Source organism: Myotis myotis, unplaced genomic scaffold (genome assembly GCF_014108235.1).
Source record: "Myotis myotis isolate mMyoMyo1 unplaced genomic scaffold, mMyoMyo1.p scaffold_m19_p_16, whole genome shotgun sequence".
Taxonomy (NCBI): domain Eukaryota; kingdom Metazoa; phylum Chordata; class Mammalia; order Chiroptera; family Vespertilionidae; genus Myotis; species Myotis myotis.
The window spans coordinates 34,570,509-34,632,473 of record NW_023416320.1 but is presented as its reverse complement, the minus strand read 5'-3'; the positions used below and the strand labels follow the sequence as shown (position 1 = coordinate 34,632,473).

At 40.1% G+C, this 61,965-nt stretch overlaps 1 pseudogene; it reads left to right on the top strand.

Moving 5' to 3' along the window:
- The first annotated feature begins 25,872 nt into the window (after positions 1 to 25,872).
- On the top strand, positions 25,873 to 37,801 carry LOC118670816 (annotated as a pseudogene).
- The last annotated feature ends 24,164 nt before the right edge of the window (positions 37,802 to 61,965 follow it).

Below are 61,965 nucleotides of genomic sequence, written 5' to 3'. Positions count from 1 at the left end.
CTTTTCTAAAAGTGTTTTAGGATTTCCCAGGGTTTTACTGAGCCTTTGCCTTAACATTCAGTACCATGTCTTTAATACCAACCATCCCCTGGGCCCATGGTCGGCAAACCGCGGCTCACGGGTCACATGCAGCTCTTTGGCCCCTTGAGTGTGGCTTTTCCACAAAATACCAGGTGTGGGCGCGCATGTACAGTGCGATTGAAACTTCGTGGCCCATGTGCAGAAGTCGGTATTTTGTGGAAGAGCCAGTTATTTTGTGGAAGAGCCACACTCAAGGGGTCAAAGTGCTGCATGTGGCTCACGAGCCGCGGTTTGCTGAACCGCAGTTTGCCGACCACTGCCCTGGGCCAAGACTTTTAACCTTAAAGCTTTTGAGATTTGCCTTAGGAGAGAGTTAAGAACATTGACAGTTGCTCTGGACTTGGCTTAGCTTCTGATTCATTCACACATATAACAAACATTTGAATGACTACCATGTTCAAAGATTATTGAGAACAATGGGGAAGAAAGGTAAAGAGAAATTTACCATGTGGCATAATTAGGCATTTAATAGGAAGTACACCTATGTAGAATTTATCTCCTCTATCAATCTGAGCTAGGAAAAAACAATCAGATGTCAACATGTGCTGAATGGTATGAATCTTCATCGGATGAAATGCTACTTGGTGTGAATCATACAGGTCAGCTCTTAATTGAACTTTAACTGTTTTATGCTCAATGGTTTTTTAGTCCAAGGGGATTTTAATTTTCTTGATGATTGGAGATTGATTTTTTTTTTTTAAATATATTTTATTGATTTTTTACAGAGAGGAAGGGAGGGAGATAGAGAGTTAGAAACATCGATGAGAGAGAAACATCGATCAGCTGCCTCCTGCACATTTCCCACTGGGGAAGTGCCCGCAACCCAGGTACATGCCCTTGACCGGAATCGAACCTGGGACCTTTCAGTCCGCAGGCCGACGCTCTATCCACTGAGCCAAACCGGTTTCGACAGGAGATTGATTTTTACTTCCACTTTGCTGAGCAGAGTACTGGATGTGTAATAGATACTCAATACATGATTGTTTGAAAGAAGAAGCCGAACAGACTTTTCTAAATTATGAAAGGATTAATGTTGGCTGTGTTAGACTCAAGGTGAGCAAAACTGGTAAGGTGGGGAATTAGGGCTTTACAAAAAGCCTTTATTGAGGCAAGAAGGTAAGTGGTGAACTCCAGCTTGCATTTGTATCATCTTTATATTAGGCAACTCTGCAGTGCCAAGAAGAATAGAGCTTGCCAGGGATGTGCAAATGTATGTGAAATTATTTTAATAATACAGCAAATGGTTGCACAGATTGTCTTTTCCCTTTGTTGGTTTTTCCCTACCCGTCCCCCTCTTTGTTGGTTTCCCTTCCTCCTTTGGTCCCATATATCAGAGCTCTCAAGTTTGGTATTAGGCCCTCCTTCTTTTCTCTTTATACATGCTCTTTATACCATGTCATCCACTCTCTTGGTGTCAGCCAACATTTTTGTGCAGATGGTTTTTAGAAGTATATCTTTATTTCTTTCCTTTTCAGAACTTTAGGCTCAAATCTCCAATCACCTGCTGGGCTCTTCCACCATACTCCAAACTCAGTATGTGTAAGGCTACATAAACATCATCTTCCCTCGAGTTTCTTCTTCATTGTCTATCCATTCACTCCAATTTGTTTATAGAAGCTTTTTATGCCCAAGGTTCTGTGCAAGGCATTGGGAATACAATAGTTAGTAAAAATAGGTTCAATTGAGGTTATTGTCATTTTAGTCTAGTAACTTAGGCTTGAAACTAGGATGTCATTTTTGACTTTTCTTTTTCCATCTCCAAATCCATTCAGGCAAAGTCCTGTTAAATTTGTCTCATATTGTGCCCTTTCCATTTCTTCTACCATGACCTTACCCCTAGACAGGGTCTTTTCCATTTGCTTCTCTAGATCCTCCCTCCACTCTGCTCTCTGCTCCTGGCATCCAGCTGGGTGTAGCAATGACAAAAGATCAGAGGGTGGGAAGAGAGGAAGGTGAAGCTCTGTATGCCTCCAACCCTCTGCACATTGCTGTTGGTTGGCTGGTTCTCCTAAAGGGCCATAGCTGCACTCAGGCAGCTCTCTTCTCGCAGCCACCCTCACCCAGCTCCTCTAACTTCTCCCCTGCTTCCTCTAGGCCTGGGAGTGGTTACAGCTCTCGCCATTGTAGCACTCTTATTTTTGAGTTTTCTTAAACTCTGCCCACATTTTTGTAATATTCCCATTGTTGCTCTTTTTAAATTACCCAGGTTGACTACTACATTTTTCCTGCTAGGACCATGACTGATACCCAGAGATCTATCCCAGAAGCATCCTAACAGTTTCCTGCCTCGGCTCTCTCTACAGGCCAGTTCTGAAGATTTATCTTCCAGAGACCTGGCCAAATCACTTTACTCAAAAACTCCCTTCTCTACCCAACAAAATATGATTGTTCTTGGTGTTGGATATTTATGATCTAGCCCCAAACGACTCTTTTACTCACATCGTATGATAGTGCTGCTTATGCTTATTTTCTAAATATTTCTTCCCCATTCCTATTTTTTATCTTAGCTTTCTACAAACTTAAGAACAGTTATCAAAAAAGGCAAAAATTACATGCAGGAAAGAAGAAGCAACAATTGCATTTTTTGTAGCAACTATTGAGAAGTTTTCATTAACAAAAGTAAACCTATAGGGAGATTAAACCCTCACCTTCAGTCAGGAACAGGAAAGTTAAAGACATGAAAGAAAGCAACACCTTTCACCTTTCCTCAAAGCATAATTACTTTGGCCAGTAAAACATTTTTGTAAGCAATTTCTTCATTCTTTTGATATTGCGTTAACTTAGTGAAAGGGTTAACTGGAGAACACGTGGCTTGAGCCTTACAAAATCTAACAAATGCCAAAGGGAAAGCTCGTTCTGTTAGCCTAAGCCTTGCACAAACATGCTCCCCTTGAGTGGTTATTTTACAGAAATTCCTGAAGACCATCACCCCTGCATGCCCCCTCTACACACCCCCTCCCCCCACGCGCACACACACACACAAAGGATGTCTGGTGCCAGCAGAAGGACAAAGGGCAAGGCCTTAAAACTATGGACCTGATTAACATGGGTCAACCTGAAGTCCCATCTGCAGCTCTCCCTGAGCGCATAAAAAGCCTGCTCCCTCCCCAATTCACCGCTGGCTCTTTCACCTGCACCCAGGTGACTGGAAGAAATATCATTTGATTACACTGAACCTTGAGTCCATTCTGTGTGACCCTGGCCCAATCCCGAACCTTTCACTTAGATTTACATGCTAAATGTTTTTCAGTTGTCTCTTTTTGGTAGTGGAAATTTTTAGGGATAATTCAACCATTCTTTCAACATAGTTATTATTTTTGTGTAGGAAATTCAATGTGCCAGTACTTAGATAAAGTAGTAAAAAAGGACCCTTAAAATGCTTATTTTATTCACATAGTTTGGCAGTACCTGAAGGGAAAATTTAATTTAGAAATTTCTTTTTAAAAAAAATATATTTTATTGATTTTTTACAGAGAGGAAGGGAGAGAGATAGAGAGTTAGAAACATCGATGAGAGAGAAACATCAATCAGCTGCCTCTGCACACCCCCTACTGAGGATGTGCCTGCAACCAAGGTACATGCCCTTGACCGGAATCGAACCTGGGACCCCTCAGTCCGCAGGCCGATGCTCTATCCACTGAGCCAAACTGGCTAGGGCTAATTTAGAAATTTCTTAATCAGAGACAAAAATCTTTGTATTCATTTGTTTTAGTTTTAGTCAGAAATCTGCACAAAATATAATTATTTTTAAAAGGAACAAAAAAGGTGTAGCATTAAAATTGTGTGTAGATAGCGTAGAAGCAGATAACACACACACACACACACACACACACACACACACACACACACACACAACCAACCAAACGTACATTTGCCTAGAAAGTACTTTGGATTTTAGGATAGTAAAAATGATGGTAGTATTTTCTAGTTGACTTAATTTGTTTTGGTCTCTGTAAAATACACGATGATTTCTGTTTGTGTGTTTTTTAAATTGGCAAATGCAGTTTTCTTTATTTGCCAAATCTTACCACTACCTATGAGATAGGTAAGCACCACGGGCTGATGGTTTTCATTCATAAGACTTCATCACCAAGACCCAAGGGAATGAGACTGTGTTAGGCTTCAGATTTTACATCTATAAGGAATTCAATTAGAGAACAAAAGATCGATATAAAAAGGAAAACGGAAGTTTCAGAATTTTAGGGATATTTGTACTCAATGAATCCAGTTATCCTTTTCTATTATATTTTAATTTTTGAAAGTAAGATTACAATGAGTAAGAAGTCCTTTTGTGTATTCTTAATCATAAAATATGAATGGCTTTTGCAAATAACTTTTAAATGATTTATCCTCGATTAGGCAACTGAGTCATAAATGCCTTTCCTCTCAGGAAAGCGACTTTGTTGTCAAACAACCTTCAGTTTTTCTTTGCAACCATAGACCATCTGTGAATATACATTAACCCCTAGAGTGCGGGGGAGTGTGATCGTGCTCCTCCTGTCTTTCGCCAAAAGTGCCGGAGCACTATCGCGCTCCTCCTACATTGTCACTATTAGATGCTAGTAGTTGACTCTTTATTGACAGATGGCACCTAAGTGCAGATTACTTATGATGCCGAATGATTGTAGTTCTAAAATTGACCACTGGCATTTATCTGCCTAATTTTTTACAGGTAGTACGATTTTATGAAGTTTACTCAGATTTTGTAGCCCTAAAGCTTTGAAATGGCGTCCAGTTCTAAGTCTGCTTTTATTAGTGATGATGATATTGCTAAATATGTCAATTCTTGCTGTGAAGATGACAATTTTGTGGAAGATATTAGAGAAGGGTGTCCCTCTATTTTAACATTATATGTTTTGTTCAAATTTTTTTTCTACTAGTATTTTATAATACAATCAGCAAACAATATTTGTCAAAGATGAAAACAAATGTAGTAAAGGTTTCCTTAAGTTTTTGAATATGTAACTTCATTTACTTATGATTCATAATTTTTTTTCCTAAACTGCTGTAAAATCAGCAAAAATGCCTTGGCAATTTTAGCATAGTTCCTAGGATATTGGTTGGCACTCAAAGGGTTAATCACATTTTCTTTTAAATTTCCCACATAAGCAATATTAATAATATACAGCAAGTTACTGCTATGCCAAATAAACATTAATTCTTAGCCTCTCTTAACCAAGCATTGTTTCTGAACACTATTGATCCATTATTTTTTTTAGAATACATCTATGAAAAAATATTAATAGAAATACTGAAACTATAACTACACTAGAGGCCCAGTGCACAAATTTGTGCATGGGTGGGGCCCCTCAGCCTGGCTGGTGATTGGGTCCAATTGGGGCTGTCTCGCCCAGTCCCGATCAGGAGATTGGCCAGCTGCAGTGGCTGTGGGAACACACTGATCACCAGGGGGCAGCTCTGCGTTGAGCATTTGCTCCCTAGTCAGTGCGTGTCATAGCTACCGGTTGTTCAGTCAACCGGTCGTAATGGTCACTTAGGTTTTTATATATACAGATGTAAGGTAAGTTCTGTAGCCAACACTTTCCTTTTTCTAGGTATTTTTACTTGTCAAAGGAAAGAGCCTCTTATTGGCAAGGAGGTGTGTCATTGTATCCTTATTAGCATCCAAGAATGCACTGCAGTCTCATCTAGTTACCTGAGCCACTTGGTAAATGCACAAGATTCAGTTGCTTGTGGAGTGTACACTTTCCCACAGGCCTAAATAGAACTTGTTATTTAGAATCCTATGTAATAAAAGGACAATATGCAAATAGACAACCAATCAAAGAGTAATATGCTAATGATATGCTAAGGCTGCTCAACCGCTCACTCTGATGTGCACTGACCATCAGGGGGCAGACAGTTAACTGGTTGACCAGTCGTTATGACATGCACTGACCACCAGGGGGCAGATTCTTCAAATGGTAGCTTAGCTTGCTGCTGGGGTCTGGCCAATTGGGACTGAGTGAGATGGGCCGGACATGCCCTGGAGCCCTCCTGTGGTCCCTCCCCTGCCCGATAGTGCACCAGTGGGGTCCCTCAGCCTGGCCTGCGCCCTCTTGCAATCCATGACCCCTCTGGGGATGTCGGAGAGCCTGTTTCAGCCCGATCCCGCAGGCCACTCCCCTTGGGAGGGTGCCAGATGCTCAGGGCTGGTGAGTGCTGCTGCAGCAGCATGAGCCTCTCCCGATTGGGACTGATTGGGTGTGAGCCTGTGGCAGGCACAGTGGGGCTGGGATGAGCGGGAGTGGCAGGCAGGAGTTGCAGGTGGCGTTGGACTGTAGGTTTTGGCCTGATCCCTGCAAGGCCACCCAGAGGGGAGGCACCCGTGCATGAATTCATGCACCGGGTCTCTAGTGTATAAATGATGTTCCTGGTACTTTCCAGTGTTTATTTCACTTGCATCCTCATTCAAGATAGTGTTAATTTTCAGTTGGGGAAGCTGACTTATTGTGGTGGGTCCCAGAAAGCCTGTGGATTTAAAAGGAGATACAGTTTAGGGCTCAGGCTTCAGCTTAGTATTGTATTGTAAATAAAAGGTTTTGACTAGATGGTCTTTTTGATTCATCTCTGCGAATCAGTATTATACTATTGATTCTTTTGTTAAAAATTTTATGCTCTTCAGGTGTTCCAATATTATCAATACTAATAATAGAGGAATATGCAAATTGTCTGGGATGCTGTCACAGTAACAGTAACGACCCGAACAGCAGGCTGCATGGGGCAACAAGGCTGGCAGGGGGGTTAGTGAGGGACGACCAAACGACTGAACAGCAGGCTGCGTGGGATGACTAGGCTGGCAGGGGGGTTAGTGAGGGATGACCAAACAACTGAATAGCAGGCTGCATGGGGTGACCAGGCCGGCAGGGGGGCAGTTGGGGGTGACCAGGCCAGCAGGGGTGGCAATAAGGGGTGACCAGGTCAGTGGAGGGGCAGTTAGGGGTGACCAGGCTGGAAGGCAGAGGCAGTTAGGGGTGATCAGGCTGGCAAGTGGGGCAGTTGGGGGTGATGAGGCAGGCAGGCAGGTGAGCAGTTAGGAGCTAGTGGTCCTGGATTGTGAGAGGGATGTCCGACTGCTGGTTTAAACCCGATCCCTGAGGGGTCCTGGATTGGAGAGGGTGCAGGCTGGGCTGAGGGGACCCCCCTTCCCTGTGCATGAATCTTATGCACCGGGCCTCTAGTTTTCTTATAAAGTGCTTTACTGTTTTTCTTTCTCTTTTTAAAATTTATTGATTTTAGAGAGAGGGGGGAAGAGGGAGAGAAAGAGAGAAACATTGATTTGTTGTTTTACTTATTTATACATTCATTGGTTGATTCTTGTATGTGTCCTGGCTGGGGATCGAATCCCCAACCTTAGTTCATCAGGTGATACTCTAACCAACTGAGCTATCTGACCAGGGCTCCTGGTCATTGATTAAAGCTTATTTATTTTAAATTCTTTGATTAAAGTTTTTGACTAATGTATTTTATTTTACAACCTCCCCCACCCCTGAGTCATTTATCTCATTCCCGGGCTGGTTGTATGACTCCACACAGTGGAACAGCTTCCTGCATGCACAAGGAGACTGTGACTACACAAGTGTTAATCAGTTTTTAATAACATGGAGGCTAATTATTGTGTTCATAGGTTTTTCATAATCTTTTCTTTTTTCTTTAGTTAATCATTAAACTACTTTGAGAATTGGAAGGTAGGGTAGAGAATGAGCAAGGTATAGTTAATTTTTCTATTTGTTAGTGATTCTGGACAAATGTATTCTAGGGAAAAAGATAGAAGACAGATTTATAAAATATTTATTAAAATATTTATATTTTATAAGGTCAGGTCTGAGAATGAAAGATTTTGGATTGGCTTTATCTGTGTCTTTCCGGGCTCAAGATGTAGAACTTGATGATGATATTCTTTGATTATTATAGTCATAGAAAAGTTTTAAATAAAGCTTCAAAGTTAACTTCCTCAAATAATAAAATTGGGGCAGTTTTGTTTTTCCTAGCTTGGTGTTGCTTCAGAGAAAACTAATGAGAGAATTTCAAAATATGAAAGGTAAAGTAGAATAAAATACAACATTTCTGGTATGTTTGGTAATTATCATTCTGAGAATGATTCTTGGTGATTTCTGGCCTGATTACCTGAAGACAAATTCCCCAAGGGATCATCACCCCATCTGAATAATGGGCTAACATTATTTTTCAATTTTAGAGCTCTTTGAGTTGGAGATAAATTATTCAAACACACTTTGCAAAGAATCCTAGAGGGGTAGTCAGGATACAGGTTCTGGCTCCATCTCTGCCACTCTGTAGTTGTCTGTGGCTTTGGTAAGTCACTTCATTTTTCTATGAATCAGTTTCCTTATCTTGAAGTGAGCTTCATTAGCTTCTCTCTTTGCCTCTTCTAGCTCCATGTAGCATTGTGTGCTTTTGTTAAGATGGCCTCAGGAAAAAAGAGTGTGTGATGGTGAAACAGACTTGACAACAGAGGATTTTTTTTCCTCTTTCTTTATTGATTAAGGTATTAACATATGTGTCCTTATGCCCCCATTGCCCCTCACCCCCCTCCACAGAGGAACTTTAATTGGGATCCCCAGGGTGAGCTTCAGAGAGACATGAATCCCCTAATGTTTTATGCAAACGTATGTGGTGATGCATGTGTATTTTTATGAATAGAAGATTCCCACTCTCCCATAAGATTCTCTAAGGCATCTCTGACTCTCTACCTCTCCCCCACAAGGTTAAGAACTACTGTACTATAGAAGAGGGAGATAAATGAAGGCTAGACAGGTAATTGGTGAAGGCTTTATGAAAGAAAAGGAACTTGAGTTAGCCGTTGAGCTTGAATAGAGTTTGAATAGATAGGAGGAGAAAGAAATGTGTTCCAGGATGATAACAATATAAATAAAGACATGTAGCCAGTATTTGTGGAGCAAGTACAATGTATTAGGCATTAATATTCTTTGTAAATCCTCAAAATAGGCCTAGATATTACCAATATCCTCATTTTATAAAAAATGGCTGAAATCACAAGGGTTAAGCAACTTGTCCTAGGTCACAAAGTTAGTAAATGGTAGAACCAGAATCTGAACCTTTGTAGTCTACCAAACCAGGCACATAAGCACTGTACCATAGAGCTTCCTCTATCTAGTCCATTAGAGCAGTGGTTCTCAACCTTCCTAATGCCGTGACCCTTTAATACAGTTCCTCATGTTATGGTGACCCCCAACCATAAAATTATTTTTGTTGCTACTTCATAACTGTAATGTTGCTACTGTTATGAATCGTAATGTAAATATCTGATATACAGGATGTATTTAGGCGACCCCTATGAAAGGGTCGTTCGACCCCCAAAGGGGTCGTGACCCACAGGTTGAGAACCGCTGCATTAGAGGTTTGGTTTGCCTAGGATAGATGATTTGTATTGGGTATGACATAAGCTTGGCTAGATAGGTAGGGCAGTACCAAATGTGGAGTACTTTTAGGATCAAGTAGAATACTTTGGATTTGATGCCAGAGGCAGTAAGAAGCCATGGAAGATTGTTAGACCAGTGAAGATATAACCAAAATGGTATTTTCTTAATTGTTTCTTTATATCTTCCATGTTTTTACTAATATTTTATCTTCTTGATCTATCAATTACTGAGAGGTATGTTGAGATCTTCTGTTTTGATTATCAATTTATAAAGTGTAATTCTACCAAATTTTCATTCTATATTTTGATATGTTATTAAATAAAATGAACATTTAGATTTACTAAATCCTCCTGATGAATTTTTTACCTTTTTATCATAACATAGTGATCATCTTTATCTTTAATCATGCTTTCAACAGTACAATAGCTATATTGCTATTTTTGATTAGTATTTGTCTGATTTATTTTATTTTATTTTTTATTTCCAAACTGCATCTATCCTTTTGCTTTAGATATGTCTTTTGTAAAAACCGCACAGCTGGATTTGTTGGTGGTTTGTTTTTTTTAAATTAAATCTGACAGTCTTTGATTTTTAATTAATACATTTAGACTATAGTTATTTTGATTACTGATATGTTATATTTATTTATATCTTATTTTATGCTTTCTACTTACCTGATCTTTTCTATACCTATTTTTCTCTGCTCCTGCATTTTATTAGCTTAATTGAGTTTTCTTTCTTTTTTAAAATTGATAAATAATTGACATATGACATTAGTTTCAGGTGTACACATAATGATGTGACACTTGTATATATTATGAAATAATCACCACACTAAGTCTAATTAACATCCTAGTTCATCATAATTGACTTAATGAAAATGCTCCTGTGGAAGAATTCAATTATTTTCTAAGTTTTTACTAGAGCATTTAGAGATCCCTTTGAGGAAATTCTGTGAATTATCTCATATAGCTGCTGTAAAAAGAATTATACACCATTAAAAATAAGATAATGTTATATATATATATATATATATATATATATATATATATATATGGTTTGAAATATTTAGAGACTATTAGTTTTTTTGTCTTCATCATCTTTACCAGCAATAAAAATAAAAGGGAAATGGCAGCTGCTACTTTAACAAAGGATATTTTACCAAATATCCTTACCCTTTTCTTTCCTTCCTCTTGGAATCTTGTTTAAAGCTGTTTGCTTACAACATGCAACAAAATTATTTATTCTCTTGACAATATATTTAATAACAGACAATTTAGCAGACACTATTGATACCTTCCAAATGGTAATTTCTTCTAGGCAAATAGTGTTGAAAACATTTTGTTACATTATATTTTTCTTCCTATTTACAGCTCCCAGGTTAGCCATATACGTAAGCACACTGCAACTTTTCTAAGCTTCCGTGACAACATCTTATGCTATTTGCAGCCTTGAAAATGGACACATGGTAGGATATCTTTTAAAAAAAATAATTTTATTGATTTTTAGAGAGAGAGGAAGGGAGAGGAAAGAGAGAAACATTGATGTGAAAGCAAAACATTGGTTGGCTGCCGCCTGCACGCCCCCTACAGAGATTGAGCCCACAATCTGGCATTTGCTCTGACTGGAAATCAAACCCACAACCTTTTGGTGCACAGGACAACACCCAACCAACTGAGCCACACCAGCCAGGGCTTGGTAGGATATCTTAATTTTTTTCCCTTTTTTAATTTGCATAGATCACGAATCAATAAATACTTGGTGGTTATCTAATGCAACAGAACTCCAAGTACTATAGAAAGACGACAGGATGCCTGTATTGCAGGGACTTGTTAAAGTAACTGAAGAGAAAATGACATCACGGAAAGGCGTATAGAAAGTGTGGCAGGAAGACAGAGAGAAACATCAATGTGAGAGAGAGACATTGATTGGTTGCCTCCTGCCTTGACTAGGGCCCGGGCCAGGGAGGAAAAAAGAAAGTACAGAAGAACTCCCCAGACATTGTAATGTGCCCTGGCATGGTATTTCCTTCCTTACCACCATATCTCAATACTGGTCCTAGTGCTTTTCATGGCCATGTGCTTCCTTCTTACCATGTTTAGAAAAAGAAAGGAAATCATGTAGTTTAATATTTTGAAATAAGATTCAGTGCCTCCCAGGAGAAAGCAAGATTTGAATGAAGTGTCATATGAACAAAGTGGAGGATAAAAGTTTGAAGGAATATCTCAATATTTATGAAGTCCTTTTTGATCTGTTTAGTAGTAACCAGTGGGAAATGAAAAAAAAAAAAAAAGGTGTAACTTACAAACTTGCTATCTGCCAGGACTCATAGCTCATGAATTTAATTAGAAAAAGTCAATGTTTCTCTATTTAATACTGCTGTTCCTTCTGGTTTACATTCAGGGAGGTGGAGTGACTTCCCCAGGAAACCCTGCCATCTTTCTACTGTATATGGACCGGGGCCTCCATTGCGTTCTCCTCCCACCACTATCAGAGTCCAGGCCAGAATTAGTGCTTAGGACAGTGCCAGAGAGTCATCAGAGTCAGCACTTTCTCACTGTACCATTTTCCCTCCCCAGTCCTGGGCCCTGTCTTCTTTGGATTATAAATGTCAGTTCTGAGATGCTGTGGGACAGTGACCTCCAACATAGACTCTCTCATAACCACATGATTGTGATTCCTTATGATCTCTAATTTCTGTCTTGAACTCTCAGTCCTTGAGCACTATTGCTGAATTTAGGTGCAACCTATCAATCAAATTTATTAATGTTTTATGCAACAAAATTATAAAAATATATATTAAGATTGAGACAAGTGAAAAGGACAACTATATTTTAAAATGTAAACCTCTTGTCCAGCCAATAAATACTTATTCTGAAGTCAGAAATACTTAGAATTTTGGAAAACAAAAACCTAGAGATACTACAAATTTGGGTTTTATGATTTAAAAATGGCCTAAGTGCTTTCTAAAGATTCTCTAATACCAGATTCTCCATAGTATACCAAGCCACGTGGCTTTTTCTTTTTGACATAGATTAAATATATAGTTCCATGATCTTGAACCCATGAGAACAGTAGATGTAGGTTAAGAATGGTAACTCCAGTACCCAAAAGGACCAATACATGAATAAAGCCCACAGCTACCACGTATTCTGACAAATATTTGTAGAGATACATGGGTTTATGGCTTCCCTGGTCCAGAAAATTTGAAAATATTACCTAGTTACTATAGGTTAATCTGGGACTAAAATGGTTAGTCAAGAAACCTAAGTGTGTTTGCATAGTTTTCTGGAATTAGCATTTCCCTGAAAGGGTGGGTACCTGGGTAATCTTTTCACATATCTGCTGTGTTTGTTTCTCTGAGTAACCAATTACTTTGTCAGGACTTTCCAGTTCATCAGACTATAGTATAGTCTTATTTGCTCTTAAACTTCATCAGCAAGCAAAAAATAGTAAAAGAAAAAAAAATCAAGATTACAAAGAACTGAAAAACTGTCATGAGCATATAGGTTTTTAAATATTGACCCCCGAGTATCAGATATGGCTGAGAAACAACAGCCTCTTTCCTGAACCATCATGCTCATCCGAAACCAAGTTGTTATAACTCATAGCAAGAGAGATTCATCTTAAAGGCTAATGATCAGGATTGCTATGGAGATGATGCAGGCAATGATTCAGAAGATTGCTCAGAAATATATTTCCTTGAATATTGATAAATCCCATGAAACATGTGTCAGTTTGTGGCAATTATAAAATGAGTTGGATATCAGCGGTTCCTAGTGACTCTGCCCTCTGTCTGTGCCCATCATGTGTAGCCCATACTTAGATGCCATTATAAGGATGAAATTGAAATCTTTCAAATGACACTATGCCACATAGTTACACAGAGTGGGTGATTTTCAGATTTGAATATGTGTGAGAATCACTGAGAGTGCTTATGACAAAAGTCAGTGTTATTCTTTTTCTTTTTTTTTAAATTATCACGCTCTTTTATTAAAAATACATAACTTTTTCTTTCACCTTCTGCATATTATGGTTAGTCTTTTAACACTAATTAAACACCCGCCATGTGGTAAGTGGTAAACAGAATAGTGTTTCTGTTCTTGTGGTGATGGGCTGAGAAACTTGGTTGAAAACTCAATAGGAAAGATGAAGGTAAATTATCTGATGTTTTAATATTAATCTTATTGACATAGTACTTTCAGAGAAAGTTGTGAAACCTCTTGACTTGGAAATATGAAAAAGAGATAAACCATCTTTTGGCAGAAGGAGAAAATAAATGAAAAGTTTGTTTTATTCTATTCAGGGGATCTGCAGGCCATGTCTTGAGATACTTTGCTTTAAAATGGAAGGTTAGGAGCATCAGAGAGGTTTTGACTTGCTTTCTTGATAAATGGTCTTGTTTACTCTGTAGAATTCATTCCTTCAGCTACAGAATGTTAAAGTTCCTTGAGTAAAGGTAAAAATGTTTTATCACTGTTCAGGGCCCTTTTTTCATATATTCATGATGACTCCAAAGTTTATACTCCTAATCCAGATTTTCTTTGAACTCTGAGTAGATCCAACTGTCTATGGACACCTCTACTTGAATGTCTGATAGACCTCTCACACCTTACACATCCACACTCAAATCCTCCCCCGAGCCTGGCCCACCTACAGTTCTTTCTATTTCAGTTAATGTAGCGTCATTCTTCAGTTGCTTTGGTCATATAGCTTGGAATCGTCCAAGGAATTATTTTCTTATTTTTGTCATTTCCCATATTCAATTGGCTGACAAATCCCCTTACCCCTAGAGACATTCAAAGTATATTTAGAATCTGATCATTTTCCCCCATTTCTTGCTACATCCTGGTCCAAACTTTTAACCATCTCTCACCTTAATTATTGCACATCTCTTTACTAGTCTCCCTATTTCCATTCTTTATAACCAGTTTTTAACACAGCAGCCAGAGTGTTCTTTTAAAATTAAAACCACAGCATGTCCCCCTTCTGCTCGAAGTCCTGCAATGGTTCCCCGTGTCACTCTCACTAAGAGTAATAGACAAAGAAGTAAGATTGACCTACAAGATTCAAGATGTCTGACCTCTTCTTACTACACTTAGTACACCTCTCTCCCATCTGCTCACTTTCTTTTGGGTTTAGTATCTTCAACACTATTCCTTAAAGCTACAGGGCCTTTGTACTAGCTGTTCCCTTATGTATTAGTTGCTTGGAATGCTCTTCCTTGAGATTCTGAACAACTCCCTTGCTCACCACCTTTAAGTCTTTACTCAAATGTTGCCTTCTCCAAGGGCCAGCTCTTATTCCTTTATTTATTTAAAACTGTGACCATCTTGCCCTTCTGCACATTTTCTCTACCTTGATTCCTCAACCCCTTTTGTCTTTCTCTGGTTTTCCATAGCATTTCTCCCCTGGTAACACACTGGGTTAGTTTTTCATCTTTTCATTGAATGATTCATTGATTTAATGTTTATTGTTTATTTTTCTTTCTTCCACTCTAGAGCTGAGTGTCACAGAGAAGGGATTTTTATCTATTTTGTTCATTGAGGTGTCCCCAGTGCTTAGAAAGGTGCTCAGTAAATGCAATGAAATATTTATGGAGTAGTTACTAAAAGTCAAGTACTGTACTGTTTTAAGTTCTAGGAATACAGCTGTCAATAGACAGGACATGTTGGCATGCGGACTGAAGGGTCCCGGGTTTGATTTCAGTCAAGGGCACATGCCCGGGTTGCGGTCTCAATCCCTAGTAGGGAGCGCCAGGAGGCAGCCAATCAATGTTTCTCTTTCATCATTGATGTTACTATATTTCACTCTCTCCCTTCCTCTCTGAAATCAATAAAAATATATTTTTTAAAAATAGGACAGCTCCTCCTCCTTGGACCTGACATTCCCTAGTGGGAACTAATGGCAAAATAGCAGAACTGCCAAGTATGCAGCATTTTTTAAAAAAATATCTTTTTATTGATTTCAGAGAGGAAGGGAGAGGGAGAGATAGAAACCTCAATGATGAGAGAGAATCTCCGATCAGCTGCCTCCTGCAAGCCCCCCCATTGGGGATCAAGTCCACAACCCGGGCATGTGCCCTTGACCAGAATCGAACCTGGGCTCCTTCATTTCGCAGGCCGACGCTCCATCCATTGAGCCAAACCGGCCAGGGCTGCAGCATTTTGTGTAGAGGACAGCACGAGGGGGCTGAGAAAGCAGCCACAGCAGTCAGAGATGGAGAACACCTAAAAGTGGCCCTAAGCAAAAGACAGAGTGGTATGCAGGAAAGCTAAGCCTTCCAGAAAACAGAGTGTATCACAGTGTGGAAAAGTACAGGAATTACAGAAAAGGGGGCATGAAGAATGTGTGGGGAGAGAAAGAAAACTATGTAAACAGCATATAACAGCAGCTCCAGATAATAGTGGCTTAACAATGGCTTATGCTCCCAAATAAAAAAAAGAAATTCCCAGGAGTGAGGCAGACCAAGACCCTGCGTTAAGATGCCAGGAAGGAAGGGTTGGTGGTTAAAATTGTATTGTCTGTATATTTTGATATCATTAGTTCTTTCCCCCCTCTTTATTTTATTTTTCCATTCCCATTTATCCCCCCTGTACTCTCTTTTACCTCCACCTCTCTCCCTCCCCCTGCACTCACCATACTGTTGTCCATGAGTTCTTCCTCTCTTTTTTTTTTTTTGCTCAATTTCTTCCCCCCTTCCCCCAAACCCCCTCTTTCTACCAGAGCTATCTGTCTGCTTTGTATCTATGAATCTGAATGTATTTTGCTTATTAACTCAGTTTGTTAATTAAATTCCACATATGGGTGCAATCATATGGTACTTAGTTCTTTGTATTTGTGTGTTGAGGGGTGATTAGCAAGGATGGAGATTTCAAAACTGCAAAACCAATGTCTCCAGAAGAGATGGTTAGAGTTTCAAATTGAAAAGGTGCTTTGATAGTTATCTGATTAATGCTTTTGATATGGAATATTGATTATTTTTATGCCATTTGAATAAAAGGAGTGTAGAAAACTAAGACAATTGATATGTCTTTCAGATCACTTGTAGAGAATCTTTATAAAGAGCATCAGGAGTCATTTGTTTCTAAATTTATTTTAATATTAGTATCCTAATATATAAAAACCCTGGACCTGTCACATCTGCAATGACCAGGAGGCTCCACCAACTGGAAATCAGTCCCACAGTCAGTGCTGGGTTACCATGGGGACCCAGCACTGACTGCTGTGGCTGCAGGCACGGTGACCCAGAACTGATGCTGAGGGGGCTGAGAATCAGGCCCAGAGAGAGGCCTGAAGAGAGAAGCAGAGTCTGATCCATAGCCTCTGTGGCAGCTTCTGATCAGCACTTGCCTCTCTCTTTAGCTCTGGGCCTGGTCAGCAACTGTGGCTCCATTTCTCTCCAGGCCTCCAGGGGGGTCTGCTGATCATCCCCGCCTTTCTGATCAGACCCCATTGATAGGCCCAGAGATGCTGACTGGCATAGAAACAGACCAATCAGAACCAAATCTGGGTCAACTGTGAGGAGCCAATGGCTGCCTAGGAGGTGGAGCTTTTGACGCTGACTGGCATAGAAACTGACCAATCAGAACCAAATCTGGGTCAATTGTGAGGAGCCAATGGCTGCCTAGAAGGTGGAGCTTTGGATGCTGACTGGCATAGAAACTGACCAATCAGAACTAAATTGGCCAGCAGAGGAGGGCATTTGGGGGCAAGATCAGGCCTGCAGGGGAGGGCAGTTAGGGGTGATCAGGCAGAGGCAGTTAGGGGCAATTAAGCCAGCAGGGAAGGGCAGTTGGGGGTGAGATCAGGCTGGCAGGGGAGGGCAGTTGGGGGCAACCAGACTGGCAGGGGAGGGCAGTTAGGGGCGACCAAGCCAGCAGGGGAGGGCAATTGGGGGTGAGATCAGGCTGGCAGGGGAGCAGTTAGGTGTTAATCAGGCCAGCAGGGGAGCGGCTAGGGGGCAATCAGGCAGGCAGGCAGGCAAGCGGTTAGGAGCCAGCAGTCCCGGATTCTGAGAGGGATGTCCCACGGATCCGGCCTAAACCAGCAGTTGGACATCGCTTGAGGGGTCCCAGATTGGAGAGGATGCAGGCTGGGCTGAGGGACACCCTCCTCCCCCACCCCCTGCCAGTGCACAAAATTTGTGCACTGGGCCTCTGGTTTTAAATAAAAAAGGAATAAGTGTACAGTTAAAAGTAAGTAATTTCCTACCCCAGGCCATTAGGTCCCTAAACCTGTAAAATTCCAGTGCCTCTCCCCCAAAACAACCACTTTTATCAGTTTCTTATAGAAGGAGTCATATAAAACTGGTGAACCATATAAAAACAAATGTGTGCTCCCCATTAACAGTGGAAACTTTAATTTTTATGCATTAAAATGAAGTGCAAGTTCAAATAATACCACTTCTAGGAACCCTCAGGTAGATTAAGCCAGGCAGATGTTACTGCCTCCCAAACTCTTTCATGTTTTTTTATAACTATCATTTTTTTATTGTGTAAAAACATACATAACATAATGTTGTCCATTTTAATTATTTTTAAGGGTAAGTTCATTGGCATTAAGTATATTCACATTGTTGAGCAACCATCATGGCTGTCTATTTCCAAAACTTTTTCCTCATCCCAAACAGAAACTCTATACCCATTAAACACTAACTCCTCATCCCTTGTTTCCCAAGTCCCTGGTAACCACCACTCTACTTTCTGTCTCTGTGAATTTGCCTATTCTAAGTACCTCACATCAGTGGAATCATACAATATTTGTCTTTTGGTGTCTTACTTATTTCACTTAGCATAATGTCTTCAAGATTCTACATATTGTGGCATATGTCAAAATTTTCTTCCTTTTTAAGGCTGATATATTCCATTTAATTTATTCATTCATCTGTTGATGAGCATTTGGGTTGTTTCCACCTTTTGGCTATTGTGAATAATGTTGCTATGACCTTTGGTGTAGTATAAGTATATTTGTGTTCCTGCTTTTAATTCTTTTGTATCCTTCATGTCTTTTTATAACATGCTGTGACTTATTGTAGTTGATGCATAGTTGCACAGATGCTTTAAATTCCTTGTTAGATTCTAATCGCTTGACAGCAGGGACCATAATTTGTTTTTTTTTTTTACTCAAAAACTGACTCATTTGGTCATTCAACAATTATATATTGAGCACTTATGGAGTACCAGACATTATGCTAGACTTTGGATTTACAGAATACATGATAAACATAACTTTCTACCCTCTTGCTATGAGCATAGGTCTAATGAGGGACATTTTCTTCCAATTCATCTAGAACAATGTTTTGCACATTGTAAATATTAAACAAATATTTACTGTCTTGTGACTTATTGACTTCTTGTGTCCTCAGTGGATCCTGAGAGTGTCATAATAGTGATTCAATAACAGTAAAAATATTTGGAACAAATAGCAGCTCTGTGAAATTAGGAATCATGCCTTTCTTGTTCACATGTATACTAGTAAATAGCATGGTGTTCAGCCCATAGTTTAAAAATGAATGCTGATGACATAGTTTGTTCTGATGAACTCAGACAAGTTCTAATGAACTCTGCCCATCTATTATGGATGGCAAAACTGAGGCATTTAAGAAAAGCAGTGACCAGGTCAGGAATAAAACCCGAGTCTCCTGATTTGCAATCTGATGCTTTATGCTCTCCATCACACTAGTGTATAAAATTAGAACTGATGTCCTACCTTTCTGTGGAAGATGCAAACTTTAGTGAGGTGTAATCACACACAGTATGGAAAAGATTTAAAGTCTTTAAATTTTCTAAAAATGGTAATGAATCAGGTTCTAAAATAAGCTTGTTAAATTCTATTCTTAAGTAAAAAATATAGTAGCATATGATGATGAATTGCTATTTATGCTGTGAGGGATGAGGTGTTACTGTGTTGCCTGTTTGGGAAGGCCTTACTAAGCTGTGTCTACCTTTATATATCATTTCTCTGTTCATTCAACTTGACCCCATTCTTGGGGTTGAGTAATGATATCCAATTCTTGACTGTCAATGAATAATTTAGGCCTTTTGGATCTTTTTTGAAGGACCTACTTTGAAAACATTCAAGCCTATGTTATATGAGTTAAAGTTCAAATAATTTTATTTCATTAGGAATTCTGTCTGAATTTTTCATGAGGGTGAAGGTTGAGACCTTTAATTATTAAAATGTTTTGGATTATTTGTGGAACTTAAAGCCAAGATTTCTAAAAATTTCAGATATTTCAGTTTCAAAAAAGCCTCCAGTATTTGAGATGAGTAAATTTGTTTTATAATAAACTTAACACAGTTTGTCATCCCAAGGAGAGCATAGATTAAATTCACACCCAACTTTAGCTGATCAAATCCTAAAACTATCATAGGTCCACTGATAGCACAGGGAATAGAGGGCCTTATTTTAATCACTTATAGAGAAATTGACATTTTGAGAAGCAAGAACTGAGCAGAAATTATCTAGAAGAACTTAAAGAGAACAGAGTGCTACTAGTGCTGTTCCCAAAGTTACCGTAAAAAGGACTTGGATACTGTCTGAAAGAGAATAAGCCTAAAGTTCAGACTTGTTGCCCTTGTGTTTTATTAATTACTATTTCTTCTTTATGGTGAGAACAATTAGGATCTAGTATCTTAGCAGTTTTGAAGTTTATAATACAGTATTGTTGACTATAATCACTATGCCATGCATTAAATCTCCAAAACTTATGTATCTACTAGTTGTAAGTTTGTACCTTTAAACAGTATCTCCCCAATTTTCCTATTTCCCAGTCCCTGGTTACCACCATTCTACTCTATTTTTATAAGCTTGTTTTTTTTTTAGATTCCACATGTAAGTGGTATTATACAGTACTAGCGGCCTGGTGCACAGATTCCTACACCGGTGGGGTCCCTCGGCCTGGCCTGTGGGGATTGGGTCGAAACTGGCTCTCCAACATCCCCTAAGGGGTCCTGGGTTGCGAAAGGGGGCAGGCCAAGCCGAGGGACCCTACCGGTGCACCATCGGGGCTGGGAGGGACTGCGGGAGGGTTCCAGGGCATGTCTGGTCCATCTCGCCCAGTCCCAAACGGCAGGATCCCAGCAGCAAGCTAATCTACTGGTCAGAACGTCTTTCCCCTGGTGGTCTGTGCACGTCATAGCGACTGGTCAAACGGTCAAATGGTCAGACACTTAGCATATCAGGATTTTATTATATAGGATTTTTCTTTCTCTGTCTGACTTATCTCACTTAGCATAATGCCCTTAAGGTCCATCTATATTGTTGCAAATGGCAGAATTTCCTTATTTCTCATTGTTTCATAATATTTCATTCTTTATCTATTCATCTGCTTAATGGACACACAGGTTATTTTCATATCTTGGTTATTGTGAATAATGTTGCAATAAACATGGGAGTGCAGATATTTCTTCAATATCCCGTTTTCCTAATTCAAAAAACAACAACAAAACCATAGGGAAGAAGCTCCTTGACATTGGTCTTGGCAATGATTTTTTGGATTTGACACCAACAGCACAGCAATAAAAGCAGAAATAAACAACCAGAACTACATCAAACTAAATTGGTTACTGACTCAATTTCGATGTGTTGATTTCCTTGGTGCTGCCCTGTTTGTGTCCCAGAGAATGATAGGAGCTCTTCCTCTAGCAGGCCACCTTTACTTCCTACCCAACCACATATAATGAAAAAACAGAAGCCAAAGTGGGAGAACCTTCTCGTCAATGAGCTACTCTCTTGAATATCTGAATTTTTTGTTACATAGTGGGATTAGAATTATAGAAAATTTAGGCTTCTATTGACCAGCAGAGATTGCACTGTTAGTAGAGAAATTTGTCAGAGCTGTTCTTACAGCTCCACATATTCTTATGCAGTTGTTACTTTAATACCATAGTCAATCATATATTATGATACAGCAAAACACACCTGACATGCTCATTAAAACAAATGTCACACTTGCATAATCACTGTCATAAGAAAGGTACACACACAGAGACATCTGGAAAACTAGTGAGATTTGTTCAAGCAGTAGTCACCCTCATGACACACATGTTCCAGAAACTGTCATGGGACTCCCAGGCTCCTCCAGCCTTTCTACCCTCACATTTCTTAGAAGTCTAGACTAGTATAGTTAACTGGAAAATTGTAGAGGATGAAAGGGAGCAATCTAATGAAAACTGAAGCTAGTAGTGAGATAAAGTGACATTATTGGGAAAAAAAGAGTATTCAGAGGAGGTATTACTAAATAGGAATGAAGACAAAGGAGGGCCTTGGTGTGGGGCCATCATCTGTTGATGATATAACCATTTCATGGATTAGAAGGAGGAAATGATTTATTCCTAAGGGCAGAACAGAGTTTACCACACTAGGGTCCATCCACAATGGAATAGGCTTGAAGATCCCAGAGCCTACAGTATGACTGATGCTCAGGAATGGAGAATGCAAGGAAGTCTAGGATATGCAGAATGCTCCATGATTGCCAAAGTGTTTTTAATAAGTGATCTCATTTGATCATCCTGACCCCAGCCTGAGATAGGTTTTATTACCCCACCTCTTATAGATGAAGACAAAACAGTAAACAACCTGCTTGAGCTCACATCGTCAGGAAGTATCCAAATGGGGACTGGGGATTTAAGAAGACCAAACAGGTGCACATGCTAGCAGGGATGCTGAACATTGTTTTGTGGGGAAGGAGAAGATTTATAGGCAGGAAGCAGAAACCCAGCTGTGGAAGTAGGATTTGGTGATAGATCTTGAGTCTCTAGAAGGACCCCTTTTGATAGACAAACATCCCAAGATCCTATTGCCAGAAGATCTTGGTGCCAAGGCAGGGAGAATGGGGAACAAGACAGAAGTCAGTTTGATAAAGCATTGTTCTGGTCACTTTTTAACAATCCATTGAAGGTGGGAGTATGATCTTTGTTTAGAAGAATTGGTTGAGCATTGGGGGCAGGGCTGGATCTACTACGGATAAGGTGGTCTCTGCCACAGGGACAGAAACATAAGATCATCCCAGAACCAAGGAGACTGGTGGAGGTGGGTGCGAAACACCCTAACAGTACAGCTCAGCATGACCCCCGCTGCCTTGTAAAACAAGCTGGATGCAGGGTATGCAGCAGAGGGGAGCCCTGTATTGGGGAAGTAGTAGGAGATTACATGACATTGAATGGCCCTTCTAAATCATGGCACCTGTAAGTCTAAATAAAGTGCTGCTGGTAAGATCTTTCTTTATCAAGGGCTCTTAGGCACCTCCAGGTACTTCACCACATCCTTTCCTCATACTCTCCACCCCCAGTTACCCATGGCTCCTCAGGGACTCTCTCACTCTTCCCCCCATAAGTTCCCATAATGGCTGAAAATTGACCCTGATCCTAAACATAGCCATCTACCAGTGTAAAAGGCTGATAACCCCATCCTATCAGTCCTGGCTACTGACCACTCAGGCCAATACATCAAGAATGGGGACATCCTCTATCCAGTAAGTTTCTCAAGGCCAAGGACAATGCCTATTTTGCTCACCATTGAATTTCCAGTGCCAGACCCAGAGCCTGGTACATAGTTGAATGACTGGAGAGTGATGAATGAGTGAATGAATGAATGAGCACAGTTGCCAAGGAAGACTTGAGAGAGAAAAGTGCTGTTATCTCCAGGATCATTTCATACTATTCAAGGAGCTGATTGAACCAAAATTCAATGCCTCCAATAAAACAGAATCCTCTGCTATTCGCTCCATATTATGAATTGGGAGGGAGTAATTGTATAGTCATACCCAGGAAAGCCCCCCAGATTAGTCCCTTCATAGGTTTAAACTGACCTACAGACCTTTTCTTTGTGCTTTAGCACTCAGCATAGTCCTTTGGACATAGAATATGCTCTACAAACATCTGTGACAGTGCAAAAATTCCTTACAATAAGGCAGTTTCATGTATTCAGTGGTTTCCTCACCCAGACTTTGAGAGCCTGACATAGTAAGCCTCTAGAGCAGTGGTTCTCAACAAACAGAATTTCTGGAGGATGAGGCCCAGAAATCAGGATTTTAAAAAGATTCCCAGGTGATTCTAATGTGCAGCCAAAGTTGAGAACCACTGCTCTAGGGTTTGTTGGGACTATGATTCATGAAGGCTTGTCCTATACTCAAATGGAATATAAATTCTCCACTGAGGGGTACTGTGCCTGGTGGTGCACAAATGCACTATAGCTTTATTTACAGAGTAGTTTGGATCTTTAACAGAAGAATGCTGCTCAAAATCCAATTTTTTTTCTTTTTAAGTATGACTCATTCAAGTATTCTTTTTGTGATTCCCCTTTATCTAAAATTCTTTTGGGATAAATTGTTATATATAAATAAAGTTTTAAAGACTTAGACCCTTCTTTGTCATCTTGCTTCTGAGCTTATCAGAGTTTCACTAAGATCATCAGTGACCTCCCGTCACTAAAATCAATATTGACCAGTCCCTCCAAAAACAAAACAAAACACTTTTCTCTTGTCTCCTGAAATGGTGAATTCTGGTTTTCCACTCAGTTTACGTGGCTTCTCCCTTCCCAATCTTATTCATAATTCTTACTTCTATACTCTGAAGTCAAATTGTTGGAGATTCTGAGATTCTGGCTCCAGGGCCTCTTCTTTCTTAACTCTGTACTTGCTCGGTACCATGGCTTCAATTGAATTCCATATGCTGATGCACGAACCATCAACTTTTGAGCCATACCTTTTTTCTCTCTATTTGTTAATTCAGTAAATTCCAATACAATTTTTTAATTTTTAAAAATTTTAAATTACAGTTTACAATCAATATTATTTTGTATTAGTTTTAATTGTAAGCATAGTGGTTAGCCAATCATATATTTTACAAAGTGTTTCCCCCAAGCCATTCTTGACAAGTATTTCTCCCTACCCTCCATCATAAAATCCTGTTGGTTTTACCTCCTAAGTATCTCTCAAGTTCATCCCCTTATTTTCATCTTCATTGCCATACTCTAAGCACTCACCATCAATCACCTGGGCTATTGAGGTAGTAGCTTACTGACTGGTTTCCATGTCTCTGCTCTGATCTCCAATCCAAACTCCACAGTTAGCTTTCCAAAATACATCATTGGTAACTTTACCCCTTGCTTAAATCCTTTACTGTGTTATATCCTACTGCTCTTAGGGTAAATATCAGATTATCTGAGAAGACTTACAAGGCATGGCCTGGCCCCTCCCTACCAGGCCAAACCTCATCTTTTCTTCTGTGTGCTTTACTTCTCTCTCTGTGTTCCAGCTACACATGACTGGAGCCACATGCTTTCCTATTTAGCTCATAGATTACAGATGAGACAACGGACTTAGGGGTAGTAAATAAGTTTGCTTAAGATCAAAGCAGACTCTTGTCTTCCAGGTCACTACTCCTTTTATCACTTAGCCTGCACTGCTATTCTTCATGATTGTTAGTCTATTCTAATGTGACCAGGAGAGCCCCGCAGAAAAGAATTGTGAGTGACTGCTTATTTAACTCTAGTAAAACCATTAATTTTACTTAAGTTCTTTTATAAAACCCAGGATATCGTCAGAGTCTGGTAAAAATAATAACAGTGTCTTTCTTTGGATGAAAAGTCTTTAGAACATCTTCAGTCCATGAAATCATATTTGAAAAATGCTCATGTATTATCCTTGGCTAATGATAGGATGTTAATGTGAAATAAAGATTAAAGGTCAGTTTTCAAATGTAGCTATTAGCCAAAAAAAAAAAAAAGTCTTCCAGACAGTGTTTCCTGAAACCTTTTGAGCCCTGACATGGTTGATGAACAGAGTGGGTTAGAGCTGTGAATTATCAGAGCCTTCTGTCCGACAGTGTTTCCTTGGGTAAAGCCTGGATGTGTTCAAGTCCCAAGTTATCTGATGCTTCTTTGTTAAACTGCTTCAAATGTACTTTGTCACCCTATTATTATTGATGGAAGGCCAAAATGGCAGTGCTCAACTGTGAGCTTTGGAGGCTATTATGGGAAAGTGCTTATTTCATGAATTAATTCTCTTCACTGCCACGGAGACCTGAGTTAAATGCTTTTCATTCAGTTGGGAAGATATGGATAGTCTCTAAGAATGTCTTGAGTTGGGAAATGATGAAGTGATCATTGTCAGAGGTGTAATGGCTGTCATATTGTGAATAGCTGTGCTCTATTTAATGAGTCCATGGTTTGAAATTGAAGAAAAAAAGCATTTTCAGACTCTTTATCCTCTAGGACTTTAAAAAGTTCTAGGATTTTTAAAAACAAGCATTAGAAATGAACACTCCAAAGTACTTTTCAAGTTACCAAAGATTACCATGGCAACTAAATTACTGCATGACTAAAGGAAATGTGTTTAATGATGTTTTTCAGCCCATGTACAAGTTCCCTATTTATTAAAGAGGAAATGCCGGGGGTTGAGACTGTCATGCTCTTTGTTAAGAAAGAGAATGAATATTCTCCCGAGGAGGTGTATACTCTTAGCAATATGAAGGAAGTGTGTCAAAAGCCTCCACATTCATCTTCACTAAAAGAATGAAATTGTTCAATGGAACACATTGCTCCTTGCAAGAGTCAGAAAGACAGAGTTTAACTATAGAAACAGCTTTGGGATGATCAGGTGGTAGCTTCTTTTCTATATATATTTTTGTGTTCACCTATGTTCTATGCATTTAATTTCATACCCTGCTGGGTGATTGATTTTTCATAATTTGAAAGGGGAGTCAGTAACCAAGTTCAAGCCTTGTTACACGTTTTAAGAGGATTTTATGTAATTGCCACCCTGGAGTATCACTTCAAGTTTTATAGACTAAGTTTTTTGTTATTTATATGTATATTCTTAGAAAACTCCTATGTCTTTGTAATGTACTGTAAGCATTATCACTAGAAAACACTAACCTTTGGTGAAGAAAATAGCAAAAAGGTATTTGAAATGGAAGTTTTTGTTTTATTTTGAAAGTTAAAGTGTTTATAGCAAATGCAGGTGTGTCATTTCAACCTGATTCATTTATTTGTATGTGCAGGTGATTTTTCTTCCTTTACTCCATTTGAAATCAGCACACATTATATACTTAGAAATATAGATTCTTATGTTTGAAATGGACTTTAAAAATAATCTAGTTTGAACTCCCCACCTCACCCCCGTACCTACCTAGCCTCAGTTCTAGCACTTTGACTGATAGGGCCATCACAATCCCTAAAGACAGTCACTTTATTACTGGAAAGTAGTAATTGTTTAAAAAGTTTTTCTTTTGTTGAACTAAAAATTGATAAATAAAACTTCTATTTTCTTATTCCTGCTCCACTCTCTGGATAAATAAAAGTATAATATGCTGACAACAGCAGAAATGATAGGCTTCCAATGGATTATATAAGTGCCTCTGAGTCAGAGGCTGAAGGTTTGTGCAGAATGGGATGAAATTCATCTGGAAGGAAATTGGGCTTTGTTTGGGCTAGACATTGAAGGAGGTGATCATCTTATTTTCCCTCAAATGAGGAATAACGTTGGTTATTTCAGTTTTGTGAGATGAGAGAAGGGCAATTGGCACAGGAAACATAGGGCAAGGGTTCAAAGCTGAAATGATCCTGGGACTTGAAAATACAGGATTTTGGTTTTTGATTTTTGCAACCTTGAAGTGACTGGTAAGTTGATGAGATGTCCAGAGAGAGCCTCCACACAATAGAGGAGCACTAGGGGATTTACATAAACTTATAAATTCTGAAGGTAGTTACAGAACTTCTCACTGCTGTGAAACTCACCACTTCATGTAGCAGCAGCTTAACTTTTCAACTGTTCATTGAACAGTTCGTCCTGTGTTGAGTTAAAAGCCATTTGTCTCCCTATAACTTGGACTTATTGGTTCTAGTTCTTTTATCTGTTACAACCTTCAAATATTTGAACATAGCAACCCCAATGTTCTTTTCAAGATGACCATTCTCCTAGCTAAATCTTCCCAGTTCTAGGAATAATTTTCATATGAAGTTAACTTAAAATTGATTGCCCTGTGTAATTCCTTATAGTTAAAAATGTTTCAACTATTTTTTGAGAATCTTATCTTTTATAAGCATTGTGCTTAGTAACTTAATTTTATTTTATTTTTTATCCTCACCTGAGGTTATTTTTCCATTGATTTTTAGAGAGTGGAAGAGAGAGGGAAAGGCAGAGAGAAATATCAGTGTGAGAGAAACACATCAATTGGTTGCCTCCTTCACACAAGGTATGTGCCCTTGACCAGAACCAAACTTGGAACCCTTTGGTCTGCAGGCCGACACTCTATCAACTGAGCCAAACCAGTTAGGGCTAGTATTTTACCTTTAGAGTACAGTAAATATTACTAGGTATTTTCTCACTTGATTCTCATAAAAATCCCATGATATATGCATTATTAATATCAGCATTTGGCAGAAAGGAAACTAAGCCCAAGTGGTAAACTAACATGCACGAGTTGCTGGAGCTGATATTCCAGTTCCCATCTTTTGAATTCTGAATTCCATGTTCTTAATACTATAATAGATTGGTTCTAATGTATTAATGGGCCTTTTAAAGAACTTTATCTGGAGCCAAATATATGACTGTAGGTACTAACCCACATGCATGGAGCAGAGTAGAACTTCCTTTATTTTGGAGACTTTGCTTCTGAGAATGTGCCAAGATCTCATTAGTTTTTTGACAAGAACATCATGCTGTTAACAATCAAAAAAACTCTTGGTTTTTAAAATACATGTATGTGCTCTTATTAGGATATGTCTTCCCAATTATACTTGTATGGTTTATTTTTGTAATATGGATGTAGAAATTTGTAGTTGTATTTATTAACTTTCACCTCTTGTTGTTATTGGCTCATCATTTAAGATCTATCTTAATTCTGGCATCCAAATACCATTAGGGAAGTGCTGGAGTAAAGGTAGGAATTTTTGGCCAACTGAATGATCACTCAGGGTCAACAAGGAATGGTTTACTCTGTGTAAGTTATCCTATATAATAAGAGAGGAATATGCTAATTAGCCATTACGCCCTGAGGCGTAATGACCAAGTGCATCACGACCAGATCATGGATCAGCAGGAGGGTGGGCCAGTGAGGTACAAGTGGGCAGGCGTGGAGAGCTACAGGAGGGGGCAGGGCAGCAAGCTATGAGGGGGGAGGGGGAAAGGGGCAGAGGGAGTTACAGGAGAGGCAGGGCAGTAAGCTATGAGTGCGGGGTGTAGGGGTGGGGGTGGAGGGGAGCTACATGAGGGCAGGGCAGTGGGCAGAGAGCTACAGGAAGGTGGCACCAAGCTACTGGCCCACGGATTCGTGCACAGGGCTACTAGTGAAGACATAAAAAGTCTTAGAAAGATTTAATAAAAGAAACCAAAACATTTAAAGTTTTGTTAATAAAGTAAAATTTACATATGCAAAACAACTTGGTCCACCAAAATCTGTACCCTGCATTATAGCATACTTTCTTTGAAAGGAATCCTGAGGTATTCTAGTGTTGTGATTTGCAGGTATACAGCTTTAGGTTGGTCTCAGGCTGGCTGCAATGGTGTTACCAGCCTTTGCTCTGGATATTTCAATTTTATAGATATGAGGTGGGGTTTGGAAATTTATATTAAAACCAGAACTCTCCAAGTGATTTAGATGCATAGCCAAGTTTGGGAACCACTGGCTTAGACCATCTCCATCACTATATGACTGACTAGTACAATTCATAAACTATTTTCAGTTTTTGCTCCTTTCTGATCACATGGTACAGATTGCCATTCCTGGCCTTTTTGTGGTGTTGGCCAGTAAGCTATGAGCAGAAATGAACTGTGCCACTTTTACCCAGTAACATTTCATTGGTGATACTAAATCCTTAGGGCTCTCTCTCTGCTTCTGGCATGGGGATCAGAAACATTGCCTCTCAGAACTCTGAAGGCACTTCTCCCCCCTCCCCATTTTCCTTTAGAATCCAGTGTTGATATTGAGGATATAATGACATTTTGATGATTTTATTCTTTTGAATATGACTATGTATGGAACTTTGATCTATCCTTGATGTTCTGAAATTTCATGATGAGTTATAGTATAGAATTTAAAAATTCACTGTGCTACATACTCTCTGGTAAATTTATATCCAGTAAGGGAAATTTTTCTTATATTCTTTCTTTGATAATTTCCTTTTCATCATTTTCTTTTTGGGGAACATCTATTCGTTGTGAACTGATCCTCTGTTTCTTATTTTTTAGTCTTTATTTCCAAGTCATTCTCTTTTGGTCCCATTTTTATTTTTGGAGATTTTCTTCTTTTGACACTTCAATGAAAATTTCCACTTGTTATAACATTAACTTCCAAGACTACTTTTTTATTCTCTCATGCTTCCTTTTTTTTTTTTTAGAAATTCAGTTTTGCTTTATGAATGTGATGGGTTTTCTTATTGTTTTGAAAATGATTTTAAAAGCATTTGTTTCATTTTCCTATGTTGCTATGTTTTCTCTAGTCTTCTTTTCCCCTTTGTTTGCTTTTCTTTCATGTTGGAAATTTCCCTTAAGTGTTTTGGATTGTTCATTTTTACTTAAAAAGGAGGCAATGAAATATTGACCAAAGTGTGTTTGTGAAGGATTTGTCAACTGGTATGTTTCATTTGGAAAGTGACCTCCAAATACCAGTGTGTTAAAGTATTTTGTGAGAGTACCTTCAGTTTCCTATAAAAAAATACTGCAGCCTGGCTCAGTGATTGAGTGTGGACCCATGAACCAGGACATCACGGTTAGATTCCCGTTCAGGACACAGGCCTGGGTTTCAGGTTTGATCCCCCTAGTAGGGGGCATACAGGAAGCAGCCGATCAATGATTCTCTTATCATTGATGTTTCTAGCTCTCTCTCCCTCTCCCTTCCTCTCTCTGAAATCAATAAAAAACATGTATTAAAAAAAGAATACTGCAATCTCTTTCTCTTCAGAGTGTGTGTGTATACATACACTAGTCTGTAGGTACTCTGGGAGTGGGTGAGAAAGAGGGCTTTTATTATCTGCCTTCCCTCCAACCCTGTTGTTTTTTTTTCTGTCATAGCATTGTATCTGGTATACCCAAGATTAGAGCTTCTTTGGCTCAGTGTCTCCAGAAAATAATAATCCTGTTTTCCATGGGGGAAAGATAATCACTGAATTGTCAGTGCAGTGGAGGAGACTGGTGATCAACCAATCAGTACAGGTTTTTAAGATGTCTATCAGTTTTTTAGCCTTACCCCTTCTCTTGCTTTCAAGTGCTAAGCTTCTCAGGAGCTATGCAAGGCACATGGCCATATTCCCTTTCTGAAGGCTCTAAAGTTGGAACATCATCCACTCTTTTAAGACAGTTGCTCTTTACCTGATCTCCATTTTCCAAAAATGGATCTTTGAACGGAGTTTGGCAGGTAGGGTATTTATAGGGACTGACTCCCATAGACAGAAGGAGGAAGCAGGCTTGGGCAGAGGGAGAGTGGAATTGCAATGCTGGTCCAGCAAAACCTCAGCCCCAGGGGGAGCCCTGGAATGTATAAGACCCATTACAACTATCCCCCAGAGATCCCAAAGACTTTAAACCTCAATGAGAATCAATGATTGGGTTTGGCTGGGAAAGGTATATTCTTGGGAGAGCTGCTTTATACAATTGAGGAAAACTCAGAAGGAGCTGACTGCTTGAGGCTGTTGCTGATGGCACTCCCTGCAGCAAGGAAGGACAAATTCTTCTGTGAAGGATTCTCCATGACTGCCACACCTGGCTCCCTTTTTAGAAGCTATGTAACCTTAGTCATGTTACTTAAAACCTCAGTGGGGACTTGGTCTCCTTATATGTAAAATGGGGATAATTACAGTACCTATCTCAAAGTTTTTGCGAGGATTTAGTGAATTATTGTAAAACCCTTAGCACTGTGCCTGGCATATAGTGAGTATAGATAATAAATGTTAGCTATTATTCAATTTAGGTAATCTTCCCCTCTCCTGATGGTTTCCATTTAATGGAGAAGGGTTGTAGCATTTTCAGACTTTATAAAATATAGTTCACACTCTGGGAAGAAGGTCACGACAGCTCTTTTTAAAAGAAATAATAATTGGGACACTTCATGTCCTTCCCTTGTCACTTGATATTATGTGATCTATACTGCTAGCAGAATGTGCTAATGGCCTCTGAGTAATAGAATATTAACAACTCCTAATAAGCTGAACATCATAGTTAGAGAGCTATTTAGAAATAATTTGTAAATTACATGATTCCATTCTTAATGTGTATTCCTTCCCCTTATAAAATAATTTTTAAGAATTGACTATTAAGAGAATTGGTCTTTAACACTCTAATGTTTCATAAATGCTCATTTCTACTGTTTTGTAAGAGTCTCAATAGAAATTTAAATTGGAGTTTTCCAGGTTCTATACCTTTGAATTTTTCAAATTTTCTTTGAAAAGCTCTGAATATATCAAATAAAGCTTTTAAAATTCCATTTATGACTGAATTTGAAAGGATATGCTCTTATCTGAAAAGTGGCAAATTACCAATGATAATGATACATTAAATTATCAACTAGGGAAAACTATTGAAGAATATAGGTAGGTGATATAGAAATGGGAAAAGGAGAATCTGCTAGAAATAAAGACCAACTGCTTCTTTCCATATATCTGTTCACTGAAAAAATATTACTCTAGCACCCACTGTATTGTAGGTATGATGCTGGGTGCTGGGATGACTAGAACATGAATCCTTTTGAGGAGCTTATAGTCTATTAGGGATTGCAATTGAGGGGGGAATGAGGTGCAGAGATTTACACAATATTATAGATCCTTATACATCCTATATAATAAAAGGCTAATATGCAAATTGTCCCTACCTGTGGGAGTTTGACCAACCGGGAGTTAGATGTGCGCTGACCACCAGGGGTAGCATGGAACATGGTGGGTGTTGGCGACACAGCACTGGCAGCAGGCGGCAGTGGAGGTGCTGCCAGCCCTGATGGGCCCTGACGAGAGTGGGGCTGTGGTGGGATGGTGGAGCAGGTGAACGGGTGGTGCCAGGCCAAGGTGGTGCGAAGGGAGGCCCAGCTGGCAGCTGGGGGAAGGGAGACCTTGGCTGACAGCTGCTAGGAACCCTACCCATCCACAAATTTCGTGCACTAGGCCTCTAGTATTGTAATAAATATACAAGGTGACATTGAGATGGGAGGCCTACATTTAAGGATTGGCTTTGGGAATGGCAAAGAAGGAAATGATGTCAGAGATACCACAGATAAACACAAGAAGTGTCTGGCCATTAATTTATTGAGGAAACAAGACAGAGGACTACTCAACAAGTGTTGGAGTTTTAAGTCTGGGTGATGGGTGGAAGAGAATATCCTTAGGAAAAGTAGGATATTTGGTGAAGATGATGGACTTGGTTTTAGACATGTCAGTTTAAACTACATTGGAACATCCAGGTGGAAGTACCTAGCAGGCAGGTTTACAGATTTGTAAGGAAATTCCTGGATCAGAAAAATAAAACTAAGGTTGCATTGATAAAGTTGAAAACAAAGTATACATTTATTGAATTAAAAAGTTTGAGATCAAATGTGTATTGAGAAATAAAGCAACATTTTCATAATTCAAATTGTATTCAGTTAAAATGGCTGAAACAAACCACAATATGCTTAAAGCTCCATTTGCTAGCGTGTCTGTATTTGATTTGCTTAAATTTGCTTAATTTTTCTCTTTCTAAGATGAATAAACTTAAAAGTATCATTTAAAAAATATAAAAATGCACAGCAAAAGAAACCATCAACAAAACAACGAGAAAACCCACTGTGTGGGAAAACATATTTGCCAATGTCATATCCGATAAGGGCCTAATCTCCAAAATTTATAGGGAACTCATACAACTTAACAAAAGGAAGATAAACAATCCAATCAAAAAATGGGCAAAGGACCTAAATAGACACCTTTCAAAAGAGGACATTCAGAAAGCCAAGAGACATATGAAAACATGCTCAAAGTCACTAATCATCCGAGAGATGCAAATCAAAACAACAATGAGGTACCATCTCACACCTGTCAGACTGGCTATCATCAACAAATCAACAAACGACAAGTGCTGGAGAGGATGTGGAGAAAAAGGAACACTTGTGCACTGCTGGTGGGAATGCAGACTGGTGCAGCCACTATGGAAGACAGTATGGAGTTTCCTTAAAAAACTGAAAATGGAACTCCCATTTGACCCTGTGATCCCACTTCTAGGAATATATCCCAAGAAACCAGAAACACCAATCAGAAAGGATATATGCACCCCTATGTTCATAGCAGCACAATTCACCATAGCTAAGATCTGGAAACAGCCTAAGTGCCCATCAGTAGATGAATGGATTAGAAAACTGTGGTACATCTACACGATGGAATACTATGCTGCTCTAAAAAGGAAGGAACTCTTACCATTTGCAACGTCATGGATGGAACTGGAGAGCATTATGCTAAGTGAAATAAGCCAGTCAATGAAGGAAAAATACCACATGATCTCACTCATTCATGGATAATAGAGACCATTATAAACTTTTGAACAATAATAGATACAGAGGCAGAGCTGCCTCAGATTGTCAAACTGCAGCAGGAAGGCCGGGGAGGGTTGTGGGGCAGGAGGTAGGGGGGTAAGAGATCAACTAAAGGACTTGTATGCATGCATAGAAGCATAACCAGTGGACATAAGACATTGGGGGATAGGGGAGGCTAGGGGACTGTCTAGGGCGGGGTGATAAAATGGACACATATGTAATACCCTTTGTAATACTTTAAGCAATAAAAAAAAAAAAAAAAAAAAAGATGCTAGTGATTTAAAACCACCAGTCTGAAATTCATAGTGCATACCACAGTATATTTTTTGTATAATTTTGTGTCACTAACTTGAGTTTCCATAAGGTTTATTTATCCAAAGTGTTCATGGTGACTAATGCTATGTTATACTGGATCTTTAACTTAAAAAAAATGTTTTTATTAAAGACTTGATCTCAAAAAAAAAAAAAATAAATAAAAAATAAAAAATAAAAAATATAAAATATCATTTGCTTGTGAAAATTCAACTAATGGAGAACTACATACAGTAAAGAGTGACAGGTTACTCTCCCCAGACCCCAGCCTCCCTAAGCCCAAGATCAAATGGCTGCTAGGATTTGGTGTGGATCATTCTGGTCTTTAAATATTTTTTTAAAGATTGAAGATGTTTATGATGGGAAAAGCAGTTGCTCTGCAGCCCAGCACTCATCTTTCAACAAATCACCTTTTCACAAGGTTAGATTGCACTATGGCCATCTTTATATACAAACTAGTGACCCAGTGTATGAATTTGTGCACATTAAAAGGGAATTAATTAAAGGAAGTACGGTGGGGCCTTGACTTATGAGTTTAATTCGTTCTGAGACCGAGCTCATTAAGGAGCTTGTTAAGGAGCTCGTTAACTCAAATTACTCTATCAACTCAATGCAAAAAATCGGCTGAGAGACAGCTGGTATCTCAAAAAACTCATTAGTCGGGACACTTATAAGTCAAGGCCCCACTGTATTTTAATATTGCTATTTGCCCTTTCTCTATAATAGAAGTGTCAGAGATGAAAGAAAATTAGTAAAATGTATATGAAAATCTCCCCCCTGTCAGAGTCTGGGGCACGCCACGGGACCCAGAGTCAAGTCCCCACCCACCTGCGCAGGCCTCACAATTGAGTGAGACCCAGACCCAGCTGGCCCCACCGTTGTCAAGCCCCACAGGGTAGGAGGGGGGCACAGCCTCAGGTCCTCTGGCCCAGTGCTGGGCGGGGGGCGTAGCCTTAGGTCCCCAATCAAGCCCCGCTGGGTGGAGGGCGCAGCCTCAGGTCCCCCGGCCCGGCCTCATGTCCCTGGCCCTGGTGTCGGGGTGGGGGATGCAGCCTCAGGTCCCTTGGCCCTGGCACTAGGTTCCCCCTGGTGTGAGGGCATGAGGGTGTGAGGGCATGATGATCATTTGCATATTAGCTCTTTATTATATAGGATATATCTCTGAACATGGCTGGAGTTAGATGGTAAATTTAGACAGCCTTTCCCAAGCATGGGTGTCCCCTCTTTCTCTGGTAACAGGGCCTTGGTCACTGAAGGACTGAGAATTAAGAGCTCAGATCTCTTAGGTTCTTTAGTTGGCCCTTCTGGGTGCTGCCTGGTCTGTAGTGCAGGAAGGTGAAGGGGAAAAGCATGATAGGAAGGAGGGAACTCTGTGGCAGGGAACTTCTTGCTGAGCAACAGCTGCGCAGTGCCATCAGAGTGTATATTTTATGTAAATGAGTTCATACCATATATACTACCTTATATCCTACTTTTTTCTTCGTGTATATTAATATGTTGTAGACCTTTTTCCTTGTTGAACCACATATATATTAACCTTTAAAAAATATATGCTTTTATTGATTTTTAGAGAGAGAGGAAGGGAGAGGAATAGAGAGAGAGAAACATTGATGAGAGAGAAACATTCCTGATCAGCTGCCCCCTGCACACACCCTATGGGGATTGAACCCACAGCCCAGGTATGTGTCCTGAGCAGGAATTGAACCAGGGACCTCTTGGTTCATGGGTGGATGCTTAATCACTGAGCAACACTGGCCAGGTGATCTTATCCTTTTTATTCACTGCATAATATATACTTTAGTACAGATAAATTATAACTCATTAACCATCCCTCTATAGATGTACGTTTATGTTGTTGTTTTTCAAATTACAAAGTGTGTTTGCAAATATTCTTGTATATACTAGTATATCTCTCCATTTGTTCTAAAAGTGTCCTAGAAGTGGAATCACTAAAGGGAATCCACATTTTAAATTTTGATGCATTTGACAGAATGCATCTAAACAGGTTCTACCAATTTATACACCCTTTTAAAGGCTTATTTTTCTTCAGTAATTACAGCTGGCCCAGATTTGGTTCTGATCTTCTTGGATGCTAAAAAGTTCCAATTACATGGAACTAATTTTAAAAGCTTTTTTATAAAAAAACAACAGATTGTTATTTCCCCAGCCATCTTGTCTTGCATCCTGCTTGAGAGAAGCCATGTCAAAGATCCTTTATTGAACCACATCCTTAAAGACCCAAGTTCTTGAGGGACAAGAGCTCAGGCCAACATTGGCCACACTCCTGTGACTGTCTTCAGCATCTGCTGACAGAGTCACAGTTTGTGTTCATTATTCTGATGCAATAGGTTATCTGGGCAAGAGGGACAGAGGAGAGGAACATGGCCAAGACCCTCCGGCTCTTCTTGTGAATATTTAAAAACCATTTAAATAGATTTCTTTTTATCCCCTAATGATGACAGCACTGAAACTACTTGTCTCATTTTTCAAATCAAAGCTTCCTAAAGCAAAATGGCCTGGAGACTGAACAGCTCATGAAGCTCTATTAATCATAAGGGGGGAGAGGTGGGGAGCTCAATAAGTTGTTCAGGGAATGGAAAAGTACTTAAGACTCAAGACACCTCTCCTTTCAGCCAAACATTTCATATTGATGCTTTGAGACTGTTTTTATTTGTTTGGTTGGTTTTGGTGTGTGTGAGAAGAGTCCTTTTGTGTGTTTTTTTCCTTAGAAATGATCCCAAAGTACCTTCTTTCAATACACACCTTTGCTTTCTCTCAAGAGACTTTGCTGGAGACAGGCAGCCTCTTAGCGAATGAGGGCTGGCAAGGGCAAAATGAGAAACCGTCATATCCAGCGCAGGGGACCTGGCATCATCTATAATGAGGATAATAGTGTCATCAAAGCCTTCAGAAACATCCCTGGAATTACTCTGCTTAATGTAAGCAAACTGAACATTTCGAAACTTGCGCCTGGAGAGCATGTGGGCTGTTTCTGCATTTGAACTGAAAGTGCTTTTTGCAAGTTAGATGAGCTGTATGGCACTTGGTGTGGAGCTGCCTCCCTCAAGAGTGACTACAGCCTTCCCATGCACAAGATGCTTAATACAGACCTTAGCAGAATTTTGAAAAGCCCAGAGATCCAAAGAGCCCTCTGAGCTCCACACAAGAAGATTCACTGCAAAGTCCTGAAGAAGAATCCACTGAAAAGCCTGAGAATCATAATGAAGCTAAACCCATGTGCAAAGCCTATGCGTCGGAACACCATTCTTCGCCAGGCCAAGAACCACAAGCTTCGGGTGGATAAAGCAGCAGCAGCACTGGAAGCCAAATCAGATGAGAAGGGGATTCCAGGCAAGAAGCCTGTGGTAGGGAAGAAAGGAAAGAAAGCTGTTGGCGTTAAAGAAGCAGAAGAAGCCTTTGGTGGGGAAAAAGGCTGCAGCTACCAAGAAACCAGCAGCTGAGAAGAAGCCTGCAGAAAAGAAACCTACCACAGAAGAAAAGAAGCCTGTGGCATAAACTTAAATTTGTTTATTCCATAATGGTCAAATCACTTTGGACAGCTAATTTTGAATAAAAATATGATCAAAGGCACGCCCCCCCCCCCCCAAAAAAAAACAACACACACCTTGGTGTCCCTATTGGGATAATACCTGTCTCCTGGAGTTGTTTTTAGGATGAGTGATAATTCTCTCTCTTTTTGTTATCGACAAATCCCACACCAGCTTTGTTCTTCATCTATTGTAGCAGTTGCAGAACTTGCACAGTGCAGTAGCAGGGATAATCATATGGTTCCCTTGTAGAGCTTTGGTAGGTGTTGGGGTTTTGAGGCTGCTCTCCTGAGCTTTTAACATAAGATGGAGAAAACACCAGTTACTCATTTCAAAGCTTGGGATGGGGTGCTGATAGACATTCTATGGGGAGGGGGCTCTAAAGCCTCTACAGACTCCCTTGGTGCATCCATATTTAGTTCCATAAAACCTGGTCAAGTTACTGAGCCCTCTCTTTCAAGTTATTTTAGACGTAAAAAGATAACTGTTTCTACTGCATACAATTGCTATGAGGATTAATAAGAACTTCATATCACCATTGCCTGCTTTATTTTTTCATTTAGATACCTTTCATGATCTCATTTACTTTAGTTTCCTTGTTTATTTTTTATAACTGTTCACCTTTCCCAATGTAAACTCCATAAAACCAGAGATTTTGTCTGTTGATCACTGCTCTATAGCACCTGGCACATAGTAGATACTAAATAAATATTTTGTTGAATGAAAAAACATGGTAATGCGTAGAACAGTGCGTGAAACATAATATGCACTCCATAGATTTGAAAAGTCATTAGCTACTGTCTATAACTGGATAATAAATCATTTACCTCAAAGAATAGTATAAGAGATCATTTAAATAGTGTACCTGATACAGCACTCAGTAGGCCCTCAAGAAATGGTAACTGGATTATGTATAAGTGATTGTGGATCTTTTTAGTTAAAGTAGTTTGTGAAGAAAGCACTTGCAGTCATTCTCTTCAACTTTGTGTTTGAGCTCATTGGTTTAAAAAAATTTTACTTCATCCTTGGGGAAGGGGTAAGAAAAAGGGGTACAGGGAGAGTCTTGAACAGCCAGTGGGTATTAGGAAATGGTAGCTATTTTAAAGTGAATTTAGTTCCTGCATCCAAAAAGTATTTAATGAGTTCTTAATTAAAGGGTGTCCCAAAATTCACGCAAGAGGTAATTTTGATAGAAAACACAGGTTTATAATTAAAAATTGTAAATTTTTAATTGATTCATAAAGTATACAGTATAGGGTTATGTATGGAATAGCATATCGAGTAAATGGCCTCCACAGCTTTGCTGGCACATACACACTCTTTTGTTGAAATTTTCCATGACAGAAATGCGGCTGCTCAGGCAATAACAGTTAATGGTGCTCGCTATCGTGACATGATAATCCATTTTTTTATTTTTTATTTTTTATTTTTTTAATTAATAAATCTTTATTGTTCAGATTATTACAGATATTCCTCTTTTTTCCCCCCATAGCTCCCCTCCACCTGGTTCCCACCCCACCCCATGCCCTTACCCCCCGCCACTGTCCTCATCCATAGGTGTAAGATTTTTGTCCAGTCTCTTCCTGCACCCCCACACCTCCTTCCCCCCAAGAATTGTCAGTCCACTTCCTTTCTATGTCCCTGCTTCTATTATATTCACCAGTTTATTCTGACTTAATTTTTAGATTCACTTGTTGATAGATATGTATTTGTTGTCCCTTTGTTGTTCATAATTTTTAGCTTTACCTTTTTCTTCTTTCTCTTCTTAAAAAATACCCTTCAGCATTTCATATAATCCTGGTTTGGTGGTGATGAACTCCTTTAGCTTTTTCTTATCTGTGAAGCTCTTTATCTGACCTTTCAATTCTGAATGATAGCTTTGCTTGGTAGAGTAATCTTGGTTGTAGGTCCTTGCTATTCATCACTTTGAATATTTCTTGCCACTCCCTTCTGGCCTGCATGGTTTCTGTTGAGAAATCAGCTGACAGACAGTCATATGGGTACTCCCTTGTAGGTAACTGTTTTTCTCTTGCTGCTTTTAAGATTCTCTCTTTGTCTTTAGCCCTTGGCATTTTAATTATGATGTGTCTTGGTGTGGTCCTCTTTGGATTCCTTTTGTTTGGGGTTCTCTGCACTTCCTGGACTTGTAAGTCTATTTCTTTCATCAGGTAGGGGAAGTTTTCTGTCATGATTTCTTCTAATAGGCTTTCAGTATCTTGCTCTTTCTCTTCTTCTGGCACCCCGATAATTCAGATGTTGGTACGTTTGAAGTTGTCCCAGAGGCTCCTTACACTATCTTCATATTTTTAGATTCTTTTTTCTTTTTGCTTTTCCAGATGGATGTTTTTTGCTTCCTCGTATTTCAAATCTTTGACTTGATTCTTGAGTCTTCTGTTGGATCTCTGTATATTATTTTTAATTTCAGTCAGTGTATGCTTAATTTCTGACTGGTCCTTTTCCATTTTTTTTTTTTTTTTGGTATTCTCATTAAGATCTTTGAAGGTCTCACTACGTTCCTTGGAGGTTTGTAGAAGATTCTTGAGTAACCTTATAACTATGGTTTTGAACTCTAAATTCAGTAATTTGCTTTTGTGACATGTGTCTTTGTCTCTGCATTTTGGCTGCTTCCCTGTGTTGATAGAGTGGTTTTGTATGGTAGGTGTCCTATTGGGCCCAGTGGCTCAGCCTCCCCAATCACCTAAGGTGGACACTCTTGGTGCACCCTTTGTGGGCTGCGTGCAGTCTTGTTGTAATTAAGCCTTGATTGTTGTTGATATCCCTGGGAGGAAATGACCTCCAGGCCAATTGACTGCAAGGACCCGCTGTGTCTATAGTGGAAGAACTGCTGTGCTGGAGACACCTTTATGGGGCAGGACTTGCTTCAGTGGGGCTTTGGTGCTCACTGAGTCTGCCTCTTGAGTGTGTCACTTATGGATGTGAGGAGTTGAAATCTGGTATCTGACCACTGGGTACACTGGATCTTCAAGGAGGTGCAAATTCAACCACTGTGTGAGTCCACCCAGCAGGAGCTACCACAAGAGCTTCAGATTTCTCCTCTTTGTTTGGGGTTCGGAAATTTTGGAGCTCTCTGATCCAGCTGCAGTTTGTTAGGTTAGGCTGCAAAAGGACATTTGCACCGCTGCGCACAGCTTGGGTGGGTTGTAAATTGGGTGGGGCGGGGTCTCAGAGAATCACCAGGGCAGAGCAAGCAGGGATGGCTGCCCGTCAGCCGTTTCCAGGTCTTTAGGTCTCCGTGTCCTCGTGTCCCCGAGTCCCGGGCCCCCACAGTAACACTGATCCCTGCGAGCAGTTCTGCAAGAAAGCCACCCTCGCTTTCCTTTCCGACCCGATGCCAAACAATCCAGTTTCTCCCCATAGGAGTCTGGGTCCCTAGAGTCTCACCGGAAACGAGTTCAGTGTAGTCAGGAGCTTGTATCTCCCGATTGAAAAGAACCGCGCATCCAGTTGCTGTCCGGTTCGCGCACCTTCGTACCTCTGCTCTTGGCGCCTCTGCACCTCCTACCCAGCCTCAATGCGCTTTCTTCTTTCCTTCTAGTTGTAGAACTTCCACTCAGCCAGCTTTCCGGTGGTTCTGGATGATAGCCGTTTTGTCTTTTAGTTGTAGTTTTAATGTGGTTGTGGGGGGCGGCATGTACAGGTATAAACCTTATGCCGCCATCTTGGTTCTGAGCCCAGAGAGATATTTTTAAATTTAATTATTTTGTTTCATTATAATTTCTTAGATATGCATGGGTGTTAATTTAAGCACAGAGAAATCTAAAATTATACACACCCAAATGTTAACAGCATCAGAGGGATGGTTCTATTGTCTTTTTAGTGGTCATTTGTATTTTCTAATTTTTCTGAATGAAATATTTTTCATTATTTAGGAAATCTAAACAATTATTTTCCATTATTTATCTCTAGGAGGTTACATGAGAAACTGAAAACACTTGTTTCACCAAGGGAGGGGAGCTAGGCATCTGGGGAACAAGGATCTGAGGAGGAGATTTCACTATATACTGTCTGTACTTTTGAATTTTAATATTTATGAATGTAATGCCTATTGGGGAAAAAAATTTAATTTATAGTTGATGGCCTGAGAGATGGCTGTGGGCATCTTGACTGGAGTCTTGATGTGGGTAAAGGAGCTTTCTCTGATAAGCGGCAGCTCCTGCAGGTGGGAGATGGTGGCTAGGACCTCAGTAGTAGACTTGGGGAGGCCATACATACTCCTTGTGGGAGGAAAGACTAGGGAGACAGAGCAAATGCCTTGAGTAAAACTATGCTGCTGACTGTGCTAGTCTCTTTTTTCTCCCTGAAAAATCATCCAGAACTTGGGTATCAATGAGAGCCTAAGACAGTGATGGCGAACCTTTTGAGATCGGCATGTCAGCATTTTGAAAAACCCTAACTTAACTCTGGTGCCGTGTCACATATAGAAATTTTTTGTTATTTGAAACCATAGTAAAACAAAGATTTATATTTTTGATATTTATTTTATATATTTAAATGCCATTTAACAAAGAAAAATCAACCAAAAAAATGAGTTCGCATGTCACCTCTGACACACGTGTCATAGGTTCACCATCACTGGCCTAAGATATTTATCTAATTATTATTTTTTAAAGATAAAAAAGTACATGTTCAGTATAAAAAATTTGTAAAGTATAAACAATGAAAAAAATTATTTGTAATCCAATTCTAAAAATACTCACTATTTACATTTTAATGATATCCTTAATTTTGTATAAAATGCATGTGTGTGTGTAAATGTAGTATATTATACAATGCATATGGCTTTGTAACCTGCCTTGAACATGTTTGAATGCTGATGGAAATTATCCAGTGAGGGTTAGATAGGGAATAATCACAAAAAATGTTTCAATATTTCTTCTTTTAATATTGCTCTTGAAAGATATATAGATTAGGATGGAGAATTGTTGTAATTGAACAAATATTCATTTATTTATGCATGTATAATCCAGTGTTCCTCCATACTGACTAGCCAGTGTCCATGGTCTAAAGTCTCATTTACTTAATGACACTGAGCCCCCAACAACTAGATTGGCAGGATAGCAGACTTTGTGACCCTTGGATCCCTTAGGATTGATTTCTTCTTTGTATCTTTTATCATTTCCTCTCTACTGGATCATCTCAATTAGCATTAAAACATGTTCAAGCCTCTCTCATCTACCTATCACCCTCCTATACCTGCTCTGCTTTCAACATTTTCCACTTCAAAAAATGTGTTAACACAATTGCTCATATCAAAGAGCTAGGAGTCATCTTTTTTTTTTCTTTCTCCTTCCACATTCAATCTATTAATAAGTCCTGTGGACTTTATCTCCAAAATGTACCCCTGATTCATCTACTTTCCTCCATCTTCACTGTTACTACTCTAGAGCAAATCACTATTATTATTTGCCTAAATATGTGAATAGCCTCTTTAACCAGTTTTCCTACAACCCATTTTCTACACAGCAGCCAGCGAGACTGCTGACAAATCTAAATCCAATATCTCTTTCCTCTGCACAAAGTCGATGAATGACTTCTTTCATTTAGAAGAATGCTCCATTTCTTATTGTGGCCCAAAATGACCCTTAGAGGCAACCCCTGTCCTGCCTCATCTACTTTACACCTTTAGCCACTCTGGCTTTTTCCTGTTCCTTGTACACGCCTATTTCTTTTGATGCAAAGGAAGCTTTACCAGGGCAGAGACCATGACTGTCTTCTTTATTGATGACTCCCCAACATTCATTACAGCTCCTTGAGGAGCATAATAGGTCCTCCATATATATTTTGGAACAAGTGGATGAATTTATGAGCTAGTGAGGATGATAAAAACAAATACATACACTTCTAAAATATAAAGCCAAATGAGGTAAGTTTGAACTAAGTGATCCAGAAGACTGCAGAGGGGCTACTTATTTTGGCCAAGGAGATCAGTGAGGACTTATGGTTGAGCTGGACATCAAGGATACATAAGATTCTCCAGGCTTGAGAAAAGGAGTAGAGTCTGAAGAAATGATGTGTAGTGATCCTATTGAATTGGGACATAAAGTATATGTAATGGACCTGTACAGATTAGGACTATATAAATAATTCTGGATGTGATCATGAAGGATCTGTAGTGCCAGGTTAAAGTGTTTAGACAACTCATCTGAAAAGGAAGTGTTTCCCCTATCTTTCAGGGAGCAAAATGATTATGGTCATAGGATGATAAATTGATCCATGGTCTTAGGTAGTTGATAGTGGAGACGAAAGAGAAAAGAACCGACATGAGGATTTTCCCAGAGAAACCATCAATAGGAATTAAATTAATAACTGATAAAAAGGGAATGAGTATGAGATGAGAAACCTATGCAGATTTGATTTTGGGTGATTCAGAGAATGATGGTATCACTGATAGAGATAAAAAATAAAAAAAAATGATATATTTTTGAGTTAGGTTTGTAACCTCTTGAGTTTAAGGCACCAAGAAAACATGCAGTGTGTTGGAAGTTTGAACTACAGGCAGGTTTAGAGATGTTTTCACTCATTCATTCATTTGTCTAAATATTTATTGAGCAGCTAGCATATGCCAGTCTTTGTATCAATCACTGGGAATACAAAGATGAAAACCATAAATCCTGCCCTTGGGAATTTCCTTTTTCTATATCTAGCTTTTTAACTTGGGATCAAAAGGAAGACATTTCTTTATCCTATATAATAAAAGCCTAATATGCTAAGTGTTCAGTTGTCCAGTTGGCTGTTCAACCAATCAAAGCATAATATGCTGATATGCTAAGGCTGCTCAACCGCTTGCTATGACATGCACTGACCACCAGAGGGAAGATGCTCCAACTGGTAGGTTAGCTTGCTGCTGGGGTCCAGCCAATCAGGACTGAGTGAGATGGGCTGGACACACCCTGGAGCCCTCCTGTGGTCCCTCCCTGGCTGGCCAACCTCCTGAGTCCCTCCCCAGCCCTGATAGTGGACCAGAGAGGTCCCTTGGCCTGGCCTGTGCCCTCTTGCAATCCGGGACCCCTCAGGGGATGTCAGAGAGCCAGTTTCAGCCCGATCCCACAGGCCAGTCTGAGGGGCTCCACTGGTGCACAAATTCATGCACCGGGTCTCTAGTTGATATGTAATTTTAAATGATCAAAATCAACAGTGTAACTATTATGTTTGTATTTGTCAGCTCTGCTATGATTATAGGCTTGTATTAGAAGGAGTTTCATCATACAAACATAATTACTTATAATTTATAACCTAGGGTTCAAGGAAATTCTGATGTGATTATCAGAAGAAATTTTGAGGAACTATATGTGTCTTTGACTTTGACACATATTAGGTTGTCTTATCTGCATATTTATCACAGTGAAATGGCACTGGAAGAAGAGCCAAAAATATCAACTCCAATGTCCTCCAATGAATTTGGAAGGCTGTTTCTCACTGGGTGTAAATTGTGTGGGTAGTTTTAGCAAGGATGTCAATCTGGAGCCATCTTCAAAAGTAAAACAATACCGCCTACACTCAGCCTCAGAAGAAGCAGGGATAACTATTTCATGAGATTCTTGTTATTATTTTTCGGTTGAGAAAGGATGGGGTATTGCAGGCAAGGTGAGGAAAACTGTGGGGAGAAATCAGGAGGCAGAAATGTGGACCAAATGGGGAGAAGTCTTGAGAAAAAGGGATGTGAGTTTAATTATAATTGTGCACCTTAATTTTTCATTATCCTATTTTATTTGCACAACAGCATGCAAATGTGAAAATACTTACTGTTCCCACTTTACAGAAGCAAACTAAAGCTCAGGGAAGTTAAGTGACTGAGGTTACAAAACTAAAAGCTAGCAAATTTGGGGTTTGACCCATGGCTTTGATTCCAAGTGTAGGATTCTTTGTACTTTACTGAACTGTCAGGAGTTGCTGTATGCGCTGGTGCTCTGTCCCACTGTTACTATTGCTCAGGCTTTCACTGAGCTTAAATGACCCTCCCTCCCTCTCCAAGGTTCAAACCCTACTTATCCTCACATGCCACCTTCTTTATGAGACTTTCTCAGATTCTATCAGCTAGCACTCAACAGCTCTTTGTCTTTACCTGCCTTATGGTGGCTCTTTTTCTCTATGAGTTGTGTACACTCCTGGCATTATAGTAGCTATTCTGTGCATGTTTTATCTGTACTGATAGTAAATCCTTTCAGGATATGCCCTGGATCTGAATCATCTTTATTTTCTCACAGTATTTAGCAGAATGCCTTGTAGGCATTTAATAAATATCTATTGAACAAATGAGTGAGTGAGTCTTCAGGTCTGCAGATCTGAATCAGTAGGATAACTACTAGGAGTCTCCTTGCCTCTCCAATTTAGGTCACAATTGATATCACCTGGGTGTTATGGAGGGGAATAACCAGATGAAAAAAGAGGGTAAGTTTGTTTTATGTTTCACAGATAAAAATTAGAAAGATGTAGAATTGAATGGATAGGCTTGGATTGAGATGCAGTCTGTACAATGATTGTCTAATCCCTTAGCTCATGTAAATTGGAATAATTAGCACTCTTGGCTGTGTAGTTGTGTTATTTGGCACAAAGAACAAAAATGTATTATGACAAGTGTGTTATAGGGAGGTAAAAAAGACCAAAGATAAGTTGAGACCAAGGCCTCTTCCAGCCATTTTACTGTGGGCTGATGTCTGACTTATCCATTTTGGAGTTATGTGATTCTGTCTGCTTCTAGACTGTCCAGTGTGCTTGGAGCAAGGGCAATTAATTCAGTGCCTTCTTGGCTCACTTACAGCACGGTGTACTGAAGAAGTTTGCCTTAGCACTGAGAGAGAACAGACGATTAAGGATGAGGAAGCATATCACTGCCCTACCACTGGGTGAAATTATCCTTGTGCCAAAGAGATATTAATCACTCTCTCAACCATCAAGGGGAATAATTCAACCTTAGCCTCTTCTGTAACTGCTTTGAAGAGGAATTAAAGAGTGCTCAACTTTAAAGCGTGGAACCAAGTAATATGGATTTAAAGTATGAGAATGTGGTGACATGTTTTTAAGGAATCCCTGTATATTGTCCAATATCCGTTTTGGCATTCTCTTTCACTGACAGTGTCCTAAAGAACCAACACTAGTAACTAGTTCCCTTATTGCAATGAAGGCAAAAAGTGGAAATCAGGAAATTTAGACTAAAGTGTATTAATACTATTTTACCAGGTGAATTAAAATAAATAGGATTATAGAATTTAAAAAGCTAATCATTTGAAAGCAGTTATTTTTTTTCAGCAACGCATTCTTAAAAGTGACATTTTAGACAGATTGTTATAAATCATATAATGTTTTTTAATGGGAACAATGCTGTACATTGGGGTTGTATAACAATATCATAAAAGCAATAGTAATATTAACTTTGAATCCTCTACAGTAATTGAATGTGGAAAAATTGTGGTCCAGATTAGAGCACATTGAGTGATCAAGTGGGATTATATATTTTAAAATACTTCATAAAATATGAATTATTACATAAATTCTAGCCATTATTCTTTAAATGGAAATAAGGGTACATTAATGTAAGAGGTTGTTCCATAAAGCCTACACTAAATACAGCTGTATTATATTAAACATTTGACCTACCATTAATATGCTACTTAGAATGAACAATATTAAACATCTAATTAGTGATAATATTTCTTGGTTTTCTAAAAGTTCTAAGATTGCTTTTTCTTTTCTTTCAAGAGGGGGTTATCTGAATGATGGAAGTCACTTCCAACAATTAGAATTTCTGTTTCCTTTCTTAAAAAATATATTTCTGATGAGAAAATTCATCACTTAAAGTAATTTGATTAGAGCTATAGTTCATATTATGTTTTGAGGTGAAAGATCATTCCATATGGTTACTTTTGGTCTGAGTGTCTAAGGCCTGCCATGTAAGCCTTCCCTGAGCTTTTCAGGTTTACTATGTGGCCCCTTTTTCATCTACAGGTTATTTATGCAGACTCATCTTAGTGTCATCTCCAGTGATGAGTCCTTTTTCTTTCCTGATATAGGAGAGGGGGTACCTTTACAAATGGATATTTCTTTATGAAAAGGAAATTTATGCCCTGCTTTTAGTCAGATAGGAGAACATACCTCCTGTGTCTGCTTTGTCTCAATTGCCTTCAGTTCAAAATAATCCTTATGTCAAGTGGCATATTTTGATTCCCTTAATGCATTTTATAATCAGTAAGTCTCTGCATCTTGTGGAATTCTCTTGGCAAGAGTTACTTGAAGTTTTAAGTCTTTGCCTTTTTTTAAGTTCAAGGTAATCTGTTGCTTGAAGCTGTGTGATTCCTCTCTTCCTTCCCCACCTTTCGTACAACAGTTCTCCTAAAGAGCCAGTATTCAGAGCAAAAGAATAAAGTTATAAGAAAGGGATTTCACTAGTCTGTGGAACCTAATTATATAAATTCATTCTGTCTTTTTGGAAAGTTACTGAATTATCTCAAGTGATATAAAAATCAGTTTCTAAATCAAAGTCATGGTCACTGCCCACTGTCACTTTCTCACCTCCCCAGCGCTTCTCCATTTGACTAAATTCCATCATAGGCACTGAGTCAGGAAACAATCTCTGTCAGTTTAGCTCCTGTTGAACACTTATGGTTGATTCCCTGCATGGGAACAGCTTTTTGTCTTAAAAGAGACATTTTGAATCCCTGAGCCCTGCATCAACTAATTATCAGCAAAAGATGCAAGGGAGGAAATCCTGCTCATTGGTTCATTAACTTGCACCCCTAGACCAGTGCTGCAAATGAGGAAAGCCTCTACCAAAGCCTAAGGCTGTAGGAAGGCTTTCCTGTCAGCCAGGAACTGGAACAGCAATCACAAGTATTACTAAGACTGCTCTGTGTGCCGGAACTGAGCCCTCTCCTTAACAAGGGAGAGGCTCTTCGGCCCCTCATGGTGCAGGAAGGAGGCAGAGCCCAATAGACCTACATCCCAAATTCCTTTCTATATTTAAAACTCAGTTGGACGTTTCTTTGTGATATATATCACTTCTACCAGCTGTGAGGGAAGGAGGAAAAGCAATTATGGGCATTATTAATCACCAAGTTCCCACTGAAAAGGGTCAAGCTGCAGCAGGATTTGACCAAGCAACAACAATTCTATCACCAATCCTATCTAATAAAAGAGAAACATGGTAATTAGCATACGACCGCTACCCTTCCCATTGGCTAATCAGGGCAATATGCAAATTAACTGCCAGCCAAGATGGCGGCCGGCAGCCAGGCAGCTTGAAGCTAACATGAGGCTTGCTTGCTTCAGTGACGGAGGACTCCAACATTCTCCGCCTGCCTTGCCGGCCTCTGAGCTTGCAGTTTGAAACATTGTTACAAATATAGAAGCTAAACAAAACCCCAGAAACCTGCTTTCAGCCAGCCGGGATCTCAGAGCTGGAGTTGATACAGTGTTTCGATTATAGAACCCAAACAAACCAGATACCTGCTTTCAGCAGCAGAGGCCTCAGAGCTAGAGCCAGAGCTAAAGCTGGCCCAGAATAAAAAAAAAAGAAAAAAAAGAGCGGTTGGGAGCTTCAGTCACCTGCCAGCCTGAAAACAGCCCTCAGCCCCTCACCCAGACTGGCCAGGCACCCCAGTGGGGACACCCACCCTGAAGGGTGTGTGACCAGCTGCAAACAGCCATCATCCCCTCACCCAGGCTGGCCAGGCACCCCAGTGGGGACCCCCACCCTGATCCAGGACACCCTTCAGGGCAAACCAGCCACCTCCTACCCATGCACCAGGCCTCTATCCTATATAGTAAAAGGGTAATATGCCTCCCAGCACCGGGATCAGCGGAGCCGAGAGGCCTCCCGGCACTGGGATCAGCATGATAGGGGGCAGTGCCCCAACCCCCTGATCGCCTTGCGGCTCTGTGTGTGACAGGGTGCGGAGCCCCAACCACCCCTCCCCCACGGGCCCTGCTCTGTGTGTTACGGGGTAGAGCCAAAACCTCCCTATCGGCACTGCCCTGAGTGTGAGAGTGGCGGTGCCCCAACCCCCTGATCGGCCCTGCTCTGTGGGTGATAGAGGGCGGCGCCCCAGCCCCCTGATCCGCCCTGCTCTGTGTGTGACAGGGGGCGATGCCCCAACTCCCCTATCGGCCCTACTCTTTGAGTGACAGGGGGGAGCTCCCCAACCCCCTGATGGGCCCTGCTCTGTGCGTGACAGGGTACGGAGCCCCAACCCCCCTGATGGGCCCTGCTCTGTGCGTGACAGGGGGCAGCGCCCCAACCCCCTGATTGGCCCTGCTCTGTGCATGACAGGGGGTGGCACCACAACCTCCCCATTGACTCTGCCTTGAGTGTGATGGGGGACGGTGCCCCAACCCCCCAATCGGCCCTACCCTGAGCGTGACTGAGGGTGGCATCGCAACCTCCCGATCCGCCCTGCTCTGTGCATGACAGGGGGCGGCGCCCCAACACCCCAATCGGCCCTGCTCTGAGCCCAACCAGGGGCTGCACCTAGGGATTGGGCCTGCCCTCTGCCACCCGGGAGCAGGCCTAAGCCAGCAGGTCGTTATCTCCTGAGGGGTCCCAGACTGCGAGAGGGCACAGGCCGGGCTGAGGGACCCCCCTCCCCCCCGAGTGCACAAATTTTTGTGCACCGGGCCTCTAGTCTATATATATAAAAGCCTAAGTGACTGACTGGCTGACCGGCCAACCTGCTGGTAGTTATGATGCACACTGACCACCAGGGGCAGATGCTCAATGCAGGAGTAGAAACCACAGGCATGGAAACATGGGACAGACTGATGAATCTCAGAGGGAAAAGGGGAGAGGGGATGGCAGGAAGAGATTAACCAAAGATCTTATATGCATACTAGAGGCCCGGTGCATGGATTTGTGCACCGGTGAGGTCCCTTGGCCTGGCCTGTGGATATTGAAGCCAGGTTAGCTGGTTCAAATGTGGGTTCTTCTACTCATCTGCTGTGTGAATATGGGCAAGTTACATGACTGCTCAGTGCTTGCTGGTTTACCTATATATAAAATGGAAATAGAAGTTGTATCTATTTCAGGGTTGTTGTGTCCCTGGTACATAGTAAGAACATTGTAATTGTTTTTAAATTTAAGAAAAGAGAGAGAGGAAGAGTGAGAGTATGCAGACATTTGACACCATGTAGTCACCAATTATAGTTGATATGAAATGACTTCTCCCTGAGTTATGGCTCCTAATCAAACTCCAAAGCAAGCCAACTTAAGTGGCTCATTTATTAGCTGTCTAAACCTGCCACCAAATAGTTTCCAAGGGACCCAAACTTCATAACAGGATTCAGCCTGTTATCTAAGGAAGTACAGTGTCTGTGAAGGGGAACATGAGCAGTAGTGACTTTTAGGTCAGGATCCACATGATTGCTGTAATTTGCAATGTCATTAAACATGAATAAATGGCAGCAAGTGTAGAAGATAAGAGAGATTTGAAGGGACCACTACAAGTGGGCTCTCCACAGATGTGAGCTTTGTGTGTCTGGGAACTGACAGACTTTGGGATTGTTTCTGACAATGGGAAGAACAACTTGTCACACTAAGCCCAGTTCATTTACCTTGGATAGCACAGATGACCATAATTAGCCCCCAGTTATTCAACATGTGGCTTCTCTTCTGTTCTTCTTTCTGCTGTCTGGATTTTGACAGTTTCTGTACTGAGTAGCTTGTATATAAGAAGGCATCAAATTAAATATGTCCAACTTACTACCCACTAATAGTCGTGGTGAAAGGATTTTGGGCTGGGAAAATAAAACCATTGGCCCAAACAAAGAGTTTGGACTAGCCTTTGTGGTATGGGTTGCATGGTGTCTCCCTAAAAGATATGTTACAGCCCTAACCCCCAGTAGTTTAGAGTGTGATCTTATTTGGAGGTAGGATCTTTGCAGAGGAAATAAATTAAAATAAGGTTATTAGAGTGGGCCCTTATCCAGTATGACTGATCTCCTTAAAAAAGGGAAATTTGGACACAGAGGTACATACACATAGGGGGAATACCATGGAAGGAGAAACAGGGGAAAACAGCCAAACATAAGGCAAATAGAGAGACCTGGATAAGATCCTTTCCTCATAGCCCTCAGAAGGAATCAACCCTGCCAAAAATCTTTATTTTGACCTTCTAGCTTCCAGAACTGTGAGACAGTACATTTCTGTTCTGTAAGCCAACAAGGAGGAGAGCCCTGCTGGAAGGACAAGCCTGTGTAAATGGTTGAAGAGGCACAGTATGTTTGCAGATACACAAGAAGCCTAGTATTGTTGGTACAAAAATATAAGAAAGACAAGAAATAGAAAAATAAATGTAAAGTGAAGTCTGGGACCAGACCATCAGGAATCTGCTGTGTAGGCAAAGGTGTTTGCCTTAAAAAAAAAATAAAATAAAATAAAAATATATATATATGTATATATATATAATATATATATATTCTATTATTTTTTGTTGTTGTTAACCTTCACCTGGGGATATTTTTCCATTGATTTTCAGAGAGAGTGGAAGAGACACAGAGAGAGAAACATCAATGTGAGAGAGACACATCAATTGGTTGCTTCCCACACAATTGAGCGTGCAACCAAGTTACGTGCCCTTAATGGGAATCAAACCCAGGACCCTTCAGTCCTCGTACTGGTGCTCTATTCACTGATCCAAACAACAAGGATAGGTGTTTGCCTTTTATGGCCTGGAGTATCGGTTTTCTAGCTGCAAATAGAATTATCTTGGAGAACTTTTTTTTTTAATCCTCACCTGAGGATATATGTTTTGCATTGATTTTTAGAAAGAGTGGAAGGGAGGAGAGAGTGAGAGAGAGAGAGAGAGAGAGAGAGAGAGAGAGAGAGGAGAGAGAGAGAGAGAGAGATGAGAAACATGCCTGCAACTCAGGTACGTGCCCTCGACTGGCAATCAAATTGCGACCCTTCAGTGCATGGGCCGATGCTCTCACTGCTGAGCCATGCCAACCAGGACTTGACTGGAGAACTTTTTATAAAAAACCAATGCCCTGTTCCAGTCCCAACGATTCTAATTCAGTAGGTGTGGGTCATATCTAAACATTATTATTGTCTTCAAACTTTTTATTGGAATAAAATATACATGCATACTCAACCTCTTCTTCAGTGATACGTGGCCACTGGTTGGTCTCCAAATGTGCAGCTTTTTCCATTTTTCCCTATGTCTCTTTTCTGCTTGATGTTCCTAGAATATCTTTATTTTTTTTTACCCTGTTTCTCTAACTCTCAATTGGCTTTCATTACTCAAATATCATCACCTCAGGAACCTAACTTGATCTTTTCTGGCAGAGTTATGAACCCCTCCCTGCATTTCCATAGCACTATGTACATGATTCTCAGTTATTGTTGTGCAGGTGACTTAGTTTGTGCCTTGGGCAGAATACCATGACTGAACTATTCCACCCAACCTGAATTCAGGGGGCGAGGCAAAATCAGAAGGGGGAATGGATACTGGACACCAAAATAGCAAATGTGTTGTCTTCACACTGGACTCTGAGATCCTTAATAGCAAACACTGTATGGTGTTAATCTTTGAATACCTGTTCCAAGTCAAGTTCCTGGCTCAATAAGTATTTGTTAAGTGAATGGCTCCTGCCTTTGGTTTTCAAGACATGGGTTTATTCTGAAGTCTATTCTAAATGGCGTTCATCTTTTCTAAAGTGTTTTTAATTTATTCTATCAGGCCCCAGTGCTTCAAGGATGGGAAAAGAAATTGTACAATGGCTTTTGAAATTATCATCAAACAAAAAATGTCATTGAAAATGTCTAAATCAGCTTCTTTCCACTTGACCTCCTGAGAAAATGATGCTAAAATGTGGAGTCAATAATGGGAGGGAGGCGGTCCAGGCAGCTGGGATCCAAACCCTTTGATCCCATGCACAAATGTCCTCTTATTAGTGATAAGGAGGAAAGTAGAGGTTTCTGGACTCAGGGTGAGAGGTGCCCAACACATATTGAATTGATTGGGTTGGAGGTAGAAAATGTTACTTTAATTCTGCTTTATCTGCTGAACTTTCTCTAAGAATCTCTTTTAACTTATATTTGAAAATCAGAGGGAGAAAAAACTGACAGTCAAGGAAGTTCATATTTAAGTGCTAGTTTATAAGCAATTTTCCCAATTCCTCAGTTATTTCAAAGTTGCCATTTAATGGGTATCAGTGTTTCCCTGGAGAGAGAATGTGCTCCATTAAACTCACTACAACTGCAGGGGAATACTTAGGTTGGTTTTTATGAACAGTAATGATTTTTTTCATAAAGTGCACTTTACTTCATGCAGGTGGAATGATTCATGAAATATAGTTCTTATGCTATAATTATCCTTTCCATGAGTAGACCCTATTTCCTGAAGCTATACTTCCTATTGTAAACCAGCTAGGTCTTTGTGCTTAATTCTGTGCAATGGATTGTTATCTTGTGTAGCTGCATTAAATGTCACAAAATGCTATAAATGGGAGATGAAACAGAAGAAGGAGGATAAGGAAGAGGAAAGAATAGGTGGAGCTGAACCTCCCCCTGCTCCCCAAAGAGAATTTCTCTAACTCCCAGATAGCCGTTGGAGCTCTGTGGAGATAGACAAAGCGGATGGCTGAACTTTTTAAAAATGGACTGACCGTATCCATAGAAGTTTGCTTTGAGCCATCCAAGTCCTCTTCCCAGTGCTGAAGAATGAAGGGATTGCCTCAGAGCTGCTCTCTGCTTCCCCCACTTACCTCTTTCATTGGTCAGAACTTATCTGGGCAACTTGGATTACTGGACTACTTAACTAATTAAATAGAATGTTATAGAGGCCTAACTGACATCTATTTCTCTCCCCCCCGCCCTTCCCATGGCAGAAGCACCTTTGTTTTCCTTTGGAGCAAGAGAGGAACAGGTGACCAAGAATCCTACTTACCTGCATTTCTCCCATGTAAGACCTCACTGCTGACTTACAGGAAAGAGTCCAAATTTTTTTGGCATGGGATATAAATAGAATAATAAGAGTGATATTTTTGAGACTTAAAATTTGGCATCAGAAAATAAAAGGCAGGGAATAAATTAGCAGCTGATTAGAACAGTCTGGCAGGATATGGGCCTCAACCAGTAAGGCATTGTGCCAGAACTATTATTTAGAGAGAATGGGCCAAAGAATACACATACACCAAGAGTCTATTTGAACCAAACCCTGTGCTGAAAGTTTTATATACATTATCTCATATGACAAAAGTAATTCCCCCTTTAAGAGCATGCATACTTTTCTGCTGTGGCATTATTCACAGCTGGAAACTATATATTTATTTGTGTGGTTAATTGGTTTGCCATCTGGCTGTACCCACTAAATTTCCAGCACTGTACCTGGCACATAGTTGATGCTCAAAAAGTTTGTTGAATGAATAAATGAATGTAATGACTATTGTGGAACCTAGATTCATGTGAAGAAACCTCATGGAATTCCAGAAAACCTTAATAAGCAGTATGCAGGAAGGGGCTAAGCAGGGCAACTTGTACACCAGAGGACTTGCTCATTGAAATTTCAGCTTCCAATGCTTCTATGCTATGGCTTTCAGTTTAAATTCTTGAGAGAGATATTCTGATTGAGTCCATTGCCCACTCATGATTCAATCAGCTATGACCAAAAGGGCTGTCACATAGTAGATAAGTGTCTGCAGGATTCCTCCCTTAAGGGTAATGGGTAAGACACTTCTCAGAGAAAGAGAGTTTCATATGACAACTTTACTGGGGGCTGAGAAGAGAACCCCAATGGTATTTACTACCACACAGGTCTGGAAGAAGACTGACATAATGTATAGAGATGTGCAGTATGGCACAGTGTGTAGATGCCAGACTTGAAGTCCCAGATGCAACACTCACTTCCTATGTGATCCTGGGCAAATTACTTAATTCTCAGTGCTTTAGTGTCCTCATATGCAAAGTGAGGATCATGACAGTATTATCCACTTAGACTTGATATGAGTTTTAAAAGAGATAATACATGTAAAACATTCAATAGTTCCTAGCATTGTAAGCACTCAATAGATGTTAGCTTAACATAATTCTTACAATGGAAGATGAGAAAGTTCCATTTAGAATATCTTTATTCCTCTTAGTAAAATTAAAAACCTCATCAAGATTCTTTTAGGATATTTAATTTCTGGGAGAGAGTAGGTCTTAGTGTGATGAATAATTTCAAATTTGGAGAGAGAGAATTTTAATAAGTCATTCAATCCTCAATTTTAGCAGTTTATTAAAATAGCAACAGAACCAGGAGGCACAGAACCTCCACAGAACGTTCTCTAGAGACAGAAGAACTTCGCTGGAGAGAACATGGCAAAAGATCCTGGACAGAAACTGGCCTCAGAACCTAGAGACAGAACCTAGCGAGAGAACATGGCAAAAGATCCTGGACTGAACCTGACTACAGAAATTGGCAAGAGAACCTGACTAGAACCTGGTGACTGAACCTGGCTGGAGAACCTGGACAGAACCTGGCTGGAGAACCTAGCAAGACAACATGGATACAGAACCTGGCTAGAGATCCGAAGCAGAACCTCTCTGGAGATCCAGACCAGAACTTGGCTGGAGATCCTGGCTGGAGATCCTGGCTAGGCTGCTGATCAACTGAACACTGTCTCCGTGTCCTTCCTTCTTCGCCGACTCCTTCTACACCTTTGGGGACCCCTGGACCTGCTGGGGTTGGACCCCGGCATCTGGCGCCCGAACAGGGACCCCTAGGTAAGCGCCCCACACTCAGGACGGATCGGACTCCACCATAGGAATAGGGTGGATAGTCTTCGCCGACTCCGTCCACACCTTTGGGAACCCCTGGAACAGGATTCCCATAGGAAAGCCCCCCCCCATTGAGAACCCCACACTCGGGACGGATAGGACTCCACCAGGGTACTGCAGACCCCCCTATAGAGGATAAGTAGGGTAAGAAGGTGGATAGTACAGAACTTAGATTGAGAAGATGTGCCATACTGAGTCCAAAGAAAGAAGACTCTGTATTGATCTTTAGATTAAGAAGATGTGCCATACTGAGTCTAAAGAAATAAGACTCTGTATTGATCTTTTAACACATATGCTTACTAGCAGAGGAATTAAGGTTACTCCCAGTCAGACAGAACGTTTTATACAAGAAGTATGTCCATGCTTTTCTGAGGAAGGAAAGGTAAATGTAAAGGCATGGGAGGAGGTAGGCCCAAGGAGCCTTATCCTTAACCCCACTGCAGCCTTTCCACCCCGGGAAAGTGCAGGATTGGCAAGCTCTCCCTGGGGTGATAGATCAGGACTCAGGTAATAGCGGAATGCGCCAATCCTACTCTTAAAATGGATACAAGAGAGCATTTGGGGTTTTTCTTTTAAATGCCCGCTTTTAAAAAATAAAAAAGGGGGAATTTGCCGGGAGCCGGTCCATGCTTGCTGTTTCAAGGGACCTGGCATATATGGCATACTGTTCTTAATATGTTTGCTCACCTTCTTGGCACTATGTGTTTTAACCAAGGTCTCTGAGAAAGGTTGTTTCCCCAGGTAGGGATTTTCCCCTGAAGTTAGGGAGGGAATAAAACCTCTTAACTAAGTGCCAGGTGGGTAATTAATCACTTTAACTATGAACAATCATGCTTAAGCTACATAATCTTTACTCCCTGGAATGGAGATAAGAAACGCCCTAACCTTTGGAATAGAGATTGATAGGATTGGAATCAATGGGTATAAATACAGATGTAAGAAGACAGAAGAGCACAGAACCAGGAGGCACAGAACCTCCACAGAACGTTCTCTAGAGACAGAAGAACTTCGCTGGAGAGAACATGGCAAAAGATCCTGGACAGAAACTGGCCTCAGAACCTAGAGACAGAACCTAGCGAGAGAACATGGCAAAAGATCCTGGACTGAACCTGACTACAGAAATTGGCAAGAGAACCTGACTAGAACCTGGTGACTGAACCTGGCTAGAGAACCTGGACAGAACCTGGCTGGAGAACCTGGAGAACCTAGTGAGGGAACATGGCTACAGAACCTGGCTGGAGAACCTGGAGAACCTAGCAAGACAACATGGATACAGAACCTGGCTAGAGATCCGAAGCAGAACCTCTCTGGAGATCCAGACCAGAACTTGGCTGGAGATCCTGGCTGGAGATTCTGGCTAGGCTGCTGATCAACTGAACACTGTCTCCGTGTCCTTCCTTCTTCGCCTACTCCTTCTACACCTTTGGGGACCCCTGGACCTGCTGGGGTTGGACCCCGGCAGACGAGAATCCCGCCCCACTTAATTTTACAAAGTGAGTCCAGTGAAAACTACAGGGCCAAAGGGAAATCCTGCAGTCTAGGTACAGCTGCCTCCCTCTTCAATAAGAAAAAGATGACATCTTGGAAACAGCGTAAGAGACTATTTAAAAACTTGTATTCACAGTAGGGTAGGGGAATGAGGAAAAAAGAGATGAAAACTGGTATATATGTCACTTGGCAAACTGAATAAACCCTAAGACTCCCAGCACTGATAATTCAGGTTTTCATGAGTTCCGAAGACAAAAAAGTTTTCTCCTCAAATTTTACCAGGCTGGGGTCCACCCAACGTGGTGAGAATACAGCTCACGACTGCTAAGGGCATTAAGATGCTTCCGGAAGCATCTCCTGCTTCCGTTACTAGTTACTGGGGCGGACCTTCAGACGTTCCATTGTGACTTTGTGCGTTTAGCCAGTGCTAGCCCTGCTTTAGTAAAAAAGCTTAAGTGACTGCTTAATATCACAGAGTGAAGATGTGAACCCAGCTCTCTGGCCCTAAAGCCTGGACACCACACCATGCTGCCTCTCACCCCTGAGCAGCCTGTTATGATGCTCACTACTGAGTTTAGAACCTACTACTGTTCTCCCTCCTTCCCTTCTTCCTGCTCTTCCACCAAGACGGTGAAAACCCAAACAAATAAAATACTCAGCAAAGCAAAAAAAAAAAAAATAGCAAAGTAGATTTAACATAATCTCCATATAGGCCCTTAAAAAAATCAGTTTTTCCATACTTTCTAGTTGCACTGGAAGTGGAGGACAGAGATTGCACTTTTTAAAAATTTATCTTTATTGTTGAAAGTATTATAGATATCTCCTTTCTTCCCCTTTATTTCCTCCCTCACCCTCTCACCCCCACCCCTCACCCCTCACCCAATGCCTTCTCCACACTATTGTCTGTGTCCATGGGTTATGTATATATATATATGCATATAAATTCTTTGGTTAATCTCTCCCCCCACCTCACCCCCACCCCCACCTTCCCTCTGAGATTCCTTAGTCTGTTCCATGCTTCTATGTCTCTGGATCTATTTTCATTACTTTATTTTGTTCATTAGATTCCACATATGAGTGAGATTGTGTGACACTTGTCTTTCTCTGACTGGCTTATTTAACTTAGCATAATACTGAGAGATTGCATTTTAAAATCATTATTTCTTCACCTAGACCCAACATTTAAGGCCAGGATCCATAGGCCTGTGCTAATAGGGAAGTGATGAGTTAACATTTGGCTGTTCAAGGCTCCTGATCTAATCCCTTTACTAATGTTTTAAGGATAAAGTGAAAATTTTGTAATCTGTAGCTGTTGTAGGAGGCAGAACAGGCAGTTGGATATGCTTATCCACCTATTTAAATCAAAGGTCACTGCATTGATTTTATTTCTTCACATTTAGCAACACTTTATAACCTGAAACACATATTACAAATGTCAAGTTGTGCTTCTTAAGCCTAATGAGTTTCTCCATGAAGAACCAGCGGGATAGTGAGGAGCAGCTTGGAAAAGGGACCTTCAGAAACTTTGTGAAGTAATTGTACTATCAAATTTATGGTTATCTTTTAATTTAATTATGTCCCCTTTTGGTTCCCTGAAGTCTGGATTCTTGCTTTATATGCTGAGGGATATATCGATAGCAACCTCCACTTAAGGTCAATTTATGTAAGGAAATATTATATTATGATTATAATTACAGAAAGTCTTTTGAGATTTTGATTGCCTTCTGATTCAAATATTTCCTTTGGTTGTCAGGTCATTTATCATTTAAATGCAGATTAATGTGCAGATTGAGAGTTAAGGTGAAGGATGAGTAGTTCCACCTGCATCTTTAATCCTTGTGGTGAAAGACACGTTGTTCCACTCACAGTACGATGAAGGTTATCCTGGACTATGCTCCTGACCTCATAATGAAAATTACCAGCGGGATTAGAGGATTCCTAAATAATATGAGCCTGCTCTCCTGAAAATGTCTTTAACAATAAATGATGAGAAAGGCAAAAGGTGCAATTTATATATATTTTATTATGGAACATCTCTGTCGATTTTTAGAGTCCAAATTTAAGCTAAAAATGAAAGAGAGCTTATCCTTTTTGGTCTTTGGTTACATATAATGGAATAATTTCAGTTAGGAGTGAGATAATGACTCCTTTGGGATCAGAGGGATTTCAAGAGATTATAGAGGTACCTTGTTTTTTTGGCTTAATTGTAGACAGTTTCAATAAGGGTGATACATTATTTGTGACCAGTTGATTTAATGGGAAATGGATTATGATTAGAAATATGAGTTAAAGCCATACCAAAAACCTTCAGAAAATTATAACTAAAGGTCTGTGTAGGGAAATTACTTGTTATAATATGGCAGAAAACACTATGTAGTATCAGATTCCAGAAAGAAGAAGTGTTAGAACTGGAAAAAACATTAGTGATCAGCCTCTTCATGCTACATGAAAGTGGGAACCAGAGCCATAAAAGGACTTACTGAAGATCACATAGTCAGGCAATTAGTTGATTGAGGCATGCTTACTACATTGGTCTTTTGACTTGTTCACATTCCCGTTATGGATATGTGATACTAAAGGAGTTTGTTGAACTACTATCATCCCATAATTCCAACATGTTGCATCTTCTCTTAATTTGACTTCCCTGGGCCCTAGCTTACTTGTGTATAAAATAGGGGTGGGGAGACTAGTTGATATCCAGGTTTGTTTCTATTTCTAAAAATTTCATTCTTTCATGGATCTTTTTTTTTTTTTTAGGGTTTTTTTTTTTAACTTTATTTTTTACTGTATACGCTATTGCAGACATTCCCTTTTTCCTCCCCTTGCCCTCCTCCCCCCAACCGCACCCTTGTCCCCTTTCCTTCTGGCAATCATCACACTGTTGTCTGTGTCTATGGGTTATGCATATATATTCTTTGGCTACTTCCTTCACCTTCTTTCATCCAGTTCCCCTTCCCACTGACAGCGGTCAGTCTGTTCCACGTGTCCATGCCTCTGTCTCTATTTTGTTCATCAGTTCATTTTGTTCATTAGATTCCACATATAAGTGAGATCATGTGGTATTTATCTTTCTCTGGCTGGCTTATTTCATTCATGCTGTTGCAAAAGAGTTAGAGTTCTTTCTTTTTTATAGCCATGCAGTATTCCATTGTGTAAATGTACCATGACTTTTATATCCACTCACCTGGCTTGTTTCCAGATCTTGGCTATTGTAGATAACTTTGCTATGAAAATAGCGGTGCATATATTCTTTCAAACTGGTGTTTCGGGATTCTTAGGATATATTCCTAGCAGTGGGATCGCTGAGTCAAAAGGCAGTTCCATTTTTATTTGTTTCAGGAAACTCCATACTGTTTTCCGCAGTGGCTGTACCATTCTGTATTCCCACAGTACACCAGGTTTTCCTTTTCTCCACATCCTTGCCAGCACTTGTTGTTTGTTGATTTATTGATGGTGGCCATTCTGGCAGATGTGATATCTCATTATAGTGTTAATTTCATCTCTCTGATGATTAATGATGATGAACATTTTTCATATGCCTTTTGGCCATCTGTATGTCCTCTTTGGAGAAGTGTCTATTCAGGTCCTTTGCCCATTTTTTAATTGAATTGTTTATCTTCTTGGTGTTGAGTTGTATAAATTCTTTATATATTTTGGAATTTAAACCCTTGTTAGATGTATCATTGGTGAATATATTCTCCCATACAGCAGGATCCCTTTTCATTTGGTTAATGCTTTCTTTTGCAGTGCAGAAGCTTTTTAACTTGATATAGTCCCATTTGTTTATTTTTCCCTTGTTTCCTTTGTCTTAGGAGATATACTGGCAAAAATATTGCTATAAGAGATGTCTGATATTTTACTGCCTATGCTTTCTCCAA